Source organism: Sorex fumeus, unplaced genomic scaffold, assembly GCF_029834395.1.
Source record: "Sorex fumeus unplaced genomic scaffold, SorFum_2.1 ptg000065l, whole genome shotgun sequence".
NCBI classification, from domain to species: domain Eukaryota; kingdom Metazoa; phylum Chordata; class Mammalia; order Eulipotyphla; family Soricidae; genus Sorex; species Sorex fumeus.
Window position 1 is genome coordinate 5,948,349 of NW_026606122.1, and position 60,948 is coordinate 6,009,296.

General features: G+C 43.7%; 2 protein-coding genes across 2 annotated transcripts; both read left to right on the forward strand.

The window, feature by feature from the left end:
* The first annotated feature begins 30,069 nt into the window (after nt 1–30,069).
* Nucleotides 30,070–38,704, forward strand: UXT (ubiquitously expressed prefoldin like chaperone). The gene is made up of 7 exons (XM_056128645.1): nt 30,070–30,121; nt 30,310–30,416; nt 31,529–31,610; nt 31,742–31,809; nt 32,057–32,164; nt 38,338–38,401; nt 38,596–38,704. The coding sequence occupies exons 2-7, from the start codon at nt 30,319–30,321 to the stop codon at nt 38,647–38,649; spliced, it is 474 nt and encodes a 157-aa protein (XP_055984620.1). The 5' UTR covers nt 30,070–30,121; nt 30,310–30,318; the 3' UTR covers nt 38,650–38,704.
* A 1,131-nt stretch (nt 38,705–39,835) lies between these two features.
* On the forward strand, nt 39,836–56,865 carry ELK1 (ETS transcription factor ELK1). The gene is made up of 6 exons (XM_056128644.1): nt 39,836–39,993; nt 49,263–49,540; nt 51,910–52,362; nt 54,212–54,658; nt 55,268–55,369; nt 55,477–56,865. The coding sequence occupies exons 2-6, from the start codon at nt 49,331–49,333 to the stop codon at nt 55,573–55,575; spliced, it is 1,311 nt and encodes a 436-aa protein (XP_055984619.1). The 5' UTR covers nt 39,836–39,993; nt 49,263–49,330; the 3' UTR covers nt 55,576–56,865.
* The last annotated feature ends 4,083 nt before the right edge of the window (nt 56,866–60,948 follow it).

Sequence of the window (60,948 nt, forward strand, 5' to 3'; positions counted from 1 at the left end):
CAGACTTGGCTGCATGCAAGGCAAGCGCTCTATACGCTGCGCTATCTCTGCACCACCATATTTCCAGTTATAGTTAATAATTTCATATTACCTTACAATCTGCTTCTAATGGTGAATTATATAACAAGTGAAACCAAACACAAGCACAAATCAATTATTTTTATTTTGGGTTGCTGCCAGAAATTGAGTCCAGGTCCTCACACATCTAAGGCACTTGCTCTACCACTGAGCCGCATTCCTGGATCAAAGTCAAATGATAAATGTCAAAAAAGTATAAAAAAGTTTATAGAGGCACTGGTGCGATAGTACAGAGGGTAGGGTTTGAACATCATTGACCAGAGTTTGATTCTCGGCACCCCATAGGGTCCCTGGAGCAGCTGCCACCCCCACCCCAGAAGTGATCCCTGAGCGCCAAGCCAGGACCAAGATTTGAGAACCACCATTGTGGCCCAAAAAACAGATAAAAGGAAGGCCTGGAACTTAAATAGTAAAGAGGGAAAGGCTCTTGCCTTGCACATAGCAGACTGGGGTTTGATGCTTGACACCACTGCCAGGATGGCCCAAACACCAAAATCAAAAGAAAGCAAAATACCCTAAAAATCCAAAAACTATATATATATGTATGTATATATATACACATTATATATAGTCTTTCATAGATTACATATAATCTTTTGTTTTTCAATCATTTTATCCCTTTAGCTGTGTCCTATAAACAAATTGCAACCTGCATTTTTATCACAATATTTATCTTTTCACTGGTGATCCTATTTCATTATGTTTATTGTGATTTATTACATATATTAATTTATTCCTGCCTCATTGAATGCTCTATGTTTGCCCTATTTTTCTATTTGTATTACTTCCTTTTTTCTCTCTCAAAGCTTTTTAAAGATTACTTAAAATACTTCATTAATTTTCTCTCATTCCATTTTCCCTGCTTTAATTCCTATGTTGTTTGTATAAACCCCTATACTTGAGTTTTAAGCATCCAAAACAACAGAAATGTTTGTGAATTTGGTATAGGGGCTCAAAGGTTGTGCTCAGAGGCTTGAGGGCCTCATCAGTAATTCTATATCAATCAAGATGCTAGCTCAATGCAAGGGCCTGGGAATCAATGTATCAATGTGATGCTGCTTGGACCCCATGGTGCTGAATATTCAGGCTACTCTGACGATATTGGGGGCCTTCATTGCCATACCTTGTGGTTCTCAAGGATGACCATGTGGTTCTGGGAATCAAATCCAGATCTGGCATGTTAGACATGAGCCCAACCACTGTCTCCCGGTTCCTTGAATATTTTTACTATATCAAAAGAGTGTAGAAGATCTAGCTTCTATCCACAAAATAAGTCAATTCTATCATGGATTTTTACCTGTTTCCAAAAGTTATAACAAAAAAGTAAAGTACCAGAAAGTTGAAAGTAAAAGAATTTAGAAAGTTAACAGTTAAAATTATACATTCTATTATATATTTATTACAATAAAAAGAATGCAAAGAAGATAAACTAAATAAATAACAGCCCAAAAGGCTGGTACAACAATACAGTGAGATTTTCTTACTCACCACAACAACAGTAACACTGACTATTTTCAGACTTTTTGGGAGATGTCATTCTCACTACTATGAAATGATATATCATTGTTTTTTTATTTGCATTTCCCTAATCATAAGTGATAAGTACTTTTTCACATGACTCCTGTTATTCCACATGTATTCTTTGGGGGAAGTGTCCGTTCACTTCCTCACCAGTTGTTGGATATTTTGTTGTTATCTTTGTGAGTACTTTATAGATCTTAGATATTCAAAAACCACATGTACTAAGGATCAAACCGGGTTCAGCCATAGGCAAGGCAAATGCCTTTCTTCACTGTACTATTTATCTGGCCCCACTTAAAAAATTTATTAGTGAAACACCATGAGGTACACTTGTAGACTTACAAATTTCTGTGCTTGGGTTTCAGTTATACAATGATCTAGTACCCATCCCTCCACCAGTGCCCATTCTCCATCATTTACATTTTTTAAAAAATTTTTGTTAGTGAAGCACCATGAGGTACAGTTGTAGATTTACAAATTTTTGTGCTTGGGTTGATTCTCAAAAAATTAGAAATCAAGATCCCATTTGACCCAGCAATACCACTCCTGGGAATACATCCCAGAGAGGCAAAAAAGTATAGTTGAAGTGACATCTGCACTTGTTTGTTCATTGCAGCACTCTTTACAATAGCCAGAATCTGGAAAAAACCTGAGTGCCGGAGAACAGATAACTGGTTAAAGAAACTTTGGTACATCACCACAATGGAGTACTATGTAGCTGTTAGAAAAGATGAAGTCATGAAATTTACATACAAGTGGTACTACATGGAAAGTATCATGTTAAGCGAAATGAGTCAGAAAGAGAGGGATAGACATAGAAAGATTGCATTCATCTGGGGAACATAAAGTAACAAAATAGGAGACTAACACCCAAGAGTAGCCGAGATTAGTACCAGGAGTTTTTCCCCAACTTTATTTTTTGTTGCTGTCTTTGCCTCTGAAGTTTAATCACTGTAGATGCCTCAGGGGTCCCTTTCCTGGATAGTTTTCTTCAATGTAATTTATAGATTCTGGTCTAATGTCAGGATCTTTAATTCACTTTAAATTTACTTTGCACCACTTCATGTAATTAGCTCCTTTGTCACAGATTTTAGCTATCCATAAATCCGGGAAATTAACTCATAACTTTCGATTAGGTTCCATTGGTTTGAGGGTATATCTTCATTCCTGTAGTAGGCAGTTTTGACTATTATAGCTTTGTAGTACAGCTCAAAGTTGGGAAATGCAATCTGATCTTCTTGTTTTCATAGGATTGTTTTACCTATTCCATGAGTTTTATGGTTCCATACAAACTTTAATAGAGATTGTTCCAGTTCTTTTAAAATTAAAACCACTTATTAGGAAGTGAAAAACTATCCCCTGCTCATTGATTGGAAGAACATCAATATTATTAAAATGACTATCCCACTTAAGCTATTATATAGATTCAATGCAATCCCCATCCAAATTCATATGGCATTTTTTTAGCACAGCGTTAGGGCGTTTGCCTTGCACGTGACCGACCCGACCGGGTTGATTCCTCTGGTTTGATTCCTCTGCCCCTCTTGGAGAGCCCGGCAAGCTACCAACAGTATCTCGCCCACACGGCAAAGCCTGGCAAGCTACCCATGACATATTCTATATGCCAAACAAAGTAACAACAAGTCTCACAATGGAAACGTTACTGGGCCGCTTGAGCAACTCGATGAACAACAGGAGGACAGTGCTACAGACAATGCAGAAAAATCATTAATAAAGTTTGTATGGAATCAGAAAAACTGCAAATAGTCAGAACCATAATGAAAAAATAAGTAATTGGGAGATATTTCATTACCTTATTTGGAACTGTATTATAAAGCTAGAGTGAGCAAAACTGCATGGTACTGGACCAATGGGTGAGGATCAAATAAATATCCTATGACAAAATCCAATATATATCACATATGTGGATAGTTAATTTTCGATGAAGGAGCTGAGAACATGAAATGTAGTAAAGATAGCCTCTTCAACAAGTAGTGCTGGGAAATAGGATAACTACATGTAAGAAACTAAAATTGGGTCCATATCTTACACCTCACACAAAAGTCAATTCAAAGTGATTCAAAGACCTTGAGATCCAACCAGAAAATACAAAGTACATTGAGGAAAGTATAGACGGAACACTTCAAGATTTGAAACTCAAAGTTTCCTTCAGTGATCTGATACTACTGGCAAAGGTAACAAAATCAAAAATAAATAAATGGGACTACATAAAGTTAAAGAGCTTCTGCATGGCAAAAAAAGGACTAAAACTAAAAGACAGCTAACTGAATGGGAAAAAATATTTGCATTCAACAGATTAGATTACTCACAAAGATCAAAAAAAAGAAATTCAAAAACCCAATCAACAAATGGGAAGTGGAAATGAATATACACTTCTCAGAGGAAGACAGGCGGATGAATGGCCAGTAGGCACATGGGGAAAAAAAGCTAAGCATCACTAATCATCAGAATAATCCAAAAATTAGCTACCATCTAACACCAATGAAAATTTCACATACCAAAAATAGTAGGAATAATCTGTGTTGATGTGGTTAAAAAGGAATGCTCATCCACTCCTGGTGGGAATGCTGTCTGGTACAATCCCTGTGGAAAACAGCAGGAAGAGTTCTCAGTAAACTTAGAATCAAATTGCCGTAAGACCCAGCAATTCCACTTTGGGGCATCTATCCCCAGGATGTAAAAACTCACTCTATCATAAGGGCATATGCACATCATTATTCATTGCAACACCCAGTGAAATAGTTAAGATATGGAATCAACCTAGGTGTCTAATGACAGTTGAATGGATTATGAAGATGTGTTATATATACACACAATAGAATACTATGCAGCTGCAAGGAATGATGAAATCATGTGATTTGCTGCAACATGGTGTAAGACACCATGTTGAGTGAAGTTAGCAAAAAAAAATACAGAAGGAAAGAAATCAAGGGGATGAAGAGAATGAGAATTAATAGGTTAACAGACATCAGGGATTCAGTTATACCAGTGATATGAGTGGGGGGGTATATCCACATACCCAAAACACAGATTCAACAAATTCAGCAGAACTGAAAACATGAGATCTAAGCAGCAACCACTACAGTTTTGTAATGTGTCTCTCAAGTTGACAGGCGGGAGTGTAACAGGGATTGGGATGGGCAGGGAATCTAAGAACACTGGTGGAAGGAAGTTGACACTGGTGGAGGTATTGGTGTTGAATTATTTTATGCCTAAAACAAAACTATCAGTAATTTTGTAAATCATGACTTTTTAATAAAATTTAAAAATAAATAGAAATAATCTAAGGCATAAAAAATTAAAAAATAAATTTCATTGCAATTTTTAAATTAAACTACCATGAGATAAACAGTTACAAAGTTGTCCATGATTGGGTTTCAGTCATACATTGTTCCAACACCATCCTTTCACCAGTGTACATTTCCCACCAACAGTGTCCCCAATTCCCTCTTTCCACCACCCCATCCACAATCTGCTTAAGAGATTTAAATAAATCTATAAAATGTTTTGGTCACAATGGCCATTTTGACAATATTGATTCTTTCAATCCATTAAAAGGGATTGAAATTTGATTTCTAGTGTTCTATTCTATTTCTTCAGCAGTGATATATAATTTTGCTGTATAAGTCTTTCACTTTCTTTGTTAAGTTGATTTATAGCTATTTGGTGCTTTCAGACACTATTTTGAAAGAACTATATTTTAATTTAATGCTCTGTTAGTTCCCTATTTGCATACAGAAATGTCATGGATTTTCTGTATTAATTTTGTGAGCTGCTATCTATCTGTATTGGTTTATTGTTTCTAAATGTGTTTGGTTGAACCCTCTCTTCTTAAAACACACTAATTTTTTGATGAGTCATTGGTAAAGGAACAAACATGATATCCTCTCAGTATCTGTATCGCAAACCATAATGCCCAAAAGGAGAGAGAGAAGAAGGAGGAGGAGGAGGAGGAGGAGGAGGAGGAGGAGGAAGAAGAAGAAAGAAGAAGAAGGGGAAGGGGAAGGGGAAGGGGAAGGAGAAGGAGAAGGAGAAGGAGAAGGAGAAGGAGGAGAAGAAGAAGAAGAAGAAGAAGAAGAAGAAGAAGAAGAAGAAGAAGAAGAAGAAGAAGAAGAAGAAGAAGAAGAAGAAGAAGAAGAAGAAGAAGAAGAAGAAGAAGAAGAAGAAGAAGAAGAAGAAGAAGGAGAAATTTTCGCCATATACGTTTGGGGCAGGGTGGTGGGAAGGAAACTGGGGACATTGGTGGTGGGAAATGTACACTGGTGGAGAAATACCTGTTGGAATATTATGGGACTGAAACCCATAATGAACAGCTTTATAACTGTGATCTCACGATGATCACTTGATCACTTGATATCCCGTTACTCATCGATTTGCTCGAGCGGGTGCCAGTAACATCTCCATTCGTCCTTTTCGCGTGCTAGTGTAGCCCAATGGCATCTGTTCATTCTAGGAATACTAACAGCCTCGCACCAATCGTTCAGGGTCTTGACAAAGAAGTCTGACCATCTCATAGGTGGTCGGTCACGCGATCTTTTGACGTCCAGTGGAATCCAGTCGGTAATGGCTCTAGTCCAGCGGTCGTCTCCAAATCTCATTACGTGTCCAGCCCATCTGATTTTCAACACCTTGGCAAACAAGACAGCGTCCCTGATTCTTGATCGTCAACGAAGGTTGGAACTCCAGATTCTTTTTCTCATTTGAGTGAAGCGTGATACTCCAAGCATAGCTCCTTCGATTCCTCTTTGAGAGACCCGAATAGCGTTCTCATCCTGTTTTCGTAGGACCCAGGTCGCTGAGGCATATGATAATGCAGGAAGAACAGTGAATCTGTTTTTTGAATCTCACGGTGATTCAATAAAAAACATGCTAATAACTTGCCTTTCTATCATAAGTTTCTTTATTTTTCTTTATTTTATTTTAGCAACACTCAAAAGAAGATACTCCCAGAAATATTCTCCCAGCTGTGTGAATCTGATAGTTCAGTGCTTAACTAACACAGGAACATAGTGTTGCTCAGGCCCAGATTTCTGGGAGCCACCAGGGCCATGCAGAATTGACCTTGGGGCTTAGCACATTAAAGGCATGTGCTTCAGAACTTTGAGCTATCTCCCCAATTGCTATAGCACAGCGGTAGGGCGTTCGCCTTACAAGCGGCCAACATCGCCGACCCGAGTTCGATTCCTCCGCCCCTCTCGGAGAGCCCGGCAAGCTACCGAGAGTATTCGGTATGCCAGACACAGTAACAACAAAGTCTCCAATGGAGACGTTACTGGGCCCGCTCAAGCAAATTGACGATCAACGGGAGGGCCTTTACCTTTACCTTCTTATTTTGTATGCCTCATTGTCAGTCTCTTAATCTCATTTGCTGTTTGCCCCTTACCCTACAACCCCCCCCCACACACCTATAAAAGAGTACCCCAGGCCTCAGTTCTCAGAACTCTTTTCTACTCTACCCTATATGCTTTTATTGTCATGGAAAATGGCATGTAGACATTCTCTAATTAGAAGCCATATATTTACATCTAATTAACATGGCAACAACCCAATTCCTCTCTCCTCAACATCATTATTCTGATGTACTATTCCAAGTCTTTTCCCCTAAGGAACTAGAAACTCTGGTGCTCACATCAGCAGCACAAATACTACAAATAGAAACTAAAATCTCTGAAGTTCTGATTTATCTATGTGGGAAACACTCAGCCCCTTTTGTTTATCATTACTGATTTATATCTTATAGTTTTGGGGTCACGGTCAATGATGTTCAGGGGATATTCTGCTGGATACTTGAGGGTTACCAGCAGTGTGCAGGTAGCAGGGATTGATTCCAGACCTCTTGCATACAAAGCATGTGCTCCAATCATCATGCCAGCTCTCCAACTTTTTACTTCTTTTTTGTGTTTCACGTCCCACATCCAACTTATCAAAAATACTCTCAGCTCTACGTCCTTGAAGATGACATACAGATGGCTAGAAAGCTCATGAAAAACTATTTATAATCATTTAATGCCAGGGTAATGCAAAAGTAAACAACAGTGAGATACCACCCAATGTATCTCGGAATACATCAGAAAGATCAAAATCAAGTGTTGTTAGGGGTATAAAGAAATACAAATCCTCATACACTTTGTTGTAAATATAAATTTATTTAGTCTCTGTAGCAGGGTTGTGGAACATCTGGCTCACGGGCCATATAAGGTCCAAGAAATCTTGTATGCCTCTTACTGGCTTCTGCTTATATTGTATGACCCACAAATGATGTTATAAATATCCAAATGAGCTTTGGCAGAGAAAAGGTTCCCCATCTCTGCTCTATGGAAAACAGTGTGGAGAATCCTCAAAAGGTTAAAAACTGATATTCCACAGGATTCAATGATCTCACAACTAGATTTCTCTCCAAGGAATGCAAAACACTATTTTGAAAAGGGCTGGAGTGATAGCTCAGTGGTAGGACATTTGCCATGCGTGCAGCAAGCCCGGCTGAGCCAGGTTCGATTCCTCCGCCCCTCTTGCAGAGCCTGGCAAGCTACTGAGAGTATTCAATATGCCAAACACAGTAACAAGAAGTCTCACAATGGAGACGTTACTGGGCCCGCTCGAGCAAATCGATGAACAACGGGAGGACAGTGACAGTGAGAAATTTTGAAAAGAAAAATGTCTATATTCACTTATATTCACTTGCAGTGCTAGTTACAATAGCCAGGATGTATAAACAAAGCAAATGCATAAAGCCAGATGAGTGAATAAAGAAAATATGGCATATATACACAACATAATACTATTCATCCTTAGGGGGAAATGAAGTCCTGCCTATTGCAATAACATGGATGGAACTGAAGAGGATTGTACTGAGTGAAATAAGTCAGAAGTAAAGATACAAGTATCTAACTCATAGGTGAGATATCACTTGATCACTTGACATCCCATTACTCATTGATTGCTCAAGTGGGCGCCAGTAACGTCTCCATTTGTCCCTGTCGTGTGCTAGTGTAGCCCAATGGCATCTGCTCATTCTAGGAACACGAACAGCCTCAAACCAATCGTTCAGGGTCTTGTTGAAGAAGTCTGACCACCTCATAGGTGGGTGGCCACGCAATCTTTTGACATCCCGTGGAATCCAGTCGGTAATGCCTCTAGTCCAATGGTCATCTCCAAATCTCATTACGTGTCCAGCCCATCTGATTTTCGACATCTTAGCAAACGAGACAGCGTCCCTGGTTCTTGATCATCAACGAAGGTCGCAACTCCGGATTCTTTTTCTCATTTGAGTGAAGCGTGATATTCCAAGCATAACTCTTTCAATTCCTCTTTGGGAGACACAAATAGGATTCTCATCCTATATTTGTAGGGCCCAGGTCTCTGAGGCGTATGTTAATGCAGGAAGAACAGTGGAATCAAAGAGATGTGCCAGGAGCTGGAGGTTCTTCGTCCTCTTAGCTATTTCTTTGACGCTCTTGAACATGTTCCAAGGCGCTCTCTTCCTCCTGCGCAACGGAGGTGCCAGGTCTTTCGTCATGTTGACTTCTCGACCTAGGTACACATAACTGTTGCATTCAGAGATGTTCATCCCATTGAGAGCGAATGGAACGTCAGGAATGAGACCGTCTCTCATAAACATTGTCTTCATGAGATTTAGCTGTAGTCCGACCTTTCCAAACTCACGGTTGAAGTCGGCCAGCATTTGTGCCGCTAGGCTGATGTTTGGTGTTATTAGAACGATGTCATCAGCGAAGCAGAGGTGGTGTAGTTGCCAAGTGTCTATCTTCACTCCCATTCCTTCCCATTCCAGTCGTCGCATGATGTTCTCGAGGGTGGCACTGAAGAGTTTCAGTGAAATGGTATCACCCTGCCAAACCCCTCTCTTGACGTCAATGATCACCTCCCTGTAGAATGGTGAGATCCTGGTAGTGAATCTGCAATACAGCTCATGGAGGATCCTGATGTATTGAGTTTGAACGTCCTGTTTGGCTAGGGCTTCGATGGCCGCTTCAGTCTCAACAGATATAGATATAGATATAGATATAGATATAGATATAGATATAGATATAGATAAAGATATAGATATAGGTGGGATATAGAGAAGGAAAGATCAGGAACAGACAAAATCAAACAAAATTCCTATGGAATCTGATCACCACAGAGCTGAGTTTACCAATGGGCAAAGAGGATAAAAAGGGGAAGGGATGAAAATGGACTGTACTGTATATTGGTGTATATTGGTAATTCACTGGTGAGTGTGGGGTGGTAAAATATACTTTGAAGAATCATGAAGTTATACTCCTAAAACACAGTCACGGTAACTAATGATATCTCAAAAGAAAGAAGAAAATACTGTGAGTGACATCTTGAAAATACCAATGTAATATGACAGCTTACATGTCTCTTCCACTGATGCCACAGTGTTCCAAACCACAGTTATTGTTTACCTGTACATCATAACAACCTTCCAACTGTTCTTGCTTCTTTTTTTCCTGCGGGCCTCACCAGCATGCTGGGAGCTACCTGGGCTATAACTAATAGTGGTAGGGAGGTCATGCATTGCCAGGTATCAACCCCACAGCACTGTGCATGCTAGAACCGTGTTCAACCCCAACCACTGGTTTTCCTGCTTCTATCTTCACCCTGCTACTGTTATTTCTTAAAATGATAGTCATAGGACTATCATAAACATGAACAATATTCTTGATATCTCTGCTCAAAACCTTCTAATGGAGTCTTACCTCGCTGCGAAAAGAAGGTAAAGTCCTTATAGTGATATATAAAGCCTGTATTATCAGAACTTGTTATCTCTCTTATTTCACCTTCTTCCAATCTTGCTTCTTTTTTTTTTTTGCTTAACTTCAGCTCACTGGCTTCCTTGATGTTGCTGGTACAAACTGAACTCCTTGAACTTCCTTGATGTTGCTGGTACAAACTGAATCAGAAACTTTTCTTTTTGGTGCTTTTTCAAATATTCCTTAATTTTAATCTTTTATTTACACATCATTACAATAAAAATTTTACCCCTCATACACTTTGTCCCCCTCTCGATGAACTTCCACTGCACTTAGCAATTTATTATTTATTTTCTGCCAGTCTTGACACTAGAAAATAAGTTTTGTAAAGGCAGGAATTTTGGTTTGCTACTAAAGATCTGTTTAATATCTATCAAAAAGGGATTAGTTAACAAACAGAATGTTGATTTGGTTAAAAGTATGGACAATGGGTCTTGGCTTGTTCTTCAAGGCCACATTTTCCCTTGAACACCTTATCTCACTTGTTTGTCTCTATGTATCTTTCCCTGCTTGCTTTTTCCACTCTGAAAAACTTGTGCTCTATTTTGAACATGTACTTCCTCTCTTTCTCTCCCCTCACATCTTTCTAAAAAATTTCATTCAAAGGGATATACATGATAACTTTTCAGTGTCTATATTGCAAAGCACAATGCCCAAAAGGAGAGAGGTAGAAAGAGAGTGGGTAATGGAGAAGAAGAGGGAGGGAGGAGGAAGAGAGATAGACAGAAAGAGAAGAAATGTGCTTGCCATAGAGGCAGCCTAGAGGGATTGAGGGGTGAGGGAAACACTGGTGCTGGGAAATGTGCACTGGTGGATGGATGGGTGTTGTAACACTGTAAGACTGGAACCCAATCATCAATAGCTACCTCATGGTAATTCAATAAAAAAATTTTAAAGTTTCATTCAATATGAACAATGGGTCTAGAGTTTAGTTCCAATCTTGCTTGTACCTTGCTACTTGTCCTTAGTTAAGTCACCTAAACTTTCTCATTTCTTGCCTAACCTTGCCTCTCTTTAGTCATCTGTAAAATTGGAAAAATAATACTTCCTTAATAATGTTTTTGCAGATTCAATAATATAATGGAAAACTATTGGAACAGTGCCTGGAAAATGTTATGAATGAATAAAGACTATTAATGACAATAATATAAGATTGAAAAGAATATAAAATATGTTAATATCACAAGGAGAGTTTAACAATTCATAATCATAAGAAAAGACTTTAGCAGGGGTTGTAGTGATAGTACAGTGGGTAGAGTGCTTACTGTGCACATGGCAGACCCAGGTTCTATCCCCAGTATCCCCTGTGCACCACTAGGAGTAATTCCTGAGTACAGAGCCAAGAATAACCTTTGAATACTATTGGGTGTGGCCCAAATATCAGAAAAAAAGGACTTCAACACTTGTCTAGCAAAAAATGAAAGACAAAAACAACCCAATAGGGGGTATGGTGCCGCCAGCAGGTCAATCTGTATCTGTGAGGCGAGTGCATCAGCAGCCTGATGGCGCCTTCAGACTTCCAGATACCCCAAAATTGCTACTGTGCTTTTGGCCAGAACCCAAAAACTTGGGGCAAAGTTTATCAAGAAAGTAAACGGCCAAAATTTAGGTATATGGGAAACACACCCACAAACCACCTCCGGCTCAGCTATATAATTGGAGGCATGACCTTTCTGATTCCTGATTGAACTGCTTAATGACCATGATCCCAGAGATTCAGAAACAAATTTCGAAACCCAGCAGCTTTTGGCAGAAATGCGTCTGGTCCCTCCAGTAGGTTACCGGTGTTGAGCCAACCCAGGTGGGAATAGGTTTTGTGCCTTGGCCTGTTCTCCCTAGCGGCCCGGTGGCCGCCATCCTACAGAGGTCATTGGACAGTCAGGTTTGGGCCTGCAGTGATGAGACACGCAGGGCCTCACGGGATGGGGGTGGAGCCGGGCCTGTCCTCCCCACCCCAACAAGACCCCAAGTCATTGCCCACGAACAGCCTTTCTGGCTCCTGATCAAGCTGCTTAATGGCCATGATCCCACCAGAGACTCAGAAACAAATCTTGAAATCCAGTGGCTTTTGACAGAAATGCATCCGGACCATGCAGTAGGTTACTGTCTCTGGGCCAGCCCCGGGGGGAAAAGGTTCTGTCCCTCTGCCTGCTTCCCCCTGGCGGCTCGGTGGCCATCATCCTTCAGAGGCCATTGGACAGTCAGGTTTGGGCCCACAGTTACGAGACATTTTGGGTCTCACGGTCCTGTCCTCCCTGTCCCAACGAGACCCCAAGTCATTGCCCACAAACGGCCTTTCTGGCTCCTCATCAAGCTGCTTAACGGCCATGATCCCAGAGACTCAGGAGCAAATCTCAGAACCCAGCAGGTTTTGGCAGAAATCCCTCCAGATTTAAGTGTTAAAATTTTGGAATTTCAAAATCACGTGGCCACTACTGCAGCCATGTGACATCATATGTTATTCATAACCAGCAATAGAAAACAAATTGTCTACGGTTACCTTTTCAGCAGATCTGAGTGTTGGGGTTAAATCTCAAATAATAATGGTGGGTCTGGTGTCAAAATATTGAATGTAATCAAAGTAGAGAGAGAGAGTAATGTGGAAATCATCTGCCCCACAGGTAGGGGGAGGGTGTGGGATGGGGGTATCCTGGGGTTGTTGGGGGTGGAGAATGGGCACTGGTGAAGGTATGGGTGTTTCATTGTATGACCGAGACTTAGACCCGAAAACTTTGTAACTGCTCTCATGGTGATTCAATAAATAAAATTATAAAAAATAAAAAAGTAAGGTGGAGTTCATGCACAATTCAATCAGCTAATCAGTGGCCGAATAAATAGCAGTACTCCTACATAAAAAAGAAAACAATACAATATAATATTAGCTGTAAAACACATTTAGCAAACATAATTTAATAGACACATAAGAAAATTTGTATTGATAACTATAAAATATTCTTTGTTAATCACGCAAAAATACTTTTTTTGTTTTGGACCCCACCTGTTATAGACTTACGAATTTTTGTGCTTGGGTTTCAATTATACAACGATCAAGTACCCATCCCTCCACCAGTGCCCATTTCCCACCACCACGCGTCCCAGTATCCCTCCCACCCCCCATCCCCCCATCCCACCCTGCCTCTGTGGCAGGGCATTCCCTTTTGTTCTCTCTCTCTCCTTTTGGGTGTTGTGGTTTGCAAGAGTTCTGCCTGATTTTAAAATGAAAAAATTCTTTTGGTATTGAGTTTTTCATGTTTTATTTTTATTTAAATGTCAGACTTGCTTTATTTTTATTTAAATAGCCGATTTTTTAAAAGCAATCTTTTGGTAGATTACTATCTTGATATTACTACTCTCAAGCAGTGTTCAGGGCACCCAGAAGTCAGTCACTCCTAGAAATTCTTAACTAATCAGGTTTGGGTTGAATGCAAGGTGCTTGTATGTCAGACTATGGAGTACTCACAAGTCACTAGGGTCACATTTATATGTGCTTGAGAACTTCCAGAAATACACCCTATAATGCTCTGGGGGAGATGCAGTGTGGGGGTATTGAACTGGGTTTACATATGCAATTCACACAATGGACCTGGGAACCTGGGTTTGATCCTCAGCATCCCATATGGCCCTCCAAGCACTGCCAGGAGTGATTCCTAGGTGCAGAGCCAGGAGTAACCCCTGAGCATTGCCAGGTGTGGCCCAAAACCAGTCCAAAAATGTAGTACGGAGGCTTAAAGTGTCATCCAGTTTATGTAGATATGAATATATTTTAAAGCCTACCTGGTTAAGCATGTCAAGTTACGTCAGTGTAGTAAAAACCACAATAAAAAGACAACATATCCTCTGTTATGGGAGATATTAAAGGAAATACTTCCATATAAGTGAGAAAACAAAATACTGTTTTCCCTGTGTGGAAAACAGAAGTTGCATGTAAAAAAGGACAAAGAGGGCTAAAGCAGCAGGTAAGGTGTTACATATAAAAAGTTACCTGTAAAAAAGTTTAGCACTGTAGCACTGTCCTCCCGTTGTTCATCAATTTGCTCGAGCGGGCACCAGTAACGCCTCCATTGTGAGACTTGTTAAAAGGTTACATGTTTTTAAAAAATGCAAAGAGGGCTAGTACAGCAGGTAAGGAGTTTGCTTTGCATGTTTCCCTTCCCGTTTTAATCCCCAGCACCCCATATGGAAACCCAAGCACTTCCAGGAATGATGCCCTGAATTCAAAGCCAGGAGTGAGCCATGAGCACTGTAGAGTGTAGCCCAAAAAAGAACCAAGACACTAAACCCATAGGGACACTATTAATAAGGGAGAATAATATTATTCATTTATATTCATTTATTAATGCTTCAAAACATTATCTGCCATCATTAGTAATAATAAAACATAATTTTATTCTTATTTATCATATTCATCACAAATATATGACTACACATACAAAGATTCAGACACAGTAAGGTGACTAATACTTTTGGGAACAAATCAAGTGTTCTTTCACAGCATGCATAAATCATTTGTATTTAAACTCTTAATTTATACTGCCACAAATTTTCATCAAGCTTACTAACACTTTTTAAATGATACAATTTAAAGTGTAATTGAAGGAAGGGAAAAACTTCTGGAATGACTAAGTGAGGAGTTTGAAGAATCCTTTCCCCCAAAACAGTAATTACAAATATAGACAAAATTGTCAAAATAATCAGAAAACAAGTTTGGGGACTGACCAAAGTCCTACAACAAATTGTGACATCTTTGTTCAAGGAAAATGTACCGAATCTCAGTCAGAACAAAGGGATTTTTAAAACCCAGAAACCCTGAGCTATTCCTACCCCTTCCAGCTCTGAGACACAGAAATTTCATGGGAAATAGCAGACCCAAAGGATAAGCAGCATTTCTGCAGGAGGGGTATAACTATTTTAAGCAGAGTGAGGAAAATTCCGTTTTCAGTGGCATTACTAAAAACAACAGTGATCTGAGCTGAATAATAAGGAAAGACCAGCATCACAGTTTGCCTAATGTCTGAATATTGATTGTGGCAAGGAATAAATCAGCAGGTCAGTCATAAATTTATGAACAAAAGAGACAAGAAATGCCTTAGTATAATCCCACTTATCCTCAGTGGTCCAAAAGCCAATGCACATGAAAAACTCTGCATGCATATACAATATTAACTTAAGAAGACCTTAACAATCTACTCAGTCCAGGATGAACACGAAGTTCTACAAATTCAAAAATAAAAGCCACTAGAAGGGCCAAAGAGATAGTAAAGCGGATTAGGTGCTTCTCCTGTGCACCACCAACCTGGTTATGATCCCAGGCATCCTGTGTGATCCCTTGAGCACCACAAGGAGTGATTCCTAAGTGCATACCCAGGACTAACCCCTGAGTATTGCCAGGTGTGGCCCCTAAACAAAGAAAATAAAAGCCACTGGGAAATGACTACATTTTAAATGATTTCTTCAAGCTATACACAGATCCAGAAACAATGGGCCTTACTGCCTTCAAGTGTTTAAGTACTATCTCTGACTGTTCATTTCGTTGAGCACTAAGTTGTGCCAACCCAAAGACTACCTTAATAAATCATGGCTTAAAAGTAAAAACCCCAGAAGTAGCGTTGGCTGGAGAGATAGTTCAAGGTTACAGCTTAAGGAATTTGCCTCCAATCCTTCAGAAATCCCTCACACCACATATGTTCTCCCAACCACAACCTGGGTCACTCATGAACACAGAGAGAATAACAGCCTCTGAGCATCTGGAGTGTGTTCCCCTTCCCCTATAAACCCCCAAAATAAATTAAATAAATAATTAAATTTAAAAAGAGAGCAGGTATATAGCTCAAGTGGCAGGTCACATTCCTTGAATGTGTGATACCTTTAATTCCACCCCCAGTACTGCTGACTCTCCATTACCAGAGGTAATGACTCTGGGGTAGCTCTGTGGCCCCAAACATTGTCAGGTATGGCCCCTCTAACATTTAATTTAATAAAAAATTGAAATGATTTTTATAAACACTCAGCAGAAACAAATTCAAAAAAAGAGAAAAATACATGATGTGGAAACAAACTACTTAGGATTAATCAAAGCAAATCCCCCTCTAAAAGAGCAATAACAGATACTTGATTTTCTGGGGTACAATTGTGAACGGGATTGTTTTTTTCATGTCACTTTCTTCTCTGTCACTATTTGCATATAGGAAAGCCATGGACTTTTGGGTATTGATTTTATAGCCTGCAACTTTATTATACAAGTCTATTGTTTCTAGGAGTTTTTTGGTAGAGGTTTTAGGGTTCTTTAAGTATAGTATCATATCATCTGCGAATAGGGAGAGATTGATTTCTTCCTTTCCTACCTGAATGCCCTTAATATCTTTTTCTTGCCTAACCGTTATTGCAAGTACTTCCAGTACTATATTGAACAGCAGTGGAGAGAGTGGGCATCCTTGTCTCGTCCCTGATCTTAGAGGGAAGGCTCTCGGTTTTTCCCCATTGAGGATGATTCTTGCTGCAGGCTTGTGGTAGATACCTTTAACTATATTGAGGAAAGTCCCCTCTATCCCCATTTTGGCAAGGGTTTTTATCATAAATGGGTGCTGGATCTTACTTTCTCTGCATCTACATATATGATCATATGGTTGTTATCTTTTCTTTCGTTGATATGATGGATTATGTTGATTGATTTCTGAATGTTAAACAATCCTTGCGTCCCCGGGATGAATCCCACTTGGTCATGGTGTATGATCTTTTTGATGAGTTGTTGAATTCTATTTGCTAGTATTTTGTTGAGAATCTTCGCATCCGTGTTCCTCAGGGATATCGGCCTGTAGTTTTCTTGTGTCTTTGTTTACTTTTGGTATTAGAGAGATATGGGCTTCATAGAAACTGTTTGGGAGAGTTTCTGTTTCTTCAATTTCCTGGAAAAGCTTGAGAAAAACTGGCAATAGGTCCTCTTTAAATGTTTGGAAAAGTTCACTAGTGAATCCATCTAGACCTGGGCTTATGTTTTTGGGAAGACTTTTGATTACAGTTTCAATTTCCTTGATGTTAAGAGGTCTATTCAGGTACTCTAGATATTCTTTTTTTTCTTTTTTTTTTGGTCACACCCGGCGATGCACAGGGGTTACTCCTGGCTCTGCACTCAGGAGTTAACTCCTGGCGGTGCTCTGGGAACCACATGGGATGCTGGGAATCGAACCCAGGTCGGCCGCGTGCAAGGCAAACGCCCTACCCGCTGTGCTATTTCTCCAGCCTCCCTCTAGATATTCTTGATTCAGCCTTGGAAGATTATAGGAATCCAGGAATTTATCCATTTCTTCTAGGTTCTCTTTTTTCGTGGCATACGGACTTTCAAAGAAGTCTCTGATGATCTTTTGAATTTCTTTGGTTTCTGTTGTGATATCCCCTTCTCATTTCTGATTCGGTTTATTAGGGTTCTCTCTCTTTCTTTGTGAGTCTTGCTAGTGGTTTATCTATCTTGTTTTTTTTTCTCTCGGAGAACCAGCTCTTGGAATCAGCTTAACTAAGGAAGTAAAGGAACTGTACAAAGAAAACTACAAAACGCTACTTCAGGAAATAAAAGAGGACACGGGAAAATAGAAAGATATCCCCTGCTCATGGATCGGGATAATTAACATTGTCAAAATGGCAATACTTCCCAAAGCATTGTACAAATGCAATGTGATACCTATAAGGATACCCATGACATTCTTCAAAGAAATGGAGCAAACACTCCTGAAATTCATATGGAGCAATAAGCCCCCACGAATAGCTAAAGCAATTCTTGAGGAAAAGAAAACGGGAGGAATCAACCTCCCTAACTTCAAACTCTACTACAAAGCAGTAATAATTAAAACAGCGTGGCACTGGAACAAAGGCAGAGCTGCAGACCAATGGAACAGGGGTGAATATACTGACATCTCCTCCCAAACATATGATCATCTAATCTTTGACAAGGGAGCAAGAAATGTGAAGTGGAGCAAGGAAAGTCTCTTTAACAAATTGTGCTGACAAAACTGGACAGCTACATGCAAAATAAAAATGGACTCATATCTTTGCCTAACACCATATACAAAAGTAAGGTCAAAATGGATTAAAGATTTCAACATCAGACCGAAATCCATAAGGTACATTGAAGACAAATTTGGCAAAACCCTCCTTGACATTGAAGCTAATGTAATCTTCAAAGATGTCATGCTACTGGCCAAGCAAGTGAAAACAGAGATAGACAAATCGGACAATCTTAAGCTAAGAAGCTTCTGCACCTCCAAAGAAACAGTGACCAAAATACAAAAACAGCCTACAGAATGAGAAATTATATTCTCCCTATACCCATAAGACAAGGGGTTAATATCAAGGATATACAAAATACTGGTTGAACTCCACAAGAAGAAAACATCCAACCCCATCAAAAATGGGGCGACGAAATGAACAGAAACTTTCTCAAAGAAGAAATCCAAATGGCAAAAAGGCACATAAGAAAATGCTCTACATCATTAATCATCAGGGAGATGCAGATCAAAACAACAATGAGATATCATCTCACACCACAGAGACTGGCCCAAATCCAAAACAACAAAAGCAACCGGTGTTGGCGCGGATGTGGCGAGAAAGGGACCCTCCTTCACTGCTGGTGGGAATGCCGACTGGTTCAGCCCTTTTGAAAAACAGTATGAACGATTCTCAAAAAACTAGAAATCAAACTCCCATTTGACCCAGCAATACCACTCCTGGGAATATATCCCAGAGAAGCAAAAAAGTATAGTCGAAGTGACATCTGCAATTGTTTGTTAATTGCAGAACTCTTTACAATAGCCAGAATCTGGAAAAAACCTGAGTGCCCGAGAACAGATGACTGGTTAAAGAAACTTTGGTACATCTACACAATAAAGTACTATGTAGCTGTTAGAAAAGATGAAGTCACGAAGTTTACATACAAGTGGTACTACATGGCAAATATCATGCTAAGCGAAATGAGTCAGAAAGAGAGGGATAGACATAGAAAGATTGCATTCATCTGGGGAACATAAAGTAACAAAATAGGAGACTAACACCCAAGAATAGCTGAGATAAATACCAGGAGGTTTACTCCATGACTTGGAGGCCAGCTGCACATGCTAGGGGAAAAGGCAGCTCAGATAGAGAAGGAAGCGCCAAGTAAAGGGTGTTGGGAGGATCCTCCCAGGATGGGAGATGCATGCTGAAAGTAGATTATAGACCAAACATGATTGCCACTCAATACCTCTTTTGCAAACCACAGCACCAAAAAGAAGATAGAGAACAAAAGGGAATGCCCTGCCACAGAGGCAGGGTGGGATGGGGAGGATGGGGGTGGGTGGGTGGGAGGGATACTGGGATAAGTGGGGGTGGGAAATGGGCACTAGTGGAGGGATGGGTACTCGATCATTGTATAATTGAAACCCCAGCACAAAAATTTGTAAGTCTACAACTGTACCTCATGGTATTTCACTATTAATTTTTTTAAAATAAATTTAAAAAATAAAAGTAAAGAAAAGAACAATAGATCTCTAGAGGATATGAGGATAAGATCCAGGGTCACTGCCATATATTTACTAAAATGTCCCTTTTTTACCAGAAATTAGTGCCAATACATATCTAAACATACCACAGTTGAATTATTAAAAGATAAAAACCCTATAAATAGGCAACAGATAATAGCATCACATAAAAAGAAATCACAGTAAGATTAAAGCTGACCTATTATGAGAAATCATACAAGACAAAAGGCTATGATGCAAAATTAGCGTGAAAAGTGCTAAAAGAAAGACTATCAAGAATTCTATATTCATCAAAACGGCCTTCAAAAATGAAGGTAAAATGTAAAATATCTTCACCCACACAAGCCACTATCATTTCAAACCAAATTAAATGGAAATCCAGGATGATTTTTTTTACCCCTCTCCCGCCCCGGAAATCCAGGATTCTTATGCTTGTTCTGTAGCAACAAGGTCACACATTTCACCCCACTCCCCCATCCTCTGATGCCAGTAGACATATAGAGATCATGTTTTAAAAAATTGGACTTTTCACGACTCACAGTAATAAAGATGCTACTTAGTAATGTTATAGGAGAGTGTAGGTCACAGGGGAAAGAGCAGTCATGTGTCAGCAACAGCCAGGGGGTTTGAGGGGTAGGTATTAACTTTCCCCTTCCTGGCAGTAATGAGAATATCAACAGAGGTTATGTGAAGAAATAGAACGTTGATAACTATACAGAAGTATTGAGTCAATACTTCCTCTTTGCTATCTGCCATCATTGGGTCATAACTTAGCACTATGTATTATGTTATAACAGAGTACTTCTATACATATCTATACTATTATGTTATGACATAATTATATGTACAAAGGACAAAAAGAGACCATTTGCCAAATAAGAGGTTAAATGAGCAAATAAAAATGCAAACTTAGATCACCAAGAGATATCATTATACATCTACTAAGATGGCAAAATGTTAAAAATTGCAACAATAGCAGATGCTAGTGAGATATAAGGAGATATTGGTTGTCAGCAATGTTAATGGAAATGTAAAGTAGTATAGCCACTTTAGGTAATAGTTCAACAGTTATTTGAAAGAATTAATAATGAAATAATACAATTTGATGCAACTTCAATGGAACTGGAGTGTCTCATGTTAAGTGAAGTTGGCCAGCTGGTCAAGAACAGATACTGGATGTTCTCATTAATTTGTGGTACACAGAATAACATGTCTAGGGAATGAAAAATATCGAAGGTGGGCAAACAATTGGCTCTATATTACAGAAACAAAAATATCCAGATTAGTAGAGACAAGGGCCAGGAATATTGCTCCACCGTTAGAAGCCTGCCTCATGAGCTGGGGAAGAAGGCATCTGGGATAGAGAGGGGATCACTAAATCAATGATGGTTGAAGAGATCGCTCGGGATTGGAGATGTGTGCTGATAGCAAATAAAGGATCAAACATGATGGTCTCTCAGTATCTGTATTGCAAACCATAATGCCCAAAAGTAGAGAGAGACTAAAAAGGAAATTGTCTTAGAGGCAGGGGGTGGGGTGGGGTGAAAATGTTGGAAGGGATACTATGGACATTGGTGGTGGAAAATGTACACTGGTGGAGGGATGGGTGTTTGATTATTGTATGACTTAAATTCAATCATAAAAGCTTTATAACTGTATCTCATGGTGATTCAATTTTTTTCCCTTTTTTTGTAGGAGTACTGCTATTTATTCAGCCACTGATTAGCTGATTGAATTGTGCATGAACTCCACCTTACTTTTTTTTTTCTTTTTCCATTTTGTGTAATTTTATTTATTGAATCACCGTGAGAGCAGTTACAAAGCTTTAAGGTCTAAGTCTCAGTCATACAATGAAACACCCGTACCTTCACCAGTGCCCATTCTCCACCACCAAAAATCCCAGTATACCCCCATCCCACACCCTCCCCCTGCCTGTGGGGCAGATGATTTCTACATTACTCTCTCTCTACTTTGATCACATTCACTATTTCGACACCAGACCCACCATTATTTAAGATTTTACCCCAACACTCAGATCTGCTGAAAAGGCAACAATAGACAATTTGTGTTCTATTGCTGGTTATGAATAACATATGATGTCGTGTGGCTGCAGTAGGGCCATGTGGTTTTGAAGTTCTGAAATTTTAACACTTAAATCTGGAGGGATTTCTGCCAAAAGCCACTGGGTTTAGAGATCTGCTCCCGAGTCTCTGGGATCATGGCCGTTGAGCAGCTTGATGAGGAGCCAAAGAGGCCATTCGTGGGCGATGACTTGGGGTCTCATTGGGGTGGGGAAGACAGGCCCGGCTCCACCTCCCCCCCCCCCATTCCGTGAGACCCAACAAGTTTCGTCACTGCAGGCCCAAGCCTGACTGTCCAATGGCCTCTGGAGGATGACAGCCATCAAGTCGCCAAGAGGGAGCAGGCAGAGGGACAGCCCCCATTCCCCCCTGGGGTGGCCCGGCGACAGTAACCTACTGCGGGGTCCGGACACATTTCTGACAAAAGCCGCTGGGTTTCGAGATTTGTTTCTGAGTCTCTGGGATCAAGGCCGTTGAGCAGCTTGATGAGGAGCCAGAGAGGCCGTTTGTGGGAGATGACTTGGGGTCTCGTTAGGGTGGGGAGGACAGGCCCGGCTCCACCTCCCCCCCCCATCCCGTGAGACCCAACAAGTTTCGTCACTGTGGGCCTAAGCCTGACTGTCCAATGGCCTCTGGAGGATGACAGCCACCAAGTCGCCAAGAGGGAGCAGGCAGAGGGACAGCACCCATTCCCCCCTGGGGTGGCCCAGCGACAGTAACCTACTGCAGGGTCCGGACACATTTCTGACAAAAGCTGCTGGGTTTCGAGATTTGTTTCTGAGTCTCTGGGATCAAGGCCGTTGAGCAGCTTGATGAGGAGCCAGAGAGGCCGTTTGTGGGAGATGACTTGGGGTCTCGTTAGGGTGGGGAGGACAGGCCCGGCTCCACCTCTCCCCCCATCCCGTGAGACCCAACAAGTTTCGTCACTGCGGGCCCAAGCCTGACTGTCCAATGGCCTCTGGAGGATGACAGCCATCAAGTCGCCAAGAGGGAGCAGGCGGAGGGACAACACCCTTTCCTCCCTGGGGTGGCCCAGCGACAGTAACGTACTGTGGAGTCCGGATGCATTTCTGCCAAACGCCACTGGGTTCTGAGATTTGTTTCTGAGTCTCTGGGATCATGGTCGTTAAGCAGCTTGATCAGGAGCCAGAGAGGCTATTCGTGGGCGATGACTTGGGGTCTCGTTGGGGTGGGGAGGACAAGCCCGGCTCCACCCTCATCCCGTGAGGCCCTGTGTGTCTCGTCACTGGGGGCCCAAATGTGACTATCCAGTGGCCTCAGACGGATGGCGGCCACTGGGCCGCCAGGGGGAGTAGGCCAAGGCACGAAACCTATTCCCACCTGGGTTGGCCCAGCACTGGTAGCCTACTGCAGAGACCAGACGCATTTCTACCTAAAGCCACTGGGTTCTGAGATTCGTTTCTGAGTCTCTGGGATCATGTCCATTAAGCAGTTCAATCAGGAACCAAAGAGGCCTTGCCTCCAATTATATAGCTGAGCCGGAGGTGGTTTGTGGGTGTGTTTCCCACGTACCTAACTTTTGGTCGTTTACTTTCTTGGTAAACTTTGCCCCAAGTTTTTGGGGTCTGGCCAAAGGCACAGCAGCAATTTTGGGGTATCTGGAAGTCTGAAGGCGCCATCAGGCTGCTGATGCACTCGCCTCACAGGTACAGATTGACCTGCTGGCGGCACCATACCCCCGGGTGATTCAATTTTTTAAAAAAGAAAAAATACAGGAGGGAGATAAATGACTGGGAGAAGTGAGAAATGACAGTCTAGAAGTAACATAAGGGCAAGGCTGAGGAGTCCTGAGACCGTTGGGGATGTAGAGGCTGTGTATCCATATTTATCCATATTTTGGTCTAGTAACCCAAAATTACTGTAAGCTCCAAACTATAATAACTAAACTTAAAAATGTGTCTTTTAAGAAGACAGGTGGGTGGGAGTGGGAAGGAACCTGGAGACATTGGTGGTGGAAGTGGTCACTGGTGGTGGGAAGGGAATTGGGAACATTCTGTGTTTGAAACTCCACTGTCAACAATTTTGCAAATCACAGTGTCTACATTTTAAAAATTATTTGATTATAAAAAGGAAATTAAACAGACACTTACCATGTAACCCAAAAATCCTCATTAAAACCTGTGTGCAATTGCTAACAGAAATTTAATTTGTAATGATAAAAATTTAAAACAAATCAAATTGCTCATCAATAGGCAAATAGTTAAAAAAGAAATCTGATACATCCATACTATTGAACACTACCCAGGAATGAAAGGAACTATTCTTAGTTCTTTGTAATTTACATTTGTCCTTTGTCGCATACACATTGTTTCATCTATATATAAACAAGTAAATCTCAATACTGATGTATAAACAATTCACATAACTCCAACATTCATTTTGTTTGGGGGTGGGTGGAGTGAGTTTGGGTCACATCCGGTGGCGATCAGGAGCTATTCCTGGCTTTATGTCCAGGCAGTGCTGGGAGGGAACATATGCAATGCAGCAGATTGAACTTGGACTGGCTGTATGCAAGGCAAGTTCCTTACCTTTGGTTCTGACACTCATTTTCATGGTGAGCCCCTATACACATATCAGAAGTTATACACATCGCATACATTTTAACTCAGAAAAAAAATGGCCAGGGTTTAAAGAACATGAATTACCAAAACAGAGAACAGAGTAATGAACAAAGCTTTTGTACATATAGCTATAAACATTTTGGGTGACAGTGCCATTTTTTGCAGTGCTGGGGCTTGAAGCATGTGAAGCATGTGCTGTACTGCTGAGCCAAATCACCAGCCCTGAAATGCCACTATGAATACAAATGAAGCAGTGCTGGCCCTTATAAGAGGGTCAGAAATAAACTATTAATATTTGCAACAACTTGTCTCAATCTTTAAGGCATTATATGATGCGTGTGGTGTTGTTTGAAATTGAATTTCAAAAAGACAAAATCTCCTATGCCATAATAAAACATTTTCAAAATGACAAAATTATAAAATGGAAAACAGATTAGTGGTTGACAAGAGTTACAGATATTTGGGGAGATAAAGCAGATCTACTACTATTCCATTATAGAATATTCTCAAAATGTCAAAATTATAAAAGTGACAAACAGATTTATGGCTATCAAGAGTTACAGGTATTTGGGAAGAAGAGTGAGTGCCAGATTCAGAAAGTAATATGAGGCAGATAATTAAAGGAAAAGAACATTTTCATATTCTGATTATGGTGGACTTGAGTCAGCACAAGTGGTATAATATCAAAAGGCTATATACAAACATTGTACTACGGTCAGTTTTCTTTGATATTTCACTGATAGGACATAATAAATAGAGACTACGGGAAACTGGGTAAAGGATACGCCAGGACCTTTCTGTGCCATTTTTACAAATTCCAGTGAACCTATAATTATTTGAAAATAAAATAATTTGGAAGTAGGAAAATTTAATTCCTGAAAAGACTGAGAGAATACTTCAAAGGACAATATGGCTTGAAGGAACTAATAAAAGAAGTTTTTGAATTTTATTTTCAAAACTTTGTTTTTATTGTAGATGTGACTCTGTGGTAGGATGCCCTGGCTTTAATCTCCAGCGCTGCCGGTGAGGGGGTACCCCCAAACAATAAAATTAATCACTTGAACCCATACTGGTAGGTACACAGAGAGCCTGGATTACAATTTTTGTTGAATTGTTCCTATTATAAGACCATAAAGATTGTTCAAGGGTTTAAGGCCCTTACCTTGCACGTAGCCACCTCAGGCTCAATCCCTTGCACCAACCTTCCTGAGCACTGGCGGGAGTGACCACTGAGTGCAGAGCTGGAGCAAGCTCTGAGCACAGCAGGCTGTGTCCCCAAACGAAAAACAAACAGGACACAAAGAAATTGTTTCTGTGGTATAAATGCAGCTAATTAGGCTCATCTGGAATCGACAAACCTTAAGAGTATTTCCAAAGTTGCTGTTAAATACAATGCAGCCTTGTGTTATGATCATACTTCGATATCCAATGATGCTAATATACAAGTAAGATAAATTACTACCTGTACAATTCTTGGCTCAGAAAATTTCGCTTATAAAATACTCAAATTTGAGGGGTAGGGTAGGCAGAGTGCTGCCTTGCTCTAGATCGATCAGAGTTCCATTTCCAGCATCCCCTTGGTCCCCTGATCACCTCCAGGAGTGATCCCTGAGTACAGAGCCAGGAGTAAACCCTGAGCATAGCTGTGTGTGACCCATAAACAAAACATAAAAGATTCAAACTTGTGAAAGATCTTCCAGATGAAAAAGTCATAGATATGGATAGTGGTAATGGTTGCACAACAATGTAAATGAACTTTGTGCCAAAGAAGTATGCACACTAATGATAAAATGGTAAAGTTTATGTTATAGTCATTTTCACAATAAAAAATAAAATCAATAAAAGTCAAGTGTTTACTACCCAAATGTATAACAAAATGGGTTTGCCTACCTACCTAACAGCTGTGGCCAAAGTAGAGATGAGTCTCTCCTACTCCTCAGAACTTCTTTCTTGTTGCTAACAAATATGTATATATGAATGAATAAATCAAAACTCCTGTTATTTATGACAATAAAAATTAACTTAAAAGATATTACCTTAAATGAAATGTGAAAGAAAGGCAAATGTTGTATGATTTCACTCTTATGTAGATAATGAACGAAAACAAAAACATATGTTATTTTGCTATTTCTTTTTGGGGGGTTGTTTTTATTTTCGGGCTACACCTATCTCAGTAGGTATTCCTGATGGGGCTTGAGACTATATGGGACACCAGATTTAAAACCGATTGGCCACGTGTAAGCAAGTGCTCTGCCAGCTGCAGTCCCCTGGAAAAATGAGTTTTAATATGATTACTTTCAATGTGATTTGAGATCGACATTGGGTAGACATTTTACTGGGTTACTCTACCATTTTCCTGTGGGGTGGGGTGAGGTGAGGAGAAAAAACTTGTTACAGTGACCATCTAGAAGACAGCAAAAGTGGTGTGAGTCTCATGCCAGTTGGATCCATTGCCCCCGCATCAGCATCCACGGCTCCATCATCAGCTGGAGCCGTGGAGGGCACCCTCACCCTGGAAGGCCCCCTTACTCCAGTACTAGTGGCTATGACCCTGGTGGTCCCAACACCTCAGAATCCAAGCAGTACCATATTCTTGGGACTTATCATTGAAGTGCCTGCTTGTTTGGATAAGCATCCCCTGGAGTGACCCCGCTCCCACCACTGCTTGGGCGGTGCCATCCGCCAAGGAAAGCTTGTTACATTTATTAACTTTATTTGATAAGCAGTATACAGATTTTTAATGAACTGGAGATCACTTTGTGCAAGTTAACTACATTTCACAAAAAGCATTTTTCACTTTGTGGGGAAGTGGCATGGGGAAGTGGCTGTTAGGGGTGGGTGGTCAAATTCAAGAGGAAACAGCATCTCCATGTTCTAGGCATCGTGGGCTCTTCAGGCTCAGGTCTGGACTTGCTAAATTAGATGTTATTATTTGAAAATCTAACTTGGGAAATAAATGCATTCAGTAACTTCACCTTCCTTAAGAAGTTAATTGAAAGCTTACACAATAAAAATGTAGTAACTATCATTAAATAGAAGCTAGCTGATCTTAGAAAACTTTAGCAACCATCCATTTGACATTCCTATGAAATTAGGTTGTAACCTATTGGTTATCTGCAACCTCTACTTGAACCCATTATGAATACGAGTCGCAGAGGTGGAGTTGTCAAGATAAATTTTAGAAAAGGTTTCTCCATTGAAAACTTTTTAAATGCTTCCAATAATTTACATTATCGGAGATAAAATGGGCTTCCCCGCCTTTCTTTTTTTTTGAGATCTTTTTCCATTGTCTGTTGTTGCCTGTGTGCTTTCTGCAGTTCATCTTCAAGCTCACTAATTCTGTCTTTTTTTATTAGTGAATCACTGCGAGGTACAGTTACATACTTACAAACTTTCATGCTTGCATTTCAGTCATACAATGATCGAGTACCCATCCCTCCACCAGTGGCCATTCTCCACCATCAATGATCTCAGTATCCCTCCCACCACCTCCATCCCATCCCCACCCTACCCCACCCCGCCTCTGTGGCAGGGCATTCCCTTTTGTTCTCTCTTTCCTTTTGGGTGTTTTAGTTTGCAATAGAGGCATTGAATGGCCAATGTGTTCGATCTATAGTCTACATTCGGCATGCATCTCCCAACCCGAGCAGGTCCTCCAAACACCCTTTACTTGGTGTTCCCTTCTCTATCTGAGCTGCCATTTCCCCCAACATTTGAGGCCGGTTTCCAAGCTGTGGAGTAAATCTCCTGGTCTTTATCTCTACTATTCTTGGGTGTTAGTCTCCCATTCTGTTACTTTATATTCCACAGATGAGTGCAACCTTTCTGTCTGTCCCTCTCTTTCTGACTCATTTAACTTAACATGATACTTTGCATGTTGATCCACTTATATGCAAATTTTATGACTTCATCCCTTTTAACAGCTGCATAGTACTCCATTGTGTAGATGTACCAAAGTTTCTTTAACCAGTCATCTGTTCATGGGCACTCAGGGTTTCTTTTCCAGATTTTGGCTATTGTAAACAGTGCTGCAATGAACATACAAGTGTAGATGTCATTTCTACTATACTCTTTTGCCTCTCCAGGATATATTCTCAGAAGTGGTATTGCTGGGTCAAATGGGAGCTCAATTTTTAATTTTTTGAGAATCTTACCTACTGTTTTCCAAAAGGGTTGAATCAGTCCCTTTCTCCCCACATCCACGCCAACACCAGTTGCTTCTGTTATTTTGGATGTGGGCCAGTCTTTGTGGTGTAAGATCTCATTGTTGTTTTGGTCTGCATCTTTCTGATGATTAGTGATAAAGAGCATTTTTTATGTGCCTTTTGGCTATTTGGGTATCTTCTTTGAGAAAGTTTCTGTTCATTTCATAGCCCCATTTTCTGATGGGGTTGACTGTCTTATTTTTGTAGAGTTCAACCAGTGCCTTGTATATTCTTGATATCAACCCCTTATCCTATGAGTATTGGGTGAATATATTTTCCCATTCTGTAGAATGTCTTTGTATTTTGGTCATTGTTTCTTTTGAGGTGCAAAAGCTTCTTAGTTTAAGATAGTCCCATTTGTTTATCTGTTTCCACTTGCTTGGCCACTGGCGTGTCATCTTTGAAGATAACTTTAGCTTCAATGTCATGGAGGATTTTGCCAACATTATCTTCAATGTATTTTATGGATTCTGATGATGATGATGATGATGATGATGATGATGATGATGATTATGATTATGATTATAGCATAGCAGTAGGGCATTTGCCTTGAGCACGCCCAGTATGCAGGTTTGATTCCTCCGCCCCTCTTGGGGAGCCTGGTAAGCTACCGACAGTATCTCACCTGCATGGCAAAGCCTGGCAAACTACCGGTGACGTATTCAATATGCCAAACACAGTAACAACAAGTCTCACAATGGAGACGTTACTTGGCCCGCCCGAGCAACTCGATGAACAACGAGAGGACAGTGCTACAGTGCTATTACTATTTGCTTTTTGGGTCACACCCAGCAATGCTCAGGGGTTACTCCTGACTCTGCACTCAGGAATTAGTCCTGGCCGTGCTTGGGGGACAATATGGGATGCCCGGGATTGAACCCGGTCATATGCTTGCAAGGCAAACACCCTACCCGCTGTACTATCCCTCCAGCCCTTGTGCTCCCCTTCTGTAGACCAGAACCATAAGTAAACTTTTGCCCTTTTACTTCTGAAAAAAAAAAAAAAAGCCCCAACTTTTGAATACTAAAGCGCTTTGCTCACTTGGTCAGTCTCCACCAGCGAGTCCCGCCTCCCCTGATCCGCCCAATCCCATTAAGTCCCACTCCCAAATGCTACACAAGGACCCCATAGGCTAAGCGTATACACCCCCCTCCCACGACGCTCGGTCTCCCGGGATACCGGGGACTTCTGTGAAGGTTTGGCCCTTCCCTGCTCCGCCTTCGCAATTTTCTTCGGTTCGGGAATGCCCCTCCTGCCTTCCTATTTGATTGGCCAGCTCCCTTCAGACGTCATTCTCCCGCGCCACCCGGAAGACAGCGGTTCTTAGCCATCGGTCTTATTGCTGGTGGTCCTAAGGTAAAGGCCGCGTTTGGATGATCCCTCGGTGGTGAGGTCCCATAGTCAGGAGTGGCAGAATGCGAAACCCCTAACTTCACCCCACCCCCGCGAGAATGAGATGATTCCATTCCCACGTAAAGAGGTTGCAATTGTAATGCCGAAGTGTGGTCCAAGTGATTTACTCTCCCTATGTATTTATTCCTCAGGAGCCCATCATGGCGACACCCCCCAAACGGCGGGCAGTGGATCCCTTGGGGGAGAAAGTGCTGCGCTATGAGACCTTCATCAGTGATGTGCTACAGCGGGACCTGCAGTGAGTGACAGCTCGGGGGAAGGGATTCTTGGATTATTCCACGAGGTGGGTGGGGCGTTTGCTTTCCTATTGGTGAGCTAGGCGTTCGGTAGCAGACCCACGAGCTTTCCTTGCAGGTAAAAGGAAATTCTGCATGCGATTTGGCTGTCGATTGTCTGGAGAGTCTGTGGTGGTGGGGAGGGGTGTGCTCGCGCCTTCACCGCCTCAGATGCTCCTGACATTTTACAGCTCATAACTAAAGTCAGTTTTCTGGCTCAAGCCCTCGCTGGGGCATTTTGCCATCAATGCGAACATGTTGCCTTGCTGTTTTTGTACTTCAGTTTCCTCATCTGGGAAGTGGGGAAATTAATGGAATCTTTATCACGTGGTTCTACATGTTCTATGTGTTCGGATCTTAAAAAGGACTTAATATAGATGCCACACACTCAAGTGTGAAAACATTATTGTAATTCATCTGTGCAGAAACTAGATGGTTCAGGAATGGGGGGTTTTCCTAGGGTGACAACGCGACATTTAGATTGGACGAAGGTGAATTCAGAGTAGCGTATAATAACACTAGTAATAAATAACAGCTAATATATATAAAGAGCTTACTGTTTGGCAAACACATTCTCTAAATGCTTTATAATAAACATGCATTTAGTCCTCCTAATGATGCTATAGAGTAATACTTGTAGTCCCCATTTTATAGATGGTGAAATTAAATCCCAAAGAGCTTACTTGGGGGCAGAAAGGTAGTACAGTGGGTAAGGCATTTGCTTTGTATACGACTAAACTGCTTTGATTCCCACCACTTCATATGGTCCTGAAAAAAAACCAGGAATGATCAGAAGTTAGCACTGAGTCAGGAGTAAGCCTGTTCACAGCCCAGAACGGTCCCAAAACAAACAAAAAAAGAGGCTACTTATTTGTTAAAGTTACATCATGAGTTTAAAAAATAAAAAAGAGCCACAGTTTAAATCCATGAAATCTGACTGAGGCCAAATCTTCACTTGTGCATTAAGATGCTTCTTCGGGCATGATGAAACAAGGGTCTCAAAAGGTCTTGATATCAGGTATCCCAGGAGGGATGAAGCTTCCGGTTTATCACCATTTTGTTCTTGTCCCATCAGAAAGGTGCTAGACCATCGTGACAAGGTGTATGAGCAGCTGGCCAAATACCTCCAACTGAGAAATGTCATTGAGCGAATCCAGGTAAAGACACAAGGATTGGGCACCCTTCTGGCAAGGGAAAGCAATGGGGTATGGGGGTGGGGTTACCTCAGATGAAAACTTGTCACCTGACCAAAAAGTCAGCCACTGACTTTTTCCCCCTGACCCCACAGGAAACAAATCGCTCGGAGTTATATATGCAGGTGGATTTGGGCTGTAACTTCTTCGTTGATACAGTGGTGTAAGTGTCTGCTGGCCCCTTTGATCTTCCAAGCTTCAGTTTCCTCCTTTCTTCGCTCAAAATATTAGTGCTTTTTTTAAAAAAAATTTCTACCAGACACTGTTCCAGGTGCTGGAGAGGTGATAGTGAATATCAGAATCCCTGCTCTCCCAGAGCCTCAATTTGGGGAGGGAAGCTTTTTTAAAAATCTAAACTGTATATTATGCTAAATATGCTTAGACCTTCTCCACTTCTTCTCATTCCTCAGCCCAGATGCTTCACGGATCTATGTGGCCCTTGGATATGGCTTTTTCCTGGAGTTGACACTGACAGAAGCTCTCAAGTTCATTGACCGTAAAAGCTCTCTCCTCACAGAGTAAGTTCATCATATGAGGATAGTGTCTGAAAATACTGCTATTTGCAACACCCCTTTTCTTTTCCTCATGGCTGCCTGGATGATATATAGGGACCAGCCTCCCTTCCTTTGCAGAGCTAGTGGGATAGCAGAGCTCAGTTCCAGGTGTGGTGCATAATAAATACTCAATAGATGGTCTTTACGTTGTTCCTTCACACAAACATTTATTTCACCATGTACTGTTAGCCAGTGTTTGGCAATGAGAAGGCTGTAGCGAACAAGACAGAAGGGTTCTTTGAAGGATTCCATTCTAGAAGAACCATACTCTTACACATATGTACAATAATGATAAAATCCCAGAAGTCTCAGCCTATAAATCAATAACAATAAAGTGAGTTACACAGTTCCCTTGGATTTCTTTTACTCTCCCCAAATTGACCTAAACTTTTTCAGACACCACCATGACCTCCACCAGTGATCACTTAGCACAGAGCCAGGAGTAAGCCTTAAGTACTGACGGGCATGTCCCAACCCCCCAATAAATAAACACCCCCAGAATGATCTCACCTCAGTGCCATAGTCCAGACTTCTCTCTTTTCTCAAGTACCTACATCCTTTCTTCTTACTCAATTCAGTAATTGTTAGATGTCATGTATGGGCCAGAATTATAATTCAATGGTTCATGCTTTCCATGCAGGAGACTGGAGTTCAATCCTTGGAACCATAATGTTCACCTAAACACCTGCGGGTCTGGCCCAAAAACCAAAATAAATAAAGGCCATTTCATCAGCCAGGCTTTCTGTATTGTAAGTGTAAAATTCTAATCCCCAGCACTCCTGATTCCTTCCCTTATTCTACTTTTTCTTTTTTCTCTAGCACTTACAGCCTCCTAAAGTTTACTCTGTTAGGACTGGAGCAATAAATAGTAAAGCAGGTAGGGTGCATGAGACCAACCCAGGTTTGATCCCTAGCATCCCATAGGTCCCCTGAGCCCCACCAGGTGTAATCCCTGAGTGAACACCACTGCGTCTGACCCAAAACACACACACACATACACACAGAAAGAGTTTTCTATATACTTATATTTTTTGTTTTTTGTGACATACCAGTGGTACTTGGCATTCTCTGCTCAATGCTCAAGGTTATTGCCTGAAGTGCAGAGGTGAACATGTGTCAGGGATCAAACCCAGGCCTCCCACATGCAAAGAATGAGCTACTTTCTCCCTAGTGCTGTCATTTATTTCTAATATTGATTTCCTCTTTTCATTAAGCTTCACAAAGGGAGCTATTTTTTCTGTAGATAAAGTGACTAGAATAGTCCACCACATATAGTAGGCACCCTGTTTGTTGAATGAATTGCAAAGGGTATGCTGGAAACAGATTGAACTGGGGGTTGAAGCAGATCTCTGTAGGTGGTTATGGGGACATTATGTGGGCAGAAAGTATGGGCTCCAGTTGAGTTTGAGGTTTTGGAAGGGAGGGGGAATTGGGAGTATGACTGAGAAGTTTGAAATTTAGGTAGGGAAGGCCTTCTAGACACAGAGGCATTTGAGTCACATGGATGAATGAACAAGCCCTGGAGAGCAATCCTAGCAAGGCAAATCAGTGTGCCTGTGTTAGAAATGAGAAGTCAGGTGTCCAAGTGAGTGAGGGGACTCCAAAATTTAGATAAGGGTTTGATGTCAGTGTGTCCCACCAGTGGCTCACACTTGTCTTTTTTTGGATTGGCCCCACTGCTGATGCTTAGGAGTTACTCCTGGCCCTGCACTCAGGAATTACTCCTGGCAGAGCTCAGCAGACCATATGGGCTGCTGGGGATTGAACCCAGGTCTGCCACGTGCAAGGCAAGCGCCCTACCTGCTGTACTATCTCTCCAGTTCCTCAGTGGCTCACATTTGAATGTGATTTAATTAACACAGATTGTAACAGTGGCATCAGTGTGTTAGTTAATAGCACTTCACAACTGTGAATAAGCCTGAATCTAAAAGGAATTAAAATTCCTTCTAAATTACTTTTATTTTTATTTCTGTATATATTTCTTCCAGAATTGCCTCCCCTTAAGATTTTAGCAATTTTCAGGGCCGGAGCGATAGTACAGCAGGTAGGGCGTTTGCTTTGCATGCGGCAGACCCGAGTTCGATTTCCGGCATCCAATATGGTACCCTCAATACTCCCAAGAGTAATTCCTGAGTGCAGAGCCAGGAATAACCCTGAGCATTGCTGGGTGTGACCCAAAAAGAAAAAAAATATTTTAGCAATTCTCTTTTCCAGTCTTTTTCAGTTTTTTTTCTGGAATTCCAATGTCCGTCCACCCAAAAGAATGTAAGACCAGCTGAAATTTCTGAATCTTAGTGATCAGACCAGTTGGCAGTGGTTGAGGGCACTGCTTTCACTGGCCATCGGTGGTCCTGAGCAATGAGTCATGTATGACCTTTTGATAGACCTGGTCTATTGTGTGATGAGAAATGTGAGTAAGCGAATATCTTATTTCTTGATTATAATTAGTTGTACTCCTAGAAATTCGATCTTTCTAGAAGATGAAGATTTAAATCTGTGTATCTTGGTTTCTGATATACTTGGTTACCCAGGATACACTTTGAACTCATTTACTTTCAGGTTATTTTATGTAACTAAAACTGTCAATCCTTCCCTGTATGTTTCTTTGTTTGGGAAGGGGAGGATCAGGTCTCTGTATATTTTTCCCGATTATGCAGAAAGAATACAAATCCATACCCACAGTCAGGCATAATCATAAAACTATTAATACTGCCTTATGTATTAAATTAGCAGTAGTCAAACATATGCCTTTTATGTTACAAGTAGCATTTGGTGCGCTTTATATTTTTCTCCTCTTTAAGTGTGGAACTCTCAGATTTGCATAGAGGGTTTGGGCTGGGGGGTTATATTTTGGTGGATAGGATCAGACCCAGGATCTTACACAGGTGAAACATGCTCTACCCCTTAGTTACATCTCTGACCCCATAAAGACTAAATTGGTATCATTATCTAATTTCATTTTATTTTTTGATACTCATCTTGTCAAGTTCTGTCCTGTGTTCAGCAAGCACATACCCAGGGCTTACTCATGGCTCTCTGCTCAGGAATCACTACTGCTTGTGCTTGAGGACCCTAGTAGTGTCAGGGATCAAACTCAGGTTGGTCATGTTCAAAGCAAATGCCCTACCCACTGTGCTGTCTCTCCAGCCTTACCCCAGATATTCTTAAAGCATTTCTGTTTGTCTGCAATGCCATGTTCCATTAATTTCCTGGCCTTTTACCTAGACTCAACCATCTTTTGAGGTGTTGTGGTTCCTTTGAGCAGAGTAATCAGTTACTTATTCACTCAGTATACATTGGGTGCCTACTATGTGGCACATGTAGTTTGGGTTCCTAGGGATATTATAGGGAACAAAGCAGACTATACTCTTTGCCCTTGCACAATTTGCATGTTCAGAGAAACAGACAATGAATCAGTGAAGTTGTGTGTCACAGGTGACAAAGAGTAAATAAACATGGCCTGGGACAGACTATTGTGATTTGACATAGAATGCTTTATTGCATGGGGAAGGGGCAGGTAGAAAAAGAAAAACTGAGTCATTATCTCAGTGGTAGGGCACTTGCCTTTGTATGGAAAAAAGGAGTCCAGGCTTTTGGATGAGCACCTGGAATAATGGAGTTGCCATCACCAGATGGGGAGCAGCACCTTGTGAGGCCCAAGTTCCAGAGCAAGGTCTGGACTGAAAAGAAAAATTTAGGGGGCTAGAGAGATTGTACAGCAGGTAGGGTACTTGTCTAACATATGGCCAACCCGGGTTCAGTTACTGGCACTCCATATGGTGCCATGGTCTATGGTCTCCAGACACAGCCAGGAGTCATTCCTGAGCACAGAGCCAGGAGTAAACCCTTGGCACAGCCAAGGGTGGCCACATTTTTTAAAGTTTCAGGAAAAGTAATGAGATATATAAATGGATTAATGCTACTTATTTTCTAGTTTAGTGTTCTTTCTTGTTGCCATCTACATTTCTTTTGTCGTCCAAACTGACTTTGCATTGACAGTGCAGCAAAACCGAATGTGCATTCCTCATAATATTAAGACCTTTATATGAGCTAGCCCCTTGCTACCTTTTAGATCTTATCTTGTACCACTTTACTTCCTTCATTCATTTAATTTCTAAAACTCTGGCTTCCATGACTGCCCCTCCAAAACATCTTTCCTGTTTCTTGGGCTTTTTTTGGCAAGGTAGCACTTGGGCACCCTGGTGGTGCTCACTGCTTACTCCTGGCTCTTTGCTCAGGGATCTTGGTTGTGTTTGGAGGCCATAGGCAGTGCCGGGAATGGAAACTATGTCAGCCATGTGCAAGGCAAGAGCTTTACCTGCTATACTATCTCTCCTGCCCCTTCTTCGGCTTTTTGTGGAAAAGACAACCCCCTTTCGTGCTGCTAAATTGTTAATTTTTTATTCTTCAGAAAGGTCTTCCTTTAACTTTTCTATTAATTAGGATTCACATAAATGAGTCCTTAGCCCAGATGATTAGAGATAAGGCATGGATTATTTGGGCTTGCTCTTCAAGCCCATATTCTCTCTTGAACACGTACTTCCTTTATTCTAAAAAGTTTTATTCAATAAAAAGCTATCTCATTTTACCAAAAAAACAAAAGAAGGGCTGGAGCAATAGTACAGTGGATAGAGTTTGTCATGCAAGCAGTCGACCCAGGTTCAGTCCCTGGCACCATATATAGTCCACTGAGCATTACCAGGAATGATTCCTGAGTGCAGAGCCAGGAGTAGTCCCTAAGCATAGCCAGCTGTGCCTCCCCCCCACCGAAAAAAGGGAAAAAAGAAATTGATATAACTCTGTAATTCAGAGCTCAAGTGGTTTCAGGCAACTAACTCCAGCTTCCCAGTTGCTCAGACCTTGTCGTTTTCCTTGAGAACTCTCTCTCACTCTCACATTCCCAGCACTAAAATTAAATTCCTCTAGTAAATTAAATTTATTTTAATTAAATTAAATTCCTTTAGTAAATTCTATTGACTGTATCTTGAAACTGAATCCCCAATCCAATTTCGCATTGTCTCCGTGGCTGCCACTTGGTTGAGTCTCTGTCTCTCACCTGGACTATGGCAGGCCCATATCAGTGAATTTCCTGCTTGCATGCCAGCTCTCCTTATCTGCAGCTAGTTCCCCCACACAGCAGCTAGGTGGATTCTCTTAAACCCTCGTCAGTTCACCTCCCTTCTGTTAGCATAGCCCTCTCCTCACTTCTATCTCAAGTGGAGGGAAAGCCAGAGCTAAGACCTTGTAGGTGATACACCCCTGTTTTCCCCACTTACCTCTCAGACCTCAACTCCTGCAGCCTCCACTTCATTTCTCCGGCTACACAGGCCTCTTTGCTGGGCCTAGGTGGCATCGACTTTAGCACCTTTTTATTTGCTGCCCTTGCTTATAATCACCTATTCTCCATATCATTTTGTCTTCATTTAAAGTCTACTTGAATGGCATTTTGGGGTAGGGGAATCTCCCAAGCAGTGCTCAGGAAGCAGTGCTTAGGAAGCCTGGGAGCCCCTCCCAGTGATTCTCAACCAACTGGCCCTGCAGTGCAATGCAAAAGCCCGAGGATACGGTGCTTCTCGGGCCCAGCAGTGTCAGGTATTACCCAAATCACCCCAACAGGGCTCGGGGCCTGCTGAGGCTGTGCCCAACAATGCTCAGGGGTCTGCTGTAGATCGGAACAGGGTCAGCCGCATGTAAGGCAAGGGCCTTAACCCCTGTACTATCAGCCCCTACTTCTTGGGAAAGCCCTCCCTAACAAGCACTCTCATTAGAATTATCACCTCCACTCCTGTACTTCTTGTCCTCCCCTCATCGTTTAATTTTTCTTTGTATCTGTCACATATAACATATTGCTATGTTGTATTCCATCACTTATGTTTATCTCAATGGGAATTTGAGCTTCATAAGGCTAAGATTTGTGTTGATTATATTTGCTAGTGTAGCTCCTGAAAATACATGGCATAGAGTAAGGCGTTTGGTAGCTCTCTTTAAATTAGTGCTGGAAGCTAAGCATCACTGTAGAGGAGCAAGTCTGGTAGTAAGATGTCCGGGACACAGGCAGTCCTTGAAGTTACAAGAAATCATCACCCACTACTTGATCATAAGTGAGGCCCACTTGACCCATTGTTTCTTTTCTCCAGGCTCAGCAACAGCCTGACCAAGGATTCCATGAATATCAAGGCCCATATCCACATGTTGCTAGAGGTGAGAACAGTCACCTCACTCTCAGACTCTTCTCTAAATGTGTGTGGGTGGTGGGTGATCTGAGAAAAGGAGATGGCCAGAAGGCGTCTTTCCTTGTAAATTGAAGCCAAACTGAAAGCTAGGCAGGCCCTGAGGGAAGGGAGATCAGAAATACATGGACCCAGTCTCTTTAATTTCTTTTGTTTCTTTTTCAGGGACTTGGAGAACTTCAGGGTTTACAGAGTTTCCCAGAGAGCCCTCATCACTGATTTCTTCCACTCCCCTCTCCTGCCTCCCAATATTAAAGAGCCTGAATGCCTTTGAGTCACGTGGTCCTTCTTTCCCCTCCTTCACCTCTGCTGATTACCAAGGTGCTCTGTTTCCAATGCACAAAGTCATTAGGAGATCCAGAGACCTAGTCTTTGTGTGAAAACCTTAAAGCACTCCTTAAGTTCCTCCTCCAGCCTGTTGCCTGGCAGCATTCACTGCTTCTCTTTGTGCACTGCCCTCTCTTTTGTCGCCTTGGCAACCTAGGCCCCCACCAGGCCCTTCTATTACTTTTCCTGGGCACCACTTCTCATTGTCATAAAGACTAGGCCAACTCAGTAGAAACTGATCTCCAAGGCAATCAGTTTTTCACTCCAATTAGGTTTACTTCTGCCATAACCGAATGGTTCCTCGGGTACCTTAAATTAAACCCACGTCTATCTCTGCCCTACCATGGGCTTGCCCCAGTTTCTAAGTAGTTCAACCAATAGGCACAGAGCCCGATCCCTGCCCTCCCTGGTTCAGCCCCTATTTTACGTTGAGCCCAATTTCCACCAATCAATGCAGAGCCAGGTTCCTCCCCTTTATAATTCTGGCTCGACCCTGCCCTCTTTGTAGGCTTTAGATTCCGCCACTCGGCTCCTTCGCGTGTCTGTCAGCTGTCCTGCCCTCCTTATCTCTGCACGGTTCTAAATTTGTCTTTCCTCTCCAATCACCATAGAGTTACCCTGCCCGCCTACACAGACCCCTGGCCCGACCCCCTCCCTGCCGGCTGCTACACCCACTTCTATAAATGTCCCGCTTCCGCTGGGCAGCGTGGCGTGCAGCACCGCCCCGTTGGTGTTTTGGCTGTGGTCTTTGGCAGCTGCGCCGGCCAATCAGCAGAAAACAATCCCAACCACCTATTCCCGTAGGCTAGCTGTCATCCATCAAGCCCCTTATACGTCAGTCTGGGTAAGGCTGACGCCCCCAGGACGTTGTCAGTTGTTCAGCGAGCTGTCTTCCCTAAGCCAATCAGCGCGGAGCGCCTGTTACCATTTGTGAGCTCTCTGTTGCGCTAGAGCCAATCACTGCCTAGCTCCACAGAATCCTCCCGCCTCCCCAGCTTCGGAAGCCTCTCGGTGAAGGCTAAGCCACTTTGGCCAATCAACTAGCGGTGAAGCAGGGGCTCCTCCTTCGAAGGCCCACGTGAGCTGTGGGGAAAGGCAGGGGCGGCTTCTTAGGTGCTGCTGCCGCCGCCACCGCTGCTACTGCCGCCTCGGAACCGGGGCCAGGGGGGCGGTGGGGCAGCGCATGGAGCCCCCGCCCCCCCCGAACTGCCAACACCACCGCTACGCTTAGCACAGGTGAGTCGGGAGTCTAAAGGGTGGAGGGTCAGGTCTGTGACCCCACTAATCCTTACCGCCCCCGCATGGAGGGGCTGTGGCTTGGTCCGTAGCTGGATAGTCAACTCCCCACTACCACACCACGGCTGGGGGACTTGCCAGTGCTTTGACCCTACTTTCGCCCCTTGGAGTGGATCTGACAATGGCTTAAGACCACCCCCACCCCCACCCCCGTTTTAGAATGGATCGGCTCTCGAGCTTAAATGTTTCCCTTACCCCACCTTAGAATGGATTCGTCCATAGTCTTGCCCCCCTCTTTTAGTTAGGGGAGCACTATCTGGCATTGTCCAACTCCTTGACAGTTGGTGCATCTGAACGTATTTCTTCGGTCCGCAACTTTCAGCGCCCCCCCCCCACCCCTCCCCCGTCTGTGCCCTTGTTGGTCTTATCTCTCCTGTTCCTTGTAGTTAAGCAGGCGGTGGTGTGACTCCCCCACCCCTCTTTTACTGTGAGTTAATCTGTGAATTTGTATTCCTGCCTCCTCCACTTCCCCTCTGTGCATTAATCCATGGCTTTATCACATTTTACAGAGATTGTATTCACATCCCCCTAGTTACCAATCCATTGCCCTCGCTCTCCTTCATGTTTTTGTGGACTGTCGCTCTGTTCCTGGGCTTCTCCCCTTTAATAAGGGTCAGCTTCGTGCTTCATATTTCCCCTGGTTTAGTAACCCAGCCCCTGGCTTTGTGCCCCCTCTCCTTTAAACCAGTCTGTGTGATGGCTAATTTCTCCCCTCCACTGTTGTGCGGGAGTCACTCAGTTTTCCTTTCCCCTTGCTTTCAGTAAATAAGATGAGCCTTGCCACCACCCCCACCCTGCTTTTGTAGCTGGTGTGTTCATCAGCCCTCCTGCTCCCCTCTAGCTTACACCTCTTGCACCTCTCATCACGACCCTCTCCCCAAGGGTGCAATGGCCCTCCAGGAGGACCAGCCTATGGAGTGTTTTTAAAAAAATTTCCCTCCCCTTTCTTTGCGGTGGATCAAACCAACGTCTTTCCCGTCAGCACTCTGTGTGCTTGATGAACCCAGATTTTTTTTTAACTCTGGAAGAATGGCTTTCAATCTTTTTACAGATAGGAACCAGCAGTTGAAATGCACCCCACCTCTTACACACTAAGTAAATACATTTCTGGTGATGATGAAGCCAGAAGGAACTAACATTTCTTGAGCACCTACTCTGTATCAGGTCAAGTGTTTTTTATCAGTGGTCTTCAACCAGTCGTCCACGGACCAGTGCCAGTTCTAGAAAGGCTGAGAACCGTTGGTCCATCACCATGATTATAACTGCTGGTCTGTGTGGACCAGTCTGCCGGATAGGTGCCAATCTGAAGATGTAAAAAGGTTGAAGAAAATGAATTGATCTTATTAGTAAAATAATTTTATTTCTTAGGAGGAGACCGTGGCATAGGTAGTCTTAAAGGAAGCCCCATAGCTACAAGGTTTGGTGGTCTTTCTTGAATCCCTCCACTCTCTTCTCTTCCCTGCGCACAGTAGAGCACACTCCTTACAAAACAACCTGGTTCCTCTCCATAAGCTGTTTGTGTTTGCTGTTCCCTCTTTCTGCCTAGCTGCCTCCATTCTTCACCTTGTCTCAGCATCCATCCACCCCCAATTTTAGCAGCTCAGTAACCTTTGATAAGGGATTGAACCACTGTCTGCACCTGTTTCCTTTGCAAAAATCTTTCGGTGTAAATAAAAAAATATCTGTGAGTTAATAATAAAACAAGTAACCTCTGTGCCCTTATTTCCGGCACCTCCCCCTTCTAATTCTGTTCCAGCTGGACTGACCTCCCCGATCCTCAAATTTATTGGACTGGGTCCAGCCTGCTTAAAGTCTTTGCATTGGCTATTTTTTTTTCTACCTGAGAAAATTCATCCCCAATCTCTGCATGGTTCTTTTCAGGGCTCTGGTGAACTATCCAACCTTCCATGACCATATAAACCAGCACAATTAGCAGTTATCAGGCTCCTTCTCTGCTTTATTTGCCTCTTTTCTTTTTCTTTTTTTTTGATACATAAATTCACCATTTTAGTCCTGCTTTTACCCCATTAGAATGGGAGCCTCATGTTGCCTTATAGGGGTTTTTTTTTGGTGTGTTTTTTGTGAAGCAAAATCATTTTTATTGGAAGAAATTTACTTAGACATGAGGAAAGAGAAAGAGAGGAATACGTATTCAAGAAGAGTACATGGACTTGACAAAGCTAGCCTTTTGTTTATAGCTTTTGTCTGATTATTCAGTGCAGGCTCTCTAATACCTAAAATTGTATCTAACATATAATAGGTGATCAGTAACAAATTGTTTGGGAGGGGACAAAGTATAGCGGCCAGGGTTCTTGCCTTGCATGTGGCTGAACTGGGTTTGAACCAAGCACCCCATAGCATCCCCTGAGCCTCACCAGGAATGATCCCTGAGTGCAGAGCCAGGAGTAAGCCCTAATCACTGCTGGGTGTGACCCTCTAAATTGTTTACAAGAATTAAGGGGGAAAATACCATTTCAGACCAATAGGGAATGGTGATAGACAGATGGCAATGAAGAAGGCATTTATGAACTAGTTAAGAGGTTAGCTGGGACTGTTCATTCAACAGATAACTGAGCTCCAGGCACTCTTCCAGGTGCTGGGGATGTGAAAGGGGACAAAAAGCAATTCCTGCTCCTGTGGGGGCAGATATTTGCTGAAAGTCATAGAGATAGAAATAAGTAAAGTTAAATTGTATGTTCGACAAGTGCTAAAGAGGGGAAATGCAGTAGGAAAGGTAAGAATAGAATATTGGACTGGTTTAGATTGTGTACCTAGAGCAGCCTCACTTAGGAGGTAACTGTTGAGTTAAGGAAAGGAAGTCATACTATTCTAAGTGTCAAACTAACAGCCAGTGCAAAGGTCCTGAGGTGGGTTTCCACCTGGTACATTCACGGAAGAAGGAGGAGGCCTGTATGGTTAGAGCAGGGTAGAGGGAGAGGCTGGAGGTGAGGTCAAAGAGGGGATTGGATGTAGATCATTATGGCCACTGTGCTACGGAAGGTTGGTGGGGAGGGAGAAGGACCTGCACAGTAACTGAGAGCTGACATTTGTTGAATGTTTACCATGTGCCAGAACTACTTTTCTAAATCTTTTACATATGGATATTTAATATTCACAGAATCCTTTGAGACTTGGTGTATATTGAGGCTATTTTGGAGAGTAAAACAGTCCCATTTTCTAGAAATGGAAACAGAGAGGTTGAGTAATTTGCTCAAGGCAACAAAACTGCAATAGGGCAGAGGAGAATGAGACCATCCACCTAAAAAGAGCAAATTTGCCAGGTAGACAGGTCATTCCACGTGTTGGATCACAGAGGAAGAATTCATACTCCCTAAGATAAAGGGATCATCACATACAAGAACGGGGGCAAGATACACCTGGCCAGGAGAACAGCATGTGCATAGACTCACAGGTGGGACCTGGAGGGATTCTGGTGCCCATTATGTACCATGCCAAATTAATGCTCCCCTCAGATCTTTGTGCATGCTGTTCCTTGTCTCAGCACATCCTCTCCACAGATGTCAGCCAGGCTTGCTACAGGAGTTAAAAAGACCTCCTTCAAGTCTGCTCAGGGCCGGAAAGCAAGCTTAACAGGCTAAGCACATGTTTTGCTTGCGGGAGAGCTCTGCATTTGGTCCTGGCACCAGAAGCTCCCTTGAGTACCACTGGGTATGACCCCAAAACAAATAGAAAAACAAGTCTGCTCAAATGTCACTTCCGGGGCTGGAGAGAGAATACAGGATACCCCCTGTGCTGTAAGGTGCTGGCCTTGCATGTGGCTGACCAGTTTTGCTGGCATCACATATAGGAGTTGATCCTGGAGAGCACAGAGCCAGGTATAAGTCCTGAGCACAGCCAGATTTGGCCCCTCTTCCCTCACAAAAATTTTTAAAGCCAGAAAAGAGGTCACTGCCTTCTTGCTCACCCTGTATAAAATAACCTTTCTCTCCCTCTAGGATCTTCCTTACCCTTCTATTTTCTTCCATAGTGGACTGGTGTGACAAGGTGGCTAGGGTCACTGCCTGGAGCCAAATGGCCTGGGTTTGAGTCCTGACTCTGCCAACTTCCAGCTGTAACCTTGGGCAAGTGACTCAACTTCCTTGTGTCTCCATTTTATCATCTGGAAAATAGGAGGCTAATGATGGCCACCTATAGCATTCACTTGAGAAATAAATGAGTTTATGAAAATGTTGAGCAGTTCACAGTACAAGTACACAAAACTGGTTCCTGATTTTTTTTTGTGCTTTTCACACCTGGCAATGCACAGGGTTTACTCCTGGCTCTGCACTCAGGAATTACCCCTGGCAGTGCTCAGGGGACCATATGGGATGCTGGGAATCGAACCTGAGTCAGCCTCGTGCAAGGCAAACACCCTACCTGCTGTGCTTTTGCTCCAGCCCCTGGTTTCTGTTTTTAAAATGCTTCTATTCATAGCCTGAGAGGCATCTGAGACTGATCTGTTCGAAAATCGTCCCCTTTACCTCTATTCAGAACATTCCCCCCCACAGCACTACCATTTCATTTGATCCCAGCTACAACCTACTGGGTGTCTAGGTCACAAATCGGTGTCTTCAGATTTTGTCCAGAGTTCAGCTACTTCTCAAGTTCTGCTACAGCCACTGCCGTCTTTCAGATGGACTCTTGCAGAAGCCTCTTCAGTCCCTCCACTCAGTTCTCACAACAGCCAAAGAGATCCGGTGACAGTCCAGGTGACAGCCTGTCCTCCTTTCTGTTCACAACCCTGTCATAGCCCCTGTCTCACTCACAGTCAACACTGAAGTGCTTTAGAATGCCTGACAAAAGCCACACTGAGATGCAGAGAGATAGCACAGCTGGGTTTGCCTTGTACGCAGCCAACCTGGGTTCATATGGTATTCAATAATTCCTGGAATCCCATATGGTCCCCTGAGCACCACTAGGAGTGATTTCTAAATGCAGAGCCAGAAGCAGCCCCTGAGGATTGCCAGGTATGGCTCACAACCAAAACAAAAAGAAAAGAGAAAAAAAGTCTTACTGGGTCTGCCCCCCCCCCCCGCCCCCCGTGTGTCCTGCTCCCCTTCTCCCACCATGCTGCAAACCTTTCTCTTCCTTTGGCATTTGGGATGCTTCTTAGCTTCAGGGCCTTTCACACTGGCTATCTTCTCCACCTTGTCCCTTATTGTCTGTGTGATCACAATGACTCCTCTTTTTTTATGTCTTTGCTCAAATGGCACTTTTCCTTGACTGCCCTCTTGACCCATTGAAATATAGCCATGCCTTCCCTGCTGTATTTTTGCCCACAGCTCTTCCCAATATCTGACATCTCCTGTACTTGTTTATCTTCTCTCATGTTGTCTATACTAATATGTGCATGCCACTCAGGCAGGAGATTTTGTTTTGCTCACCCCAATACCAGCCCACAATGGATACTTAGTAAATGCTTAATAAATGAATCAGATGAAGAGGATGGAGGCTGGTAAGGCCTTTGCATGCATCTGATCTGGGTTGGACTGTTGGGACCTCAAACAGTCCCTCAGCCCACCAGGAATAATCCCTGGGCACTGCCATGTGTACCTCCCCCCAAAAGCAAAATAAATAAATAGATGAAGAGAAGTAAGTAGTCACCAGTCTGAGGAAGGCAGATTAGTGGAACTCATTAAGGCTCCTGGGGAGATGTGATAATCAAGTACAAAACCCTGTGTGCCGTTAAAACTGAGGCAAACTGTCAAATTTCGCCTTCACTGGCAAGAGTCTGTTGCAGCTGTTAGAAGAACTGGTAAAAATGCCTCTCTTAGCCACCAGGACTCCAATAAACTCTTTGAGCCTCAGAAATAAGCAGGCCTTGAAAATAAGCTCAGCAAGAGGTCTTGGATGCAGGACGCTCTGATCTGGACACACTTCATAGCTTTGTGACTTGTATAATTGCCTCAAATTGTGCCTCTGCTGAGTGAACTTCAAAACAGCTCAGCCATAAGAGGAACATACTGTATATTTCCTTATAGATTAAAGAAGTCAAGCTATAATGGAAGGAGAGGGGGCCTCCTAGGCACCCTCTGATTTGGAGTACCTCATTCTTAACCCAACACTTCCACCCTGTGGCTGGTTGACTGATGAAAGCTCATTCTTTGAAGAAATGGGAAGCTCATGTTTATTTCACTCTCAGCAGAGAACTGCGATGAGGGGACAGGGAAGGCCCTTTTCTCCCTGGGAAGGGGAGTGTAGCTTAATGTTTCTGAAGCTTAAACAGCTGGAGCCTGACTGCGTGCACCCAAATCCTGGCTCTGCCTCTCAGAGCTGTGGGGCCCGGAGCTGGCTCTCAGCAGTTCTGTGCCTCAGGTCTCCTCCCTCCCCCCCAGCAAATTAGCGATAATAAGAGTACCTACTACTTTAGGGGAGAGGAAAAATGAGCCAGCACCTGTAAAGATAACAGTCCAGAGCTCCAGTTCCTTATCCAGAACCCTTGGGGCAAGATGTTTCCGAATTTCAAATTTTTCAGATTTTAGGAAAATAACAAGGTGCACAGACAAGATGTTACATAACACCCTTAGTGGGCTCGGTAATCAGCCACATTCAGATTTCTGCTGTGAAATGTACGAACAGTCACAAAATGTACGAATAGTCATGCTAAATGGGGATCAATAAAGACCAGAAGGGGCCTTTCATTTCACAGCAGTTTTTGCTGCCCACAGGGCTACAGGGAAGCTTCCGGGTTTTAGAGCTTTTAGGAGTTTGAAAATTGCAGATAAAGGCTTAGGAACAAATCAGAGCCTCATTTATTAAGAAATTGTTACATCCCAGGCAGAGCATATTTAATTCATATAGTCACCTTGCAAGTTAGGTGGTATTATTGTGATTCCTATTTCACAGATGGAAACTTTGAGGCACGCATTCAAGAATGTGCCCCTGACTACCCTATCAGTGAATAGCAGGTGTGGGGTTTCTGAGATTCCACCCTTGGCAGTCTGACCATAGAACAAGGGAAACTGTCCTCACAAGTCGTGTTGCTGCTGATTGGAACAATGTCTGGCAAGAGTAAGCACGTAATACAGGCTAGGTGTTACTCTGACCAAGAAAGAGAACATACAGGGATGGTAACAGCCCCAAGAAGCTCAGAGGAGGGGCTGGAGTGATAGCACAGCGGATAGGATGTTTGCCTTGCATGCGGCCGATCTGGGTTCAATTCCCAGCATCCCGTATGGTCCCCTGAGCACCACCAGGAGTAATTCCTGAGTGCAAAGCCAGGAGTAACCCCTGTGCATCACTGGATGTGACCCAAAAAGCAAAAAAAAAAAAGCTCAGAGGAGAGGAGTGGGAAACGGCAGGCACCTGGTTGCAGGAAGGGTTCACAAAGCATGACCCCAGGAGCTGGGATATGAGCTATGAGAAAGACTTATAGGCAGAGGAATGAGGCCCCTGACAGAAGGAACTTTCTGGAAAGCTTAATGTTTGCTAGGGTAGGCATTACAAAGGCAAGTATCCAGGTGAGAGGAATTGTGCTTGCCATCTGTTTATGCTTAAACAAGTGATCACAAATCTAGCTGCTTAAAGCCACACGCATTTACCATAGGACCAGAACTATAGTACATAGGGTAGGGCACGTGCATTGCATGCAGGTGACCTCAGTTCCATCCCTAGCATTGCAGAGTGTCTGCTGAACCCCGCCATGAGTGATTCCCTAAGCACAGAGCCAGGAGTAAGCCCTGAACACAGCCAGATGTTGACCACAGTCCCTCCAATTTTTTTCTTAAAATAACATCTTAAGACTTCTGTGGGTGAGAAGTCCAGTCCATGGTGTCTGCAGAGCTGCATTCCTTTCTGGGCAAGGGAAGGATCAGTTTCCTGCTCTTTCAGGTTATTGGCAGAATGTATTTCCTGGAGGCTTTGGGATTAACGTTCCTGTTTCCTTACTGGCTGGCAGTTTAGGGCCATTGTCAGCTCTCAAAGGCCACTGCATTTCTAGCCCATTGTTCCATCTTCTTTTTCTATTTTTTCTTTTTTTCTGTTTTTTTTTAATCATACCCAGTGATGCTCGGGGATTACTCCTGGGTCTGCAGTCAGGAATTATGCCTGGCAGTGCTTAGGGTACCATATGGGATTCCTGGGATCAAACCCAGAGACAAATGCCCTACTCACTGTACTATCACTCCAGCCCCTTCTTTTTCTATTTTTTATTTTTGGGCCACACCTGGCTGTACTCAGGACTTACTCCTGGCTCTGTACACATGGATCAATTCTGGTAGGGCTAAGGGGCCCCTGTGCAGTGCTGGGGATCAAACCCAAGTTGGCAGCATACAAGGCAAGTGCTCCAACCTTCTAACCTCTATACTATCTCTCCAGCCTTCTTCCATCTTCAACCAATAAAGGTAGGTTAAGTCCCTCTTAGTTATGTTTTGGATCTCTCTTGCCTCTTCTGCCTCCTGTGTTTTGGTTTTTGGGTTTTGTTTGTTTATTTTGGGCATCATACCTGGTGGTGCTCAGGGTTTACTTCTGACTCTGCACCCAGGGATCACTTCTAGCAGTGTTTGGGGTTCCATATTGGGTCCCAGGAATCAAACCTGAGTCAGCCACTTGCAAGGAAAATGCTTTGTCCACTATACTCTCACTCCAGCCCCCCTGCCTCCTGCTTTCAGTAAATGTTCTTGTGATTAGATAAAAGTCACCTGAATTATCCAGAATAATCTCTGTGTTTTAAGCTCCCTACCCTTAGGTTCATCAGCAAAGCTCCTTTTGCCATGTAGTCTAATGTACTCAGAGGTTCCATGGGCCAGAGATATAGTACAGCGGGGCAGGGTGCCTGCCTTGCACACAGCAGACCTGGCTTGAATCTCTGGCACCACATATGATCCCCTGGGCCCTGCAGGAGTGATCCTTGAGAGCAGAGCCAGGAGTAAGCCTGAGCTCCGCCGGGTGTGGCCCCCAAATAAACAGGTTCCAGAGATTAGGGTGTAAGGCTGTAGACATCTTTGTGGGTGGGCATTATTCAGTCTGCCACATATGTGGCCAGCCATCTGTTCCTTCAGAGTCCTGAGTGTCCCACAGAAGAAATATATTCACACCATCCTAAAATTCCCAGTAGGGGGCATCCAAAGCTGAAGAGTATAGGGTTGAATCTGAGGATGTTTAAGGAGTGATGGTAGGACTGCAGAGGGGGAGGTTGGCAGGTAGAAACAGAAGGGCAAAAAAAGGAATCATCCCACTGACCTCTGCCCTTCCTGGTGTTCTGTCTGCAGGCAGCCTTGTGGTTTTAAGCCATTTGTCCTCCAGGTGCCCCTGGAATGGCGTGACTACTTCCCCAGCAATGGACCCCTCTGTTACACTGTGGCAGTTTCTGCTGCAGCTGCTGAGAGAGCAAGGCAATGGCCATATTATCTCTTGGACTTCACGTGATGGTGGGGAGTTCAAGCTAGTGGATGCTGAGGAGGTGGCTCGTCTGTGGGGGCTGCGGAAGAACAAGACTAATATGAATTATGACAAGCTCAGCCGGGCCTTGCGCTACTACTATGACAAGGTAAGCTGTCAAAGACCAGGTAAGCTATCAGAGACTATTGCATCATCTTGTTTGTGTCTTAATTGTCATTTTGAGAATAAGATTAAAATCGATCATTTTTGTCCCTCTACTCCATGCTCTACTATCTTCAGACCACTGCTGGCTTTACCTAACAGTTATTATAAATTATACTACAGTCTTTCTGGGTTCTTTTAGGGGGTGGCTTTTGTGCCATATTACTCCTAGCTCTGTGCTCAGGGATCACTCCTGATGGACTTGGGAAATTATATTGCATGCTGTAGGTTGAACTTGGGTCAGCCACATGCAAGACAAGCACCCTACCCACTGTACTATCTTTGGTCCCAAGTTTGTTTTCACTAAACCCCTCATCGTAATATTAATACAGATATCCACTCTGAGTTTCATCTAGGTCATACTGTCCCATTACAGCCTGCACTACATTTCAGGGGTTTTTTTTTGGGGGGGGCACACCCATCAGTACTCAAAGCTTATTCCTGTTTCTGTGCTGCTCAGGCCTTACTCTTGGTTCTGTGCTGAAGGAGCACTCCTAGTGGGGCTTAGAGCATCCTATGGGGTACTGGGGGTACTGAGGATAGAACCCGGTTCGGCCACATCCAGAGCAAGCGCCATATATGTGATTCAGCCCTAACCTTTCATTTTCTTACCTTATGCCTATAGCCCAGACTTTTACAAAGTAGTGCTGATTTTAATACTTATAATGAACCATATGAATAATTGTTTTTCTTGCCCCAGAGCCCCTGGGGCCTGTCCTGAAATCTTCAGTTGTCTCATTATCTGTTCTTGTTATAGAATAATAATTCCAAAAGCTATTTCTTCTTACAGTACAAACCTCCATGACGGTATTATGGAAATTTTTCCTTACTGCTTCCTCTTGGACCTTGCAAATTTTGATCAATTCTCCTCTTGTTCTTATATGCATATATATATATCTTTAAAAATGTATTTCCCCCTAATATTGGTTGCCTTTTACTTTAAACCCCATCAAATGTGGTACACTACTCTTGGAATCTTAGTGGTGTAAAATATGAGAATAGTTCCAGGAATAGGTTCACTCATGGGTGAAACGCATCCAAGCATGTAGAGAGCAGCCGTGAGCATGGTGTTGATTGAGTTCTGGAGGTTTTCAGTTGCAAGGGCTAGCTCCATTAGGGCGGGGGGGGGGTTCATCTCCCCCACTCTGGGTTGCCCTGAATGAAACAGTCTGGCGTGGGGGAAGATTCTTAAAACTCATTCTTAAAACTCATCCTGCCCTCCCTAGTGACCTTTCCCTGTTCCATATCTGTGTTCATAGCTTTAAGTAATCCTCTATATTAATAAGTCAGCACCACATCCTTCTATATGACTTTAGTCTCTTCCAACTTTTATGTCATGGGTTGGAGCAGTAGTACAGTGGGCAGGGCAATTACCTTGCACACACTCAATCCAGATTTAATCCCACCACTACATATGATGCCCTTAGCCCTGGCTTTTTGCCCTGGAAAGTGATCCCTGAGCATGGAGCCAGGAGTATGCCCTGAACACCACTGGTGTAAGTCAAAAACAAACAAACAAAAAAGACATTAGCCAGAGAGAGAGTGCTACATATCTGGCACTTGCCTGGTTTTATCCTGACACCGCATAGGGTTCTAGGAGCGATCCCTGAGCACAGAGTCAGGAGTAAGCCCTGAGTACCACCTGGTGTGGCCTACTCTTCTTCAACAAAAAAGACAGGGAAGGGGCCAGGGAGATAGCTCAAAGGGCTGGAGCATATGTTTTGCCTGTGGGCAGCTCAGGTTCAATCTCTGTGATTGTGTTGTCTCCCAAGAGCCGGAAGTGGAAGTACCCCTCAAGAACCATGCGGCATAGTCCCCAAAACAAAACCAAAGGGAAAAATAGTACAACTTAAACAACGAGTAAGGGGCATAATAAGACATTACAGTGGCCAGACAAATAATACAGTAGGTAAAGTACTTGCCTTATACACTGTCGACCCATATGGTCCCCTGACCACTAGCAGGTGTAATTTCTGAGTGCAGAGCCAGGAGTAACCCCTGAACATCTCCAGTGTGTCTCTAAAACAAAAACAAAAGAAAAAGAAAAAAGAAGACATTAGGGGCCAGAGTGATAGGACAGTGGGTAAGGCATTTGCCTTGCTTGGGGCAAAACCTAGGTTTGAACCCCAGCATCCCGTATGGTCTTCTATGTCCATCAGGAATGATCCTAAGCACAGAGCCAGGAGTAAACCCTGAGCATCACCAGGTGTGGCCCAAAGAACAAAACCATGAGAAGACATTAGGAGACACACCTCTCTGCACCCCTAGCCCCCACCCTTTCTGCTAAGGCCCTTTTCCCCCTCTCTCCCTTTCCAGAACATCATCCGCAAAGTCAGCGGCCAGAAGTTTGTCTACAAGTTTGTGTCCTACCCTGAAATCGCAGGGTGCTCTACTGAGGACTACTTGCCACCACCCGAGATACCTGTCACCTCCACTGTGGCAAACATGGCACCTACTGCTCTTCATGTTGCCCCTGGGGACCCTGCTTCTGGGAAGCCAGGCCCACCCAAAGGTGGGGGAGTGGCAGGCACAGGTGGCTTGGCACGTAGTAGCCGAAATGAATACATGCGCTCAGGCCTCTATTCTACCTTCACAATTCAGTCCCTGCAACCGCAGCCACACCCACAGCTGCCACCTCATCCTCGGCCTCCTGCAGTACTCCCCACCAGTACCCCTTCAGGGGCAATGCTCCTCTCAGGGAGCAGGAGCACCAGCCCAAGCCCCTTGGAGGCCTGCCTGAAGACTGAGGATGTCGACCTTCCTCTGCAGGTAAGAACCAGAAGGATTAGGAAGTCTGTGAGAGGGATAGACAATTCCCAGAGGGAATGGAGGAGTGTGTGGAGAATGTAGGGGGCCACAAACCTGTGATTAAAGGATACATGGCAGAAGGAAAGATACAGAAATCCCCTAGGAGGAAACTTTGGGTTTCAGAGCAGTGCTAGCTAGAGAAGAAAGGAAAGGAAGGGCATTGGAATCAGTAGTATACCTCCAACATTTCATACCCATATCCCCTTGTATTTGTTTAATGCCCTTCAGCAGTCATCTAGCCACCTAATGGGTATTTTAAACTAGATTGTGGAAACCCATCCTCAGAATCTGATATATGTGGTTGTCGGGATGGGCCAGAGACTGAGAATATTTTTTTTAATTTTTTTGTTTGTTTTTGGGTCACCCCTGGCAGTGTTCAGGGCTTAATCCCGAGTCTGTATTCAGGGGTTAGTTCTGGTGAACTCAGGGGACATATAGGATGCCAGGGATCAAATTCAGGTCGGCTACATGCCAGGCAGGCGCCCTACCTGCTGTACACATACCCATGCCTAGAATGGGCACATTTTTAAAAATTGAATCATTATGAGATATACAGTTACAAAGTTGCTCAGTCATATAATGTTCCAACACCTTTCCCTTCACCAGTGTACATTTCTCACCAACATTGTCCCCAGTTTCCTTCCTGCAACCCCCAATCCGCCACTCTCTCTCTCTGTCTTTCTCTCCCCCTCTCTCCCTCTCTTTTTCTCTCTCCTTCCCCCTTTTGGGCATTGTGGTTTGCAATACAGATACTGTAAGGTTATCATGTATGTCACTTTACCAACTTTTAACACTTAGATCTTGTCCAGAGTGAGTATTTCTAAGTATTTTGGTCATACTGGTCCCTTCTCTATCCTAACTGCCCTCCTTCCCCCTCCCCACACACACTTGTGGCAAGCTTCCAACCATTGACCAGTTCTCCTGGCCAGAATGGACACTTTCAACTAGTTTTCAGGTGAGGTGGATGCAGCTGATCTGGAGGACCACTGCTTTAATGAATGAGGGAAGGATCCCCATAAATCCTGCACCCAGAGTTATCCCTGCCTGCAGATTGGAGAAGCTGCCTCTGAAAACAGCAGCTTTTTTTTCCCTTTATTTTATTTTATTTTTTTTTTACAGTTGTAGATTTACAATTTTTTGTGCTTTGGTTTCAATTATACAATGATCAGATACCCATCCCTCCACCAGTGCCCATTTTCCACCACCATGGATAGTATCCCCCCCACCCACATCCCCCCATCCCCCCCTGCCTCTGTGGCAGGGCAATCCCCTGTGAAAACAGCAGCTTTATTGGCAAAGTCCCACATTGTTTTAGCATGTGCTCCAGGTTGCAGCAGATACCCAGTACTAAATACCATTTTCCAAACCAAATCATTGACTTCGCCACCATGCAGTCCTTTGTTTTGTTTTTGGGACCACATCCACAACTTGCTCTGGCTTACTCCTGGCTCTGCACTCAAGAATCACTTCTGGTGGTGCTTGGGTTAACCATATGTGATGCCAGAATCCAAACCTGGTTCAGCTGCTTGCATGGCAAGCGCCCTACCTAATGAACTATTTCTCTGGCCCCTAGTTCTTTCATTTTTAACACAGGGCCTCTTGCGTGCACAGCATGAGCTTTACCGCTAAGCCCAGCCCCAGTCCTGAAAGGAAAAACAAAGTTTGTTTGGTGCAGGGGCAGGGGTCAGGGTCATCCTGGGGCTGGTACTTAAAGCCTCCCACATGCTAGGCATATGCTTGACCCCTTCTGCTATCTCCCCAGTCCACCCAGCAGTCTTCTTACAGTCTCTCTGCACCTGCTCCTCTTCAGGTCATCCTCACCCCACCTGAGACCCTGAACCCTAAATCAGAAGAACTGAGTTTGGAGGCCAGGTTTGGCAGGTCACTGCCCACCGACGTCAAAGTGGACACGCCCAAGGATGAGTTGGAAGCTGCAGCCCATGGGGAGGTGGAATTTGTGCTGGAATCGAAGGTTGAGTCGGAAGTTTCTCCCACGGAAGATGTGCCAGCCCACCTGCCCGCAGTTGTCATGGAGACTACAGCACAGGTAGTCGGTGTTGGAGCCTCTACATCGTCATCGCACACAGAGAACGTCCAACCTCAGAAGGGCCGGAAGCCCCGAGACCTGGAGCTTCCACTCAGCCCAGGGCTACTGAGTGGTCCGGGACCCGAACGGACTCCAGGATCGGGATCTGGCTCCGGGCTTCAGGCACCAGGGCCAGCACTGACTCCATCCCTTCTACCTTCTCATACACTGGTGAGAGCTGGTGGGGTGGGTGGTGGCAAGCACCAGAACAAATGGGGTTATAAACGACTAAAGAGGGCCTTGGCTTGAGTTGAGGCCATGCTGGAAGAATGGAGCCTGATTATCAAAGGGCTGGAGAGTCGCTAGTGCCAGGGTTGTCCTAGTGAAGTACAGTCTGGGGGAGTTTTACGGGGGATCGAGTCCTGAGGGCCCCATTTTCTGCAGGAACTCTTTTTCAGGTTGAGGCTTGGTGTGAATAACTTGAACTAAGCCTTTGGGTCTGGGATTGGCACACTGTGTTTTTCCCAGTGAGCCCTATGGAGTCATTCTTAGACCCTGTGATGTTGAGGTGACTTGGGAGAAGACATGCAACATATGATCAGTGTCTTGTGTGGGTCATCTTGATCCCCTGAGACTGAGTCTCAGGAGTTGGGGTTCCATGTCAAATAGGAGAGAGGTGTGACAGACAAGAACCTAGGACTGGGGGGCTAAGCCTGTGTACTTGAGAGGAGTGACATCAGAAATCTAAGTGGGGAAAGTGGTGGGAGCAGGGTTTGTGCCTTCTGTGTTCCCCTCGCCTATCATCTGCTTGCTTGAGTATCACCAAACCCTTCCCTCCAGACTCCGGTGCTGTTGACACCCAGCTCGTTGCCCTCCAGCATCCACTTCTGGAGCACTCTGAGTCCCATTGCACCCCGTAGTCCTGCCAAACTCTCCTTTCAGGTAGGATTCCGCACCCCCACTCCACCCCACCCCCGCACCTCATCCCAGAGCAGAGCAGAGACCCTGCCTAAGCCACATGTGTGACATCTTCCTCTTTCTGTCCCCAGTTCCCCTCCAGTGGAAGCGCCCAGGTGCACATCCCTTCCATCAGCGTGGATGGCCTCTCAACCCCCGTGGTGCTCTCCCCAGGGCCCCAGAAGCCATGACTACCATCAGCACAGCCACCCCTTGGGGTGGTCACTCCATCCATGCCTTGGACTTCTCTCCAGCCATCTTAATTCAAAGAGAAAAGAGAGTTCATGAGACTGACTCGTTCTCTGATTGTGGGGGTAGGGATTCTTAGGAAGAAGCTTCTCTTCACAACCCACATGAAACACGATAACTCTCCTCTCTTTTTGTCAGGTCCCCCAGTAGCCGTCCTCACACGTCTCCTACTCCTGTAGTTGAGGGGGGCGGTTTATTTATTTTTTGAAGGCCACTGGGAAGATCCTGGCCCATCTCTTTGAAGGAGGGTGTGAGGCTATCTCCCCTGATCTCCATATCTTTTTCCCTAACACAGGACAATCGGGGTCTGGCTTGAGAAGGCCCCTTCTTTTTTCTTTTCTTTCTCTCTCAGCCTGCCCTTGGGAAGCTGAGGGAACGCTGTTTCTAGGTGTTTGTAGAAGAAATCATTGTAGTTGTTTATTCTTGGCCATTCCTAAGGGTCCAGGAATAATTTGTGCCACTTCATGGTTTGGGAGTCTTGGCCGAGGAAGATTCACACTTTTGGAATGGGATTTTCCACGGCCAAAGACGTTTTCTCAGACAGCTTGTCCTTTTCTCAGCCAACTTTTTGGCCAGAAAGGAATACCCCTTTTGTCTCTCCCCTTGAAAAGCCATTCCTGTGTCTGCCAAACTCCTGGGGTCCTACCTTTACCTCCCAATGGAGGGTTTGGGGGGGCAGAGTCCCCGTCTGGGGGACCCCTCCTACCAGTACTCCAGGTTTCCCTGTACCCCGTTCCCTGCCATTTTGATAGTATAATCTATTTTTAAATGGAACTTTTCAGTAGGGGCGAAGGGCCATCTCATCCTGTATCTGAGATGGGGTGGGTGGGAAGGAAGGGATTTGGGGTGAGGGGAGGAATCTTCCTGCCACTCCCAAGTGTTTATTTTTGATACCAAATGAATTTCCAGCTCCCTCCCTCTCAGCCCCCCAATTTCCTGCGGGCGGGTACATAGGACCCTTTAAGTGTCCCTGGAGTTGGGAGGGAGGAATGAGGGACATTAAGTCTGCCATGTTCCAGTTCTGGGCTGGAGAGAGGTGGGCTCAAAGGACTTCTAGGCTTGCCTCCTATCAGCAACAGCCCTGTCCTGGGGACCTGGGAGGGGTTGGTGATTTGGGGGACGGTGCTACACCTGTCTCCACTGTTTGTTTTATTTCCCCAAAATGTGGATTTTTTTCTAATAGTCCCAGAGAATGGGTAATTGTTCCTGTAAATATATATTTTTAAAGGTGATGCTGGAGACTGATAGCATTTTTTTTTTGGCCTTGAAGCTGTTGGGTCTGAGTATGACAAGCCTGACACTGTGTGTGAAAGGTGGTTAGGTTATGAGATTGGTTCTGAGAGAAAGAACATGGTGGTGCATGTGACAGAAACAATAATAAAGACTGTAGACTGGGAGCCAAAGGTATGAAAAAGAGACACTGGGGAGTTGTAGTTGCTTGTGGATTGAGACTGTGGGCAACCGAGTAGGAGCTGTAGTCCCAAACTTGATGTTGTGTCTCTGAGAAATCGCGGCTATGTGTCAGAAAATCACTGTAAGACAAAGTGAAGGATAACTGTTCAAGGAAATGGTTTGTGTGTGAGCGAGAGAGGATGTTGATGAAGAGGTAGTAGGCACCACAGATCAATCATTATTTAACAGGTTGAGAGTGATCAAGACAGACCAATTATGTTTGGTAACCTATGGGGACATGAAAATGGCATAGAGATTGTCAGGAAATAAATGTCACTATGGGGGTAGGGGCATTTGCCAACCCGGGTTCAATTCCCAGAACCCAGAGGGTCCCTGAAGCCCCGCCAGGAGTGATCACTGAACACAGATCCAGGAGTAAACCCTGAGCACTGCCAGGTGTGGCCCCTAAAAAAATAACAAAAAACGTTTTTTAATTAGTGAAACACCATGAGGTACAGTTGTAGACTTACAAATTTTTGTGCTTGGGTTTCAGTTATACAAAAACGTTTTTAAGGGGGATGTGGTTCAGTGGTAAAGCATGTGCTTCACATGTGTGAGTTCGTTCCCTAACCCCACATACACATGCAACAAAAGGGAAGTAGCAAGGCTATAACTAATAAACTGACAAAAAGAAATAAATGGTGTGAGCAACTGAAATGGGACACATATATGTATGTGTGTGGGGGGGACTGATTAAGCACCCGTTAGCAATTATGATATTATGACCCCAAAGCCTCAGAAGCTGAGGGAATGTGACTATGATAGTGAATGGGTGACTGAGACTATGCCTGAGGAACTGTAAAACTCTTCAAGCAACTTTCTTGAAGACTGTAAATGAAGGGTTGAATGTGCTGGAAAACACTTGAGGAGAACTGTGAGACTAGGTGACTAAGTTGGTGTCTGCATTCCAGTGTGTTCGTCTGTGTGTGAAACTCTCAGCTATAACTGGGGTCTGTGGGTGTGTGAAATATGGGTTTTAGTGAAAAGAGGTAAGAGAGTGATTTTGTGTACTCAAGTAGAACTTTATGGTGGCTGGAAGTCAGTGACTATTTGTATAAGTGAGAAAATGGCAGCCCGACTGAGTGTTGGAAACAGCTTATCAAAAGGTGTGACTGTTTATGTGTATATGTGTAAAACTGGCAAAAGTAAATAACAGTGATATTGGCTGAGTGAGACAGGCTCTAAACTCTGATTGTGTGAAAAACTTTTAGGAGACTGTAGTGAGACCAGGAATCAATGACATCAAAAATGACTCCCTGTGTGAGTGAGTGAGAAAAATGTCCGAGAGGCTGTGTGATAGAAGGGGTAGGTGAGCCTGTCAGTGAGAGACATAGCAGAGGCTGTGAGTCTGGAACTGTATATGTATTGTTTAAAGAAAAAAAAACACTAATAAGAGAACATGACTGAGATGGAATGAGACACTACACTGCACTGTCCTCCTGTTGTTTATCAATTTGCTCAAGCAGGTATCAGTAACGTCTCACAACAAATTGTGAGACTTGTTGTTACTGTTTTTGGCATATAGAATACATCACGGGTAGCTTGCCAGGCTTTGCCGTACAGGCGAGATACTCTCGGTAGCTTGCTGGGCTCTCCGAGAGGGGTGGAGCAATTGAACCCGGGTTGGCTGCGTGCAAGGCAAGTGCCCTTACACACTGTGCTATCGCTCCAGCCTGGAATAAGACAATAGAGGAGAAATCAAATATGTTCTGCATAGGAGAAAGCCCTCTTCCATCTGTCTTCTTCCTTTCAGAGCTCTTCCCTTTAGGTGCCCTGGGCTGGTTTCTTCCAGTTCTCCAAATCTTGAAATTCTGGGGTTCCCCAGGCATTTGTTTTTATTTCCCCCTGGGATTTTCATGAGCCTCCTTCCTTCTTTGAGACACTACTTATCCCTCCAATTCACAGTGTTCCTCTTGATACTTACCAGAATTCATTAAGTTTTGTTCCTTTCTTTAAAAAATTTTTTTGAGTCACTCAGCAACTGTTTATGAAGCATGTTCTGGTTGCTAATTCCTGTCTAATCCTTGCATAGAAGTTAACCCTGATTAAAAAATCCCTGCCCTCATGGAGCTGGCACTTTAGTGAGGATGATGGGCAGGAAATGGATAAACAGAATATAGCAGGTGATGGGGCAATCAAGAAACAAAACAAGACTTTTTTGCTTTTGTTTTTCATTTGCTTTCGGGCCACACCCAGCAGTGCACATGGGTTACTCCTGGCTCTGCACTCAGGGATCACGCCTGGTGGTGGTCAGGGGACCATATGTGGTGCCGGGGTTTGAATCTGGGTTGGCCAATGCAAGGCAACCACCCTACCTACCTACCACTCTGGCTCCAGGACTCTTTCACTCTTTGTTTTTAAATAAGAAATATGGGGGGAGTGGGTCAGGGAGATTATAATTCAGGGGTTAAGGTATTGCCTTTGCGTGTTGCTCACCCTGGTTGAAACAGGAACCACATCGCTCCTGCCTACAGAGCCAAGAGTAGCCCCTTAACACTATCAGGTATGGCCCCGAAGCTCCCCTCTTAAATAAAATGAAACATTTTAATTAAGAAATATGGAGGCAAGGAAGATAGCACAGGAGCTAAGGGTTCCCTTAGAGCCCCACCCCCAAGCAGTTCCTCGTGTGCTCTGAAGTCTCCCAGCACCACCACCACTGCAGTGGTCCTGATAAGTATTGCTGAGGCTGGTCCCTAGATCCCCTGAACAATACTTAGAGCAATCCCCACCACACACACAAAATAAATGTCTGCAGGGGCTAGAGAGAGCTCAAGTGATGGAGCACAGGGCTTGCACGTGTGAGGCCCTAAGTTTGATCCCCAGCACCACACCGCCCCCGGAGCACAATACCACTGAGTGTTACCCCTATTTAAAAAAGATGGGGATGCCAGAGAGATAGTAGCACTGTCAAGGTCCTGGTAGCACTGTAGCACTGTCCTCCCATTATTCATTGATTTGCTTGAGTGGGCACCAGTAACGTCTCCATTGTGAGACTTGTTACTATGTCTGGCATATCGAATATGCCACAGGGAGCTTGCCAGGCTCTCTGAGAGGGACAGCGGGTAGGGTGTTTGCCTTGAGTGCAGCTGACCCGCATTCAATTCCTCTGTCCCTCTTGGAGAGTCCAGCAAGCTACTCAGAGTATCCCGCCTGCATGGCAGAGCTTTTCAACAATGGGAGGACAGTGCTATAGTACAGTGCTACTACAATCAATGTTAGCAGAGCGATAGTACAGTGGGTAATGCTCTTGCCTTGCACATTCCAACTGAGTTTGATCCCCAGCATCCCATATGGTCTTCTGAGCCCCACTAGAGGTGATCCCTGAGCACAGTGCCAGAATTAAGCCCTAAACACTGCTGGGCGTGGCTCAAAACAACAACAAAGGATGATGCTAAGGAGATAGTACAGGACTTAAGGTCTTGCCTTACTTGTGGCCAATCCCAGTTCCTATCCCTGCTTGTTAACAAGCAGTTTAACTGTTAACAAGCAGTTTCCCAAGTATCATCGGGTGCAGTCCTGGAGGTACCCCACACTGCGGGAGTTACCTGGGTAATCCCCGGCACTTAGAGCTCCAAGACTGCCACATCCCCAGGCCCTCAGCATTGAATTGCCAGCCTACTTGGTCAAGAACTGTTGGGAGGACCCCCTGGGCTTCCTGAGCACTGTTTGGGAGGCCAAAATAACAGAAAGGAAAAGAAAGCTGGGGTTCGGCATGTTGCTTAACAGTAGCGCACATGCCTTGCATATAAAGGATACCTGACACCACAAAAGAAAGTCTGCAGTCATTTTATTCCTCAGCTGTACAGAAGATGAAAGCACAGTCTCTACCACTAGGATTCTTATGAGTATTTTATGCCATTTAA

What these genes read in the sequence shown, in the direction of transcription:
- ELK1 (XM_056128644.1), top strand. Translation starts at nt 49,331, where the DNA reads ATGGACCCCTCTGTTACACTGTGGCAGTTTCTGCTGCAGCTGCTGAGA. An exon ending in TGCGCTACTACTATGACAAG is followed by an intron (nt 49,541 to 51,909) that starts GTAAGCTGTCAA and finishes CTCCCTTTCCAG; the next exon opens with AACATCATCCGCAAAGTCAG. An exon ending in CTGCCAAACTCTCCTTTCAG is followed by an intron (nt 55,370 to 55,476) that starts GTAGGATTCCGC and finishes TTCTGTCCCCAG; the next exon opens with TTCCCCTCCAGTGGAAGCGC.
- UXT (XM_056128645.1), top strand. Translation starts at nt 30,319, where the DNA reads ATGGCGACACCCCCCAAACGGCGGGCAGTGGATCCCTTGGGGGAGAAA. An exon ending in ATGTCATTGAGCGAATCCAG is followed by an intron (nt 31,611 to 31,741) that starts GTAAAGACACAA and finishes CTGACCCCACAG; the next exon opens with GAAACAAATCGCTCGGAGTT. An exon ending in ATATCCACATGTTGCTAGAG is followed by an intron (nt 38,402 to 38,595) that starts GTGAGAACAGTC and finishes TTTCTTTTTCAG; the next exon opens with GGACTTGGAGAACTTCAGGG.